This window comes from Tiliqua scincoides, chromosome 1 (assembly GCF_035046505.1).
Source record: "Tiliqua scincoides isolate rTilSci1 chromosome 1, rTilSci1.hap2, whole genome shotgun sequence".
In the NCBI taxonomy this organism is placed as follows: Eukaryota; Metazoa; Chordata; class Lepidosauria; order Squamata; family Scincidae; genus Tiliqua; species Tiliqua scincoides.
In genome coordinates this window covers 7,819,484-7,891,572 of record NC_089821.1, presented here as the reverse complement: position 1 = coordinate 7,891,572, position 72,089 = coordinate 7,819,484, and the positions used below count along the sequence as shown (strand labels likewise).

Genomic DNA, 72,089 nt, shown 5'->3' with positions numbered 1-72,089 from the left:
GGTGCGATGTGTAACTTAGGTGCTGGGCTCCATGTGCTATAGTCCCTCAGGGCTCATCCCAGAGTCACCTGCAGAAATAGTTCCCTGAAGATGGGCAGGGAGAGGGTGAAACTGGATAGGGAGGGGGAAGGAGTGGGGGGGGCAGGGAGACTGCAGGAGGGGTGGATTTGGTGGCAATGGTGTGTGCCAGACCCTATTCCTTCTTTATCCTCTCTGCCCCTTTCTTCTCCTTGGACTTGTGCCCGCCACAGAGCTGGTATGGGCAGTGGCATAGCTAGACATGGTGCAAAGCACTAAGTTTTGCAGGTGCCTGAATGCGCCATGCAGGTGGCCCCTCTCCCTCCCCGGGACAGTCATTCCGGGCGGTGGGAGCAAAACGGAGGCGAATGCCAGAGAAGATCCAGTGAAAAGGCAAATGCCTCTATTTCACTCCCACCTCCTGGAATGCTCCACAGAGGAAGGGGAGGAGTCACTTGGCCGGCACATTCAGGTGCCTGCAAAACTTAGTGCTTTGCACCCCTTCTAGCCACACCGCTGGGTGCAGGCACGAGGAGACCCATTGGATTCGTTGAAGTATATCCCAATGAAACACCCAATGGCAGTGCTTGGGTTGTGAGTGCTTGCACACCTCTGGTGCGGTGGCGCTTTTCAAAGGACTCTGGTGGGGAGGCTCTGCCTCACCTGCCTCCTCACCCTCTGCATGTCCCTGGTTCCTCGCTATGGGTCCAAAAAACTCATGGATAAAACAGATGCCAATTCTGTCTGCATGATGCTGCCTAATCTTCCCAGAGCCTGGCTTCTGTTTTCCTCTGGCGCCATGACTCGAGGGAATGAGGTTGTTTTGACATTCTCCTTGCTCTGTGCCTTTCTGAAAAACCTGGGGGGAATCCAGGAACATGCAGGGGCTCTTACGCAGCCAAGAAGGGAGAAGTTATTGTGTTGCCACCCAAATTTCTTCTTTTGGCTTCAAGGAAGGATGCTGTGGTGTTCAATAACCTTCTGTGCTGGCAATTCCGCTTTCCCAGTACTGAACTTGGATGCGGCTTCCAAAGCTCCATTCAGGTTATTTAACAACATATTGACAATTTTGCCATCCAGCAACACACACAGAGAGAGGTGGGATCCGTGACAGACTTGCTCTATGCAAGTCCGCCTTGAGGACCAGACAGGCAGGAGACAATTAGTCAAATGTCACCACCGCCTGAGGACTCTCCAGCCTTCGCATCATCCAGCACCTTCACAAAAGAGGATTAAACAGGAGACAAAGTGCCAGCATTCTTCAAATGATGCTGAAATCTGCTCACCAGATGATCCTTTGCATCCTCTAAACTCTTTCCTCTCTTGAACATCAATAACTGGTTTGTTTCTGGCTTGCTCTGTTGGAGTCTAGAGAGACAGCAGAGCACAGTCACTGGGTCCCTCTGCCAACGAGACCCATCAGCTCTAATACAGAGTGAATCCTTGATCCAGCGAGCTGGGATGTCCACCAGCAAGAGGATGTGAAGTCAAAAACAGGAGCCTGATTTTAACATACAGTGGAAAGTAAAAACACCAGATCTTATCCATGCTTATGAGATTCAGGGCAGAATCCTAAATTGTGCTGGAGGAGACAGGCTGTGTGGCCTGTGCTGTATCCAGCACAAAATAGGTGCTGGCTGGAGCCAGCTCAGGGTAAGGGAATTTTTTACCCCTTCCTCATGTCATGCAGCAGCCACCCCTATAAGGCTACTTGGATTTGCACCAGCAAAATTACTGATGTAAATCTGAGCAGCCCATGTGAGGTTGATCGGGCCAAAGATGGAGATTAGGAGTGGTCCACCCCCCTCCCAGACCCAATCAGCCTCCCAGTCCCTCCCACCAAAAAACACCCCCTCCCCACCTCCAACCGCCCGCCACCCTCTCCAAATTCCCTGTGCCAGCCTCCCTCAGCCAACCCAAACTCATTCTATCTGGGGCAGGATCCAGCGTCAGCAGGCCAGCACACTTCCTTGCACTGACCTAGACAGCTCTTGAGTAGCTAAGGATGTCTTTTAGGAGGCAGGAGGTCTGGTCTAGAGGGTAGAGCCTCCGTTTGCCTGAAGATAACATCTGCAGGTCGCCAGTTCGAGGCCACCGGCACTGTGCGACCTTGAAGCAGCTGGCAAGCTGAGCCGAGTTATTCCATCCACTCTGAGCGAAGAAGCGTCTTGGCTGCCCTTCATGTGGGAGATGAAGGAGCCGCTTGTCAGCTTGCATGGGAGGATGGAGGCCAGAATGTGACACCAGATCAGAAAGAAACATCTGATATGTTGTGGTTCTTGAAAGACAGAACCTTCTTTCAATTGTAAAAATCCCTACGGGGATTTAAATAGCCTGCCTATGTAAACCGCCTTGAATAAAGTCTGAGGAGAAATCTGACGACCAAGAAAGGCGGTATATAAATACCTGTATTATTATTATTATTTTACAGCATGCCTGTGACACTCAGAAGCTGGCTCAAGGGACAAGTTGGGATTGCTCTGCCTGGCTGTGATCCTCTACACACTTTCCTGGGAGTCATTTAACACAACGGAACACACTTCTGAGTAGACATGAACAGGACTGTGCTCGAACTTAGCATCATGATAAATGTGCTAGCTTTGTATCCTCTTATCAGTACATCCCCCCCCCCCAAATTTTAATTACAGAATGTGGTCTTAATGATAAGATTATCTTTTTCCCCTCCAGGTAACACTACAGATATTTCACAAAGTTCAGGAAAGAGAAGGAGACTTTGCTCATATAATGTCAATCCCTCGGTGAGATTTATTAGAAACCTATTTCATAAATAGGTTAACTAGCCTTTCAAGGTATCTCCTCATAAGCTGAAATATTTGCAAACACAGAGATACCCATGATAGATAGCGACAGCCAGTCATTATTGCTTGCCCAAACAAAAAAGTCAACAGGTCCAACTGGATGTGTACAAGGTGCATGGTGTATAGACAAGCTTACCCTGATGAGGGTTGCCCCTCCATCACACGGCCTGCTTGTTGCTATCACTGCCCTGAATGGCTCTGACAGTGAGTAGGAGGGGCCGCTTACACGGCACATTGCGACACCTGCAGTACTTACTGCTCAGCCCCCCTTCTGGCTACGCTACTGCCCCTGGGTAAGACAAGCCCAAACTATGAGCACTTGTAGACCGCCCGTGGAAGTTTCTGTTAGCTGCATTACATAAGAACATAAGAACAGCCCCACTGGATCAGGCCATAGGCTCATCTAGTCCAGCTTTCTGTATCTCACAGCAGCCCACCAAATGCCCCAGGGAGCGCACCAGACAACAAGAAGACCTGCAAGGCCTCCTGGGAATTGTAGTTTAAGAACATAAGAACAGCCCCACTGGATCAGGCCATAGGCCCATCTAGTCCAGCTTCCTGTATCTCACAGCGGCCCACCAAATGCCCCAGGGAGCACACTAGATAACAAGAGACCTGCAAGGCCTCCTGGGAATTGTAGTTTAAGAACATAAGAACAGCCCCACTGGATCAGGCCATAGGCCCATCTAGTCCAGCTTCCTGTATCTCACAGCGGCCCACCAAATGCCCCAGGGAGCACACCAGATAACACGAGACCTGCAAGGCCTCCTGGGAATTGTAGTTAAGAACATAAGAACAGCCCCACTGGGTCAGGCCATAGGCCCATCTAGCCCAGCTTCCTGTATCTCACAGTGGCCCACCAAATGCCCCAGGGAGCACACCAGATAACACGAGACCTGCAAGGCCTCCTGGGAATTGTAGTTAAGAACATAAGAACAGCCCCACTGGATCAGGCCATAGGCCCATCTAGTCTAGCTTCCTGTATCTCACAGCGGCCCACCAAATGCCCCAGGGAGCACACCAGATAACAAGAGACCTCATCCTGGTGCCCTCCCTTGCATCTGGCCTTCTGACATAGCCCATTTCTAAAATGGGTGCTCCCATTGGGTAGAAAATGCATTGGGTAGAAAATAATTACAAGGTCAACAAAGTAAGTTGAAAAGGAACCAAAACTCAGGATGTTTTTAATTACTTTGCACAACACACACAAGCCAGGCTAAAAGGGTTTCTCCTCAATTACAATGCACACAAATGGGATCCCATGAAGAGATTGCATTTGGTACTTATTGCGTTCCTACCTTTTTGTTACACTCCACCTCTTACTTGACTTTCATTATTAAAAAAACAATTATTATATAACACACTTTTGAATGCAATTATTGCTTGTCAACTTTTATTAATACATATTAATACTTTTAATAATATTATATTTCTCTACCAAAAACAAATCATCTAACTATATGCATCCACGGACAAGATTTTCTCTAAACTTATCCATCATATGTGTACAACTGTGATTTTTTTTGTTTCTTTGCTTTTATTGCTTCCATTTTTCCCCTTTGGTTTTCATTAAGGATTTTATTACTTCTATGTTTTTCATTTTCTTTTTCATTAAACTTTTTCTTTGCATTTTAGTAAAACTTTCTCTAAAACCGACATTAACTAGAAATATTTTCAAACTTAAAAAAAAAAATACCAGCCTTTAAAAATAGCACTTATGTACTGGCCAATAGTACATTCTATGTACAGATAAAACATTAATTCACATTATTTTATTTTATTTTGTTGTTTAGAAAACATAAAGCACCTCTTTCATCATATTATTCATTTGCTCCAGTCCTTCTGCTTGCATGAATTTTAATGAATGCCATGAATGCACCTCCAAATTGGAGATTATTGAAGCCATTTGGCTTCCGTACCAAACATCATCAGCTTAATTTCTCTCCTCTGCCATCTCAAAAAGGCCCCATTTCATAATCCATGTCCTCCATTAGTGCACCTTGCATCTCTCTCATTCAAATTCCCTCTTTCTTGAAAATGGCATACTCACAGTGCAATCCTATGTGGGTTATTAGGTAAAGCCAGTGCTACATTGTTCAAGCAAACTAATATTTTGACTAGGGAGAAAGACCCATTAAACAATGTCCGTAAAGTGTTACGGCCTCAGTCACCTGAAGCACAAAAGACTGGGCTTGAATTCATTGCGATGCATTCTTGCGCGAACATGGGAAGAACTAGGAACCTGCTCGTGACCCGGAAGTGGGTCTTTCAACCCTAAAAATACTCCAGAGCAGTGTTTCTTAACCAGTGGTACTACCACTGGTTGTACTTGAGCTGGTGTCTGGTGGTACTCCTGGATACTCCGCTTGGCAGCAAGACCAGTGACGCAACACCACAACAGCAGTAGGAGGCTTGGCTTGGCAGGCAGAGCTCCAAAGCATGCTTTTTGCATGCTCAAAAAAGCTCTCCCATCCACCCTGAGCCTCTTACTAGTGTTTGTCACTTGCATCTGGCCTCCCAACCCAGAAGTATCTGGCAGTGGGGTCATCACCAGTTACTTCTCGTGGTACTTGGAATAGGTGGACCATGTGAATTGGTTTGGCGGAGGACAAACCTTGAGAAACGCTGTTGTAGAGGCTGGGAAATGGCATGGATTGACTACTCTGAGCTAGGAAGTATGATTCTGGCACTTTTTAAATTTTAAAGTGCTTTAACTGTGGACCCCAGAATCCACTGGCATCCACGGTGAGTTAAATCCATGGATTCTGGTCCCTCCGATACCTCAGGTCCTCTGTATTTAAAAAAAATATACATGTGTTGAGAATGCTTTCATCCTATGTTTGTGGTCTGTCTCACCCAATAGATACCTCCCATTCGCGTTGATTCTATACAGTCCTTTTGTACAAAAGGCTTATACTCACCCATGAAATACCTCACCCTGCATAGAAGCGCATTACAGAACTTTAAAGCCATGTAGTTGCTCAAGCATTATGGTCAAAGCAGATGTTTGTGCGGACAGGCTTTCGAAATAGAAGCTCTCCTTTCCAGAAAACAGACGTGGAGTTTCCTGATCCTGATGGGGAGGGGGGAAGGGAAGCCAGGTTTCCATGTGTTCTGTTTGGCTACTAATGTTTTGGCTACTAAACCTCAAATTTGATCCCCCCCCCCCAATTTGCTGCAAATAGCAACTGTTAAGGGTTAAAAAAAAAAAAAAGGAGGCATTTTCTTTTCAGCCAGAAATCTATGTGTGGGGAAGATGTGACCTCCCACTCCTCACATGTGCTTGCATATGCTCAGTTGTATGCAAGACACATTCTTGATTCTACATCATTGTATGTAAGAATTCAAGTCTATTCAAGCCCTGTTCATACCAATATCATATGAATGCTGTCCACACCATATCAATAAGACCAACTACACCATGTTCCCTTCCCCTGTGTTAGTCTGCACTGACAAATTATGTTGCTGGGGAGCCTTTTCCCATATGTTCAAGTAGTGAAGTAGCTGGAAAGGTGCAAAGCACTAAGTTTTGCAGTGAGCCTTACGAGGGGCCCCTCCCCTTCGGAAACATTCTGGGCAGTGCATTCTGGGTGGGAGCCTCTGTTTTGCTCCCACCACCTGGAATGGCTCTGAAGGGGAGGGAGAGGGGCCACTTGTAAGCTGCGGTGAGGTTCCCTGCAAAACTTAGTGCTTTGCACCCCCTCTAGCTATGCCACTGCGTTCTGGAATGTGTTCTACAAGGCGTCAGAGAGTGGGGAAGTTTATCTGAAAGGTGAAAGTTCTTATATGTGCAAAGTTAAGCATGGAAAGCCCAATTGCTTTTCATTGGAGATGGTTAAGCATGAAACCAACAACTTTAAAAGTGGATTGTGCCCTTTTAAAGACATATATCTACTTTGAAAAACACAAAGTCCAAGTGAAAAAAGAAATTAATGAAACCCTGTGTTGTGAACCCCAGGCTGACCTCTGTTGTTTACATCTTGGCTGTAACATTTAATGATGAAGCATTAATTAAATTGTTGAATAGTTCTTATCTCTTATTCATGAAAGCTGCTTTCTTGCTACTTCAGAGGAGAATTTGCAATCAGTAAAAAAATCTAAAATCTCATTACTGTACAATTGTTCCCTCCTGATTTCTTTGTTTGCATATTGTAATTATGGATAGCATTAATTGCTTGCCAAACTACTTTTCCTAATTATATTTATTTTCCTATATTTCAAATGTCTATTACATATTTTCCATTTAGGGAGTATAATCTTATTTCACTGTAGCATCTCAATGGGTTCATTATTTTTTTTAGTGCTGCAGAATGTATACATAAAATTCATTACAGGGCTACACAATTGTTTGGGGAGAGCTGGAGCTTAATATAGGGCATTAATAATGGTGGAATAAAATAATATTTTAATAGTGTTATGATAAGGTTATACATTGTATCGAGCAGAAGTCTGTGATTTTCATTTTCCTTTAAGAAATCTGGATATACATCCAGTTTTGGCCTAGCTTGAGTTGACTAGCACATTTAAATCTTTTATGAAGTCATTCCACCTATGGCAATAGGCAAGGAACAAAGCCTGGTCTCCCAAGCAATAGGGAGGATGCCTTTAAAAGGGGATTGGACAAGCTTCTGGAGGAAAAATCCATTATGGGTTACAAACCATGATGTGTATGTGCAACCTCCTGATCTTAGAAAGAAACCTCCTGATTTTTTAGATTTTCAGATGCAAGAGAGGGCACCAGGATGCAGGTCTCTTGTTATCTTGTGTGCTCCCTGGGATATTTGGTGGGCCGCTGTGAGATACAGGAAGCTGGACTGGATGGGCCTATGGCCTGATCCAGTGGGGCTGTTCTTATGTAATAGGATGCACAGAGTTATAGGACCTATGCTCCAATTCTGTCCCTATTAATATAGATGCAGCTGTGCTGACCCAATGCTGGGGTGGGGGATCGGGCATCCAGCAGGATGTATATTAAAATATGTTTTACTTAGCCCCCATAGGCTACCCATTTGCCTATGGATCTTCTTGGAGCTATGCTGCTGTATGTTCGAGGAGAGAAAAGTCTGTGATGTGACCTGGAATAGAGAAGCTAGGATCCTGGTGCAAGTCACTGATTATGGAATCCCTCCCCTCCCCACCTCTGTCCTCCCCCTCCCCATACCAGCCCGTAAATAAAGTCAGAAGTCCTGCACTTTTGGATTTAAGGAAACTCATATCATTGTACTTCCCTTCAGTGGCAGATTGGAGGGATGCGACAGACAGTGGTGTAGCCAATAGGGAAGGGGCGGGTCAATTGCCCAGGGTGCCACACTTGAGAGAAGTGTCAGGGGGGTGCCTTCTGAGGCCTGGGGATGCTGCACACTACCTCCCGGAGCTCTGGAAAGCTTTAAAAGGCTTGCCGGAGACCTGAGAAAGGCACTTCTGGCTTCTGCAAAAACTGGAAGTTCTTTTCTAAGGGCTTCAAGGAATTGTTAATTTTTTCTTTTTTGCCCCCGGGGGGCCAGATGGTGTAGCTGTTCTCCTTTTCCAATCCAGTGAATGCACCACGGTGGTATTTGTGCCTGGGTATTTGCTATGGAGGCAAGCAAGAGAACGTATTATGTCCACATGAATGTCATGTTGCCCTTGAAGTCCTGAACATCCTCATAAGACTTGAAAAATAGAACTTGTAGCTCATTGGTTCCTTGATGAGAAAAAATAAACACATCAATTATGATGATGATGTGATTTTTGCACAGTCAGGTAGGTGTTATTGACTTACTTGTTTTATTCAGACATAGAGTTCTTCCCACGGACCGGGAATGCCTGGTTTTTATCCTATTTTGGTGTTCTAAATAATGTTGTAAGATGCTTTTTATAGTTGGTGGATGGCAATTTCTGTGGCCCCAAGGCTGTTCAGGTGCTCTTCAAGGAGTTTTGGAATAGCACTGAAGGTGCCAATCACTACTAGGATCACATTGATCTTCTTCTGCCACAACCTTTCAGTATTGATTTGTAAATCTTTGCATTTTTTTTCCCCCCAGTTCTTTTTCTTCTATTCTACTGTCACCTGGTATGATCTGGGGCCCAATCCTATCCAGTTTTCCAGTACCGGTGCAGCCATGCCAATAGGGCTTGCACTGCATCCTGTGGTGGGGAGTCACTCACAGAGGCCTCCTTAAGGTATGGGAACATTTGTTCCCTTATCTCGGGACTGCATTCTGGCTACAGCAGTGCTGAAAAATTGGATAGGCTTGGGCCCTTTGACTTGTTTTTCAATCTTCTCAACTACTGTTATGTCTCGTGTATTGTGCAATAGGTGTTTGTCTGTCTGTAGTCGGAAATCCCATAAGATTTTGGCGTCTTCATTTTCAAGGACTTTTTCAATTTTGTGGCCCAACAGTTTTTGACTGCAGGTAGCTTGTATTTTTCACAGATGTTCCACTGAGGGCGCAATCCTAACCCACTTTCCAGCACCGACATAAGAGCAATACAGCTCCTAGATAAGGAAACAAACATTTCCTTACATTGAGGAAGATTCCATGAGTGTCCCCCAACTGCAGGATGCAGCACACATCCCATTGGCACAGCTATGCCAGTGCTGGAAAGTGGGTTAGGATTTGGGCCTGAATCATCGTTGCTACCTTGTCATGCCTTTGCTTGTAGTCTGTGCAATCTTTTTACAGCAACTAATTAGGTGGTCCAGTATTTCATGTTTCTTTACAGAGACGGCACTTGCTGCTTGTTGCTATTTTTTTTCCCTACTTTTGCTTTCATTGCATTTGTTCTTAATACCTGTTCTTGTGCAGCCATTATTAGACCCTCGGTTTCTTTCTTCAAATTGCCTTTTTTGAGCCACTGCAGGTCTTAGTGATATTCGCTTTTCCAGTAATGTCTGGAAGAACAATTAAAAAGTATGATTGAAAAACAAAAACAATTATGCAATCTGATTTTTTAAACAAAAAAAGTAATAATTGATGTGCCTATTTTTCCTTCTCATGGAACCAATAAGTTACAAGTTCTTCCTGCTTTACAAGTGTCATGGGGATAAGTTCAGCACTGCAAGGAGAGCATGACATTCATCTAAACGGGCTACTTTCTTTCCTTGGCTCCATACAGAGTAATAATTGATGACAATGCAAGTCAAATTATTTGGTCTGATACTTCCATTGTGATACACTCTTTAAAGTCTTTCTTCTCAACTTCCTATTCTGTCTTTCATTTCACAGGCTTGTTTTTTGGTGTTGTGTTTTACAATTATTGTCCCCTTGCTATGTAGCTAATGGTGTATACGAGCCAACCTGCCTTCCATTCAACGCATATATTTTGCAATAAACTGTCAAAATAATTAAATACTTTGTATAAATTTGGGCACTTAAAATGACAAAAATGTTGCTGATAATAATAATGGGAGAAACAGAAAAGCCGAAAAAATTACAAGGGTAATTCGAACTGATTCATCTGTAAATAATGAGAATTTAATGAGGCTGATATTCAAAGAGTCTCTCATTTCTTAGTGTATAAAACATTCATTTTTCACATTAATTGTCTTCCTGGTGGAGGTCTTACAACAAGCTGGAGAAAGAAAAGGTTACACACTCTTTGTACAAACTATATGCAGACAAGAGACTTTCCCCTAAAGTTCTGTTTCCAAAAGAAGTCAATCGTATTGTAAAGTCTGCAAAGCAAAGAAGAAAGAGTCTTTTTGTTTACTGATCGGATCTCAGGAGAGGAACTTTGATCTCAAAACATGCCAGTGCTTCTCAGCCAAAGCGAGGGTGATTAAAGAAATGTTATCTTGAAGTTGCAGAGAAAGCCTAAAAAAAATCCCGGAGAAAAAAGTTGCAAAGAAGCCCCGCACACTCTCTGGTATCTTCCCCATGAGTAAAACATCACCAACATCCTGGCACACAAACTCTGCCAAAGTTCACAAGATTTACACCCTTCCAATGAAAGCCTTCTCGCTTTCACTGCAGTCCTGAGTATGCCCAGAAGGCTTGTAATGCAGAAAAAGCTGGCAAAATAAAAACAGTGAGTAGCAAAAACCTTTTGCTGCTGTGAAAAATCACTGCAGGTAATAAGACAGAATGCAGAACAAAGAGAGAGAGAGAGAGAGAGAGAGAGAGAGAGAGAGCAAAAAGCTCACAAGCTACCTTTTGTTGTTGTTTTTTCTTTCCTGAGCGACCATTGGTTGATGAATCCTAGGGAAAGACCACTCCATGATAAGGTGGTGTCCTTTGGTGCTGAAGAGCCAAGACCTCCATGGTCTCATCCTGAAGTCCCTAGCTGGCCTTATCCTAGCCACTGCCCTTTGATCCTCAGCCCCCCCCCCTCCATCTGCAATAGAGGACACGTTTGTTGTGACAATTACAGCCAAATCCTATCGGCAGGCGTTTCTCAAACAGTTTAGCCCTGGGACCCACTTTTTAAAATGCCAATCTGTCAGGACACACCGGAAGTGAAGTCATTAACTTGGAAGTGATGTCATGCCCGGAACTGACCTCAATTTAGTCTTCAAACCTAAGCCGCAATCAGCCAAATGTCCCATTATACAGTGCCCTTGTGCTGTTAGTTTGTATAGCTTGCCACAGGAAGTAGTGATGACATCTTGCCTGGATGCCTTTAAGAGGGAATTGGTCAAATTTCTGAAGGAAAAGTTCATCACGGGTTATAAGTCATGGCAGGTATGTGCAAAGTAGAGGCAGGCTGCCTCTGATTGCCAGATGCAGGGGAGGGCACCAGGACGCAGGTTGTGACTTTGTCTTGTGTGCTCCCTAAAGCATTTGGTGGGCCATTATGAGATACAGGAAGCTGGACTAGATGGGCCTTTGGCCTGATCCAGTGGGGCTCTTCTCATGGCTTGGAATTCAAACATTCCAGCTGAAAAGTCAAAGAAGAAAACAGGCTTGGATCCTTCTCCAACCACACAGCCCTCCCCCCTTTCCAGCCTCTCATTCTTCCCACCTATTCAGGGCAAAGCACCAGGCCTCTTGGCAGCTCTGTAACCTGTATTTTAAAAACATAAGAAGAGCCCTGCTGGATCAGGCCAAAGGTCCATTTACTTCAGCTTCCTATATCATCCGGCACAATCCGGTTCATCCTCTTAGGTCATCAGAGAAGGCCTTTTTACAAATGCCACCGCCTAAGGAGGTACGTGGGGCAGTAGCAAGAAATAGGGCCTTCTCAGTAGTGGCACCAACGTTATGGAACGCCCTTCCCCTTGACTTGAGAATGGCTCCCTCTTTGGAGACTTTTCGGCGAGGCCTGAAGACCTTTTTGTTTAAAAAAGCCTTCTGAGTTCATGGCCTTTTTAACATCTTTTTACATCTTTTAGTATTTTTTACAGGCCTGAGTCCTCTATGATCTGCTGCTTTATGCTGTTTTTATCTGACTTTTTATCTGATTAGAGTTTTTATGGTATCTGTTAATGTGTTTTAATATGTTTTTATATTTGTTAAATTATGTTTTAGTCTGTTCTTAACTTGTTGTACGCCGCCCTGGGTCCCTTTGGGGAGAAGGGCGGGGTATAAATAAAGTTTATTATCATCATCATCATCATCATCTCACAGTGGCCCAGGAAGCTCTGTATTCTCAGCTCTGTATTTTCAGTGGCGGCTGAACTAGATGCTATGCAACCCACCTGAAATTGGCTCATGACCCACCTAGTGGGTCCCAACCCACAGTATGAGAAACACTGTTTTTGGGCATTTATGACAGTGAATCTTGTGATGCACCACTATAAGTGCTGCCGGGGTGCTGCAAATGTTGTTCTGCTGCTGTGCGCATCAGACCTGTGGAAGCAAATGGCCGGATGCTCTGTGTACCTGCCAGAGATGGACCCAGCCCGCATGAGAGCAGGTAAAGTGCCAGCGGAGCAGGTCATGTGCAGTTTTAGAGGGGTTCAGGGTGGGAGGGGTGGCAGCAGATCCTTTCCCTGTTTTCCTGACCTGACACACCCCTTGCGTCCCCTCAGACATATGCAAGCAAATTCGCTGGTGTAGGTTCAAGGGACCCATTGATAGGCAGGCAGTCTATGAAGACTTAATTTAAAAAAATTCTTAAATCCCCCAAGTCACTTCCCACCCCCACTATAGCATGTAGCACACATTCCAACAGCCTGGCTGCATAGTGTAAAAAGGTGGGGGATAGGATTGGGCTGGACTTGAGACAATTTATATAGCCCTCAGTCTAAAAATCACTTTATATACGCTAAGTTTTATTATTATACTTCATCACAGCATATGATTGGCTGGTTATAGTTTGCAACAAGGGTGATGATGATGATGATGCCAAGTGAAATAAATCTTAAATGTGATCTTATCAATAGTTAAGGTCAAGGGCAGGGTCTACTACTACAAGTGCATCTCATAAGCCCCACTTCGTACAGATACTTACTACAGGTTGGCCCTCGGTATCCACAACATCCCCAAAGATAAATTCCCTGTCCAGAGCACATCTATCCAACCAACCAGTCTGTCCAGAGTACACCTGACAAGCCAAACTAGGCAAGGGTCAAGTGGGCAAGTGGTTAGTGTCATGTTCCAGAAAATCTTGTCCACATCTTCCTGCAGTATCTCTTCTTCTTCTTGTTGGCAACCTTCAGTCTCGAAAGACTATGGTATCGCGCTCTGAATGGTGGTTCTGGAACAGCGTCTAGTGTGGCTGTAAAGGCCAATTCGAGAGTGACAATCCCTTCCACACCGGGAGCAAGTGCAGTCTGTCCCTGGTGTGTCTCCCTAGCTATGGGCCTTCCTTCTTTGCCTCTTTGCCTCTTTGACTGTTGGCCAAGTGTCTCTTCAAACTGGGAAAGGCCATGCTGCACAGCCTGCCTCCAAGCGGGCCGCTCAGAGGCCAGGGTTTCCCACCTGTTGAAGTCCACTCCTAAGGCCTTCAGATCCCTCTTGCAGATGTCCTTGTATCGCAGCTGTGGTCCACCTGTAGGGCGCTTTCCTTGCACGAGTTCTCCATAGAGGAGATCCATAGAGGAGATCCATAGATCCATAGAGGAGATCCTTTCTTTATGGAGAACTCCTGCAGTATAAGGTGTAAGTAATTCATAACACCAAAAAAAGAGGACCTCAACTGAAACTGCTATTGTGGAGTCCAAGTTGTGACAGGTGTGAGCCATTTTATCCTCAAAGTGCTTAGCAAACAGGTCAGAAAGAGACACCTTGAGGGCTTTCTAGACTCAAAGCTTAGTAACTGTAGATCCTGAAGCTCTTCTGTCAGCACCATTTATGAAAACAACATTTCAGCCTTGAAATATATTTAAGCCCCTTGTTGATGTGTTGATTCCTTAGATGGTACGGGGACTGTTTTTGACACTTTGGGCAGTGACATAGCTAGAGGGGTTGCAAAGCACTAAGTTTTGCAGGGAGCCTCACTGCAGCGAGCAAGTACAGCACCTCCCCTTTGGAGACATTCGAGGTGATGGGATCAAAACGGAGGTGAATGCAGGATGGAGTGCATGGGCAGTTATGCCTCCATTTTGCTCCCACTGCTGGGAATGGGTCAACAGAGGAGGGGGAGGGGCCGCTTGCACGCTGTGGTGAGACGCCATGCTTTGCAGCCCCAACTTAGTGCTTTTCACCCCCTCTAGCTACACCATTGGCTTTGGGCTTGGTTGTTTGGAATGATTTGTATTGTAGCCAGTTTTCTGCAGCAGATTGCTTCAGTGCTTGTTGCATTTTGTCGTCCTGATTGTGTGGGCAGTGAAATTAGTCTATGGATAGTTCTGCAATTGGGAAGTGGGCTGGACTAGATGACCTTCGGTCCATTCTACATCAGTGATTTGACGACTGGATGATCTTCCCCCAAAAGAGTATAGTCCTCTTTAATCTGGCCAGATTAATACCTATCAGATAGGCAGTTTCCACAATGCCTACAATAATAATTCCAATTTCATTGAGATATTAAGACCAATCTAATTTTACAACCTAATTTTCAAACTCACTCGCTGAAGACCTCTTTCCAGCGCCCGTTATTTATATTAGTGATGTAATAGTCATTTCTATTCTACAGACAGTGTGCACCGACGTGTGAACTATGGGGGTATATTTTCAGGTATGGGGACAGTTTCCAGTAGGAAGGCTCATTTCAAGGTTCATTAGGCATCTATTTTGATTGTTACACATTCGTCAACAGCTTCCTCTTCTCCGGCATTAGCAGAACCCTTGAACCAGCAAGTAATATGTGGTTTCTGCAGGTGGAAAGTCAAAGGGAAATTTTATTAGACTCACTGGTGCACAGATCTCCCATATTACTTTTAACCACAGTTTTAACCCTATCTATTCCTTTCTTAATTCCCATATTGCCTCCCCTCCTGCATGATTCCACAAGCCTACAAAAAAAGAAAAAAAAAGAAAAAATCCATTTTTAGGGCACAAACCAAACCTGCACTGGAGCAGGTAAGCCAGGAGGCTTGCACTGTATTGAGCGCAGGTTCCTTGGCTGCAGCGACTCAGCCAGGAGCGAGGGGGAAGTTCTTCCCCTTACCCCTGGGTAAGGGCTGCTCACCCCAATGGGTCTCCTCGGATCTGCGCCACCTCTGGATGGATACCAAAAATTGTGGATACCAAAAATTGTGGATAATAATAATTATATCAATAATAATAATAATACCCAATAATTGTGGATAATCAAATCCTCGATCTTTGGCCCCCTGTGGCCTCTCAGTGGGAATGGAACTGCACTCTGGTCCCCTTTGGAAGGCTTTCTGAAGCCCACAGATGCTGCATACATCAGCCTGCAGCTTCTATGAGCTTCAGAATGGCCCGGAGAGGTGAAAAAGTGCCACTTCTGATTTCTCTCAGGAAACCAGAAGTGCCGTTTTTATTATTTTTAAGGCATTCTGAGACCCGGCGAAGCCCCCAGAGGGAAACCAGAAGTGGCATTTTTTTGCCTCTACGAGCCACTTTGAAGCCTGCAGTGGCCACGGGTGCACATGTGCGACCTCTGTGAGTTTCAGAAAGCCCTCCAGAGGTGACTGGAGCAGACTACGGTCGCCTTCAGAGAGTTCAGGTGGGGCTGAGTCTGGCCCAGCATGGGTCCAGGTGACCCATGTTGAGCCAGATCTGTGGATGTAAAATCCATGAATAAACCGGCTCCACCTGTATATGTCCTTGCATTCAGACAATGGCAAGGAAGTCTGCAATTGTTTGTTTGTACTGTACCCTTCAGAAATAATTTAACTAGCAGGAGCTTGTGCTTATAGTCTCTTTCCCAAAGTGCTGCACACCGTTTTTTTTTTTTCTCCTGTGAAATTGTTTTCTTCTATCCTTGATACATTTTTTTTGGTGGACTGGTTGGTAGCTACTATTTTGTCACTTGTTCATTTGTGCAGTATATAGAAATGGAAGCTGCAAAGGACTCTTAGAAGTTTGGATAAGAATGCTCAAAACTATCTGAAAGAAAAATCAATATCACGACAAGGCTACTTTGTCTGTTATTTCTAGTCTGGATCATTTTCCCTCGGTTATGTCTGTAGGGTATGTTGCAATCTTGGCTATAATGTGTGCAATTTTTCTTGTATCCGTTATTCCCTCTTCTCTATAAATCACTCCTCATATACTCCGCAAATAGTACAGGTGTCTAAACTGCTCTAAATCAAACAAGAATCCTCTAACTTTTCTAAATTGTTCTTCCTGCACATATTCCATATTCTGCACTTTTTGTACCGCACCCTCCACAGAGTGCGCTGACACCAATAACAGTTCACTGTGTTCTTTTGGTTACGGTGAGAGTAAATCATATTGGTTACCTCTGAAGAATGCTTGAAATAAGAAGGTATGGAATTACGCTATTACATCCCATGGTCTTATTATAGGCATTCTAAGACAATCTGTGATGGGAACAGTTTTGATTTACCCAACTGAAATTTTTTTTAAGGTCCGATCCATCTTGATTATTCTCAAATGCATTCCGAGGTGGAAAGGAGATGTTATTTTGACTAAACTATGGTGTTAAAACAACAACAGCCCTCCACCCTTTCTGAGTATAACTGGAATATATTGACTTGGGTTTGATTCAGGGTACTGGTCAAACTGTTTCAGCCTCTCCAATTCCCACAATATACCTGGAAAGAGAGAGCTCCAGCTACACTGGGTCCTCTTCCAGTTTACCTGGCAGTCCACACCTCGGTAAGACCAGTATGAGCTACGTCCATGCCTAATCCAAAGCACATCCTTAAAATATACTAATGTCTCTGCAGCATGAGCTGAATTGAACTTCCATAGTTGCCATTTTAGGAGGGGCAGCTGCATTTATCCGTAGTTGAAGAAACAACAAAGACTTGTGACACTTTCAAGATCAACACATTTATTTTATTGTGAGCTTTTGTGGACTACAATTCAATTCATCAGAATCATGAAGTGTTATCCTCTGTTGACAGGTATATATCTATACATCCATGGGTACAGAGGGGGGGGGAAGTTTTTAAAAAGAGTATCGAATGGTCATAAAATAAAAGAGAGATAGTAGGTGACAATTATATGTCAAGTGTCAATGTATAGAAGATAAGCAAGCTGTTGCTGACAACCAAATCCTTCAGGTGTGAGTCGCTGTCATTCTGGACAAATGCAGTCATATCATAAGGTTGGGCTACAGACCATAGATCATGTAGTGTGTCCTAGACCTAGGTGAAAGCTGGAATCATACTGATATGAGTAGTGGCGGTCAGCAGAGTTTAGGTATAAGGTGATGCTTATATATCCATTGCGTAGTTGCATGGACATATCTAATAAGCAAACTTGCTATGTGGAGTAATAGAAGTGCATTGAAAGCGGGTTAAAGCTGTAGTGGAAACAGCCCTGGATAGGCTGAGATTGAGTTACTCAAATTTATTTTGTCATAAATTGGTTTAATACTGGATAGGTTGATCCAGCCTATCCTAGTTTACAGTTAGCACTCCCCTCTGGTCTTAAACAGCTATTCAACAGGAAGAACAAATGACGTAACTGACACAGGGATTGCAGGGATTCAGCCTTATGACAAACACAAAGGACAATTTGGTTCCTGTATCTGCCCAGGCAGCCCTGCATCTTGTGAGCTGATACACTAGTGGTACCAGAGTGCTGTGGGCTGGTTGGGGCCCTTGTGTGCACGTGCACTACTTGCTCTTGCCCTCACCCTTCTCGCCCTTTTCATTCACCGCCCCCCTCCACACATACCTGGGTGGGGGAGAGAGGGGGCAGTCTGCGATCTGGCAGTGGCAGTTTCCATGGCAGTCCCCTTTTACAGTTTCTGCCATGCCAGCCAGCAGTTAGCCTGACTGCATTGGTCTCTGGGGGGGGGGGGCATAGGAGGCAGACCTAGAGATCTCTCTGACCCAGAGATCAATTGGATGATTCCAAGCAATGGAAATTTCACAACTTGGGAGTGCCCCTGGCTGCTTTGGCCTCCTAAGTGGGTGAGATGGGAGAACAGGTAAGAGAATCTCCCATCAAAATGCAACTCTAGATTGTGGGGGTTTTCAATAATTGTCTGTGAGCCTTTAGGAGCATGTGGTTTCCTAGACCCAATCAATCTGATCCGTGACACTGCCTACATCCTAATAACATAGTATAGCCATGCTACTGGGGACTCATTCACCTGATCAACCTTCAGTGTGGGATATGCTACTGTCTGCTACCAGTGCTCTTTTGCCATCTACGCAGGACAAGCAAGTCAGCCTCTACAAAAAAAGAATAAATGGACAAAATCTGGTTAACCTGTGGGAAAATGTCTTCGTCTTCCAGGACACTCTGCTGCTGACCTGAAAGTCATGTTCGTCAGAGAAAGAACATCAAAGGTTGCATGAAGCTACTGAATTAGAATTTATCAGATTTCATCCTATGTGTTTAGGCCTGAACTGAGGCACTGAGTTCCATTACAAACTGTGAACTGTAACTCCCAGGGGAGCCATGGAAACCAGTGAGGGGTTTCATGAAATTCTTGCAAAAACCCCACTGCCCTATATAATGTATAGGATTTTAGTAGCCCTCATGGGGATTATAGCCAATGGCCCAGTAGGCCAAGGGCCATTGGCCAGTCAAAACCAGTCAAAAAAGATTGGGAACCACTGCTAATGGGTCCTACTAAATTAATTATTTATTATTTAATAGTTTTAAATAAACTAAATTAAAAATTAACAGGACTAATGAATGAAGCTAAAAGGACCCATAAAGTTGTTATCACCAATTGTTGATGTCATGAATTGTCACTGTTTTGATGTTCTTTACATTTAAATTTAAACAGTAATTGTTCCAGACCATGGATGCGATCCTACGCATGCTTACCTGGGAGAAAGTCTCACTGGAACAGTGGATTTCAAATTGTGGGTTGCGAAACTGACAAGCTGAGAGCTGACAAGGAAAATGTACTGAGCCCTATGGAAACTGAAAGGGCAGTAGCACATGTGTGTTTACTCATGAGTAGGTGACTGTGTCTCAGTCCACTTTGAGGGGCAGACTGAAGGGAATGCAATGCCACCAGAATGGTCCTGGTCCAATGAACACAGGCCCCAACAAACGCTTGAGAAGGAAGTCCCTCCTCAGCTGATAAGGAAAATGTATTGAGCCTTATGGAAAGTGAAACTGAGCCACATGTGGGCATTTACTCTTGAGTAGGTGACTATGCCTTGGCTTTTATCAAAGGCCAGGCAAAAGGGAATGCAAGACCACCAGAATGGTCAAACTCAATGAATGTGGAGTTCAGCAAATGCTCTAGGAGCTGTTCCCCCTACCATTGTTTAAGGATGAAAAGAGAGACTTGGGCAGCTGTGAAACTTTGGGAAGAGGGAAGTCTTGTAAAGCCAGGTGGAACCCCATAGAGTGTCATTCTAGAAATTGGGTCCAGTTGCTAAAAAATTTGGGAAACACTGCAATAGAGCATACTTCTGAGGAGACATGCATAGGATGGGGCCGTAAACCTCTTATATTTCATGGCCATTTGGCCCCAACTTTTTTTCTCTGTACCCATCTATACAGTTACCTATCAGCTGAGGATATCTGCAACTTCAGGTATCTGCGTAAGTGGGCTTTCATTCACAAAGGCTTATGTTAGCACCATTTTTTTAGTCTTTTAAGCATCCCAGGATTCTTTGTTGTCTTTACATAATAACAGCCTCACCGGATCAGGCCATAGGCCCATCTAGTCCAGCTTCCTGTATCTCACAGCGGCCCACCAAATGCCCCAGGGAGCACACCAGATAACAAGAGACCTCATTCTGGTGCCCTCCCTTGCATCTGCGTCTTTGCCAAACTGTGACTTTAAGAAGCATTAAAAAAAAAAAAATCCATACTGTTCACCAACTGTTTCATAATTACTATTGTATCATGTAGATGCTGATGAACACCCTTATAGCTGCATTTTAAATTAATCTCATTATAAACATTATTAAAAATATTTAAAAAATCAGGCAGTTTTACTGGATGCTCTGTAGGCATGTCTCTCTTATTTTAGTTTTCCATTTCTCAGCCTTTTAATGATGCAATGCAGCACATTAATAAAAAACTAGCATTTTTATTTTTTTTTTTAAATGTCATTTTAGATACTTTTGACAAAACAGGCATGGGTATTCTTTCACTTGGAAGCTGTTTAGAAAAACCATGCTACCATGGCATGCTAGACAAGGCATGTAACAACAGGTAGGCAGATTTTACAAAAAAAAAAAAAAAAAAAATGGGCTTCTGCCAGAGTTAGAACATAAGAACACAAGAGTTCCACTGGATCAGGCCAAAGGCCCATCTAGTACAGCTTCCTGTATCTCACAGCGGCCCACCAAATGCCCCAGGGAGCACACCAGATAACAAGAGACTTGCATCCTAGTGCCACTCCCTTGCACCTGGCATTCAGAGGTACTATTTCTAAAACCAGGAAGTTGCATATAACCATCATGGTTTGTAACCTGTGGTAGGCTTTTCTTCTAGAAATCTGTCCAATCCCCTTTTAAAGGCATCTAAGCCAGAATTGTGTGTGTGGGCAGTGCAATTCTAGGCATGTCTACTCAGAAGTAGTACTGACTTCAATGCAGCTCCCCACATGGAGGGGGGAGCACATGGTATATCCTGCAAGGGAGTTTTGGACCCTGGAGGTCAAGTTTAATTCTTGTTTTCCATGTTAGCATCCAACTCAAAGACCGATTTTTAATCTAATTACCAGTGGCAATTTTATTATCATACTTTTCTTCTTTTGTGTTTAGACTTTTCTTAATAGAATCTTGTTATTGTTACAAGTTATTTGCCCAGTCTGTCCAGTACAGAAAATTATTATCTCTTGCCCTTGACTGCTGCTCAGAGCTTCCACTTCCACTAAGTGAGGAATTTGGGAGGACCAGGTAGGTCCTAGAGCAACTAACTTCTGCACTGAAGGACCCCTGGACTTTTGAGCTTGCCCTAGGTGGCAGGTGGGGTGAGGAAGTGCACCCCTTTCGCCCTGGATTTGTGGGGGTCAAACTCCCTTTCTTGTGGCGGTGAATTTACTGAGGTTGCTTTAAACCAGGGGTGTCCAAAGTTTTTGGCAGGAGGGCCACATCATCTCTCTGACACTGTGTTGGGGGCCGAGGAAAAAAAGAATTAATTTAAATTGAAAAGTTGAATAAATTTACATATGTGTACATAAATGAATATATTAAAGATGAACTTATATGAATGAATGAAGGTCTTGAAATAGCTCATGGCCTATAAAGGCCTTGCACAACGCAAGGCTAGCCTTTCCTTTGCTGCCGCTACTGCATCACAGACCTGAAACAGCAAGCAGTGGAGGAAGCCCTCGTCCCATAGCTCATGCGAGAGGTGAAACAGTCGCCCTCATGCTGAGAGCAGTTGCATCGGGCCAGTGTGGGCTCCATCAAATCTCCAGAGGGCCAGAGGCTCATTGGAGACTGGGGGCTCTTTGAGGGCCGCATTGAGAGGCCTTAAGGGCCGCATGTGGCCCCAGGGCCGGGGTTTGGGCACACCTGCTTCAAACATTACTCCACCCATCAGAAGATATAAAATACATTTATTTTATTTTTCCCTTTCTGATTCTACCTTTCCTCCTAGGAGCTCAGAGCAGTGTACATAGTTTCTCACCTTCTTTTGTCCTCACAATCTGTGGGATAGGTGAGGCTGAGAGAGCCTGACTGGCCCAAAATCACCCAGGAAGTTTCATGGTTAAGTGGGAATTTGAATGCAAGGATCTGTCTTGAGAGAGCCTGACTGGCCCAAGATCATCGAGGGGCTGGATAGAGCGGATAGAAAGATGCTCTTTTTCCTCACCAGAACCAGAGGACATCCACTAAAATTGATTGTTGGGAGAGTTAAGACAGATAACAGAAAATATTTCTTTACCCAGCATGTGAAACTCCTTGCCACAGGAAGTACTGATGGCATCTTGCCTAGATGCTTTTAAGAGGGGATTGGACAAATTTCTGGAGGAAAAGTTCATTACGGGTTACAAGTCATGGTGGGTATGTACAAGGTAGAGGTAAGGTTGCCTCTGGTTGCCAGATGCAGGGGAGGGAACCAGGATGGCAGTTGTGTCTGTCGTCTAGTGTGTTCCCTGAAGCATTTGGTGGGCCACTATGAGATACAAGAAGCTGAACTAGATGGGCCTTTGGCCTGACCCAGAGGGCTCTTCTTATGTTCTTAACCTGGATCTTCAGGTCTAAGTTCAACTCCCAAACTACAACATCACCCTGGCTCTGTGACATTCTGGTTCTTCTGCCTTGAAAATATCCTTGGCTGGGTTAACTAAAGGCACCATAGTGGCTTTGGGGGGAGGGGTGTTGCATCTGTCTTGATGGCTACTTGGCCATCCCTAGCTGGCATAATAAAAGACAGTTAATCAGGACTGTACCTAATGCTATTGTTGTTGCATAAGTTATAAAGTCATTGAATAACACCAAGGAACAACTACCGTTTAATTAATCCGGCCACCTGCGCAAGCAATTTGGGAAATGGGGAAAGAGGGAATATGGGGGAAGAGAACGGTATCAATGTTGCATTTCATTTCTGACTTGGAAGTTCTGAGCTATGCCCCTGCAGCTGTTTCTTTCACATCAGAAGTACAATATATATTGCTTACTCAAGTAATCAAATGGCCCGCAATCCGTTAGTCATCCGTATTGCACCACGGTGTCCTTTTACAGTGGTGTCACCAGCCGGTGGCTAGGAGAAGAAGTTTATTTAGTTGCTTGCAAAAAAAGCTTTGGCTGCTGATTAAATTGACAGCTCAAAGCATAAATTTTGGCTATTCGGCTACGGCACGTAAAAGGGCAAACCTATATTTCATTTCACGATTTCACGCTACAGCCTTTGGATTTGCCGGCCCTCTTGGATTGTCCTTGGGGAACCACTCTGAACGCAGGCAACAACTGTTCTAATGGTTAGAAAGAATTAATCAGCAGTTACAAGAGAAGGGATCAAACGGTAAATCAGATCACCATTGAGGGCTATTTTAACAGTGTGCCTGTGTGCGTATTTGGAAGGGTTGCATCTGAACATGAAGGCTATAAGAGGGAGCTGGGATTTTAAAAGGCATCGTTTTAAAGTGAGAAGAGAAAACTAATCAATGGGCTGTGAAAACCTTTATCCTGAGGGTGACAATGAAGATCAAAATGGAATTGCTTTTATTTAGGGTAAAACAAAAGAATGAAATTATCCCCCTCAAAACTGTTCTGTAAGTGCACTGAGACAAATGAATGCCCGATGGTTCACTAGCAGTGACAACTGTGCCTTATCTCCTGTAAGTGAAAGCTGGGGGTCCCGAAAAAGGTGGGGGAGTCATTGGAAAGTGACTTTAACTTTCATGTATGGGGAACAGGACCTCTTACATGAGCCTGCTTGATTATCAAGATCACCATCTGAGGACCTTCTCTGGGTGGTAGAGAATACCACCTTCTATTGGGGTGGTAACTCACAGCTTCACCTCATTTAGCGTGCAGGCACAGAAGTAATTGGTGGTGACATGATAATCTGTGTCCCTGCCCACTACTTCCAACTTGAGAGCCACAGCTTGGAGCGACTGCTTCTTCACTCTGCAGTGAAGAAGTGGTCGGGCCACCAGAACCTTGGAGTAGAGCAAAGAAGTGTCTGTTCCAAGCTTGGCCAAGTTGCTTCTTTGTGTGAGCCTGCGAGAACAGGAAGCAGTATGGCCAAAAATGGCCAAGGACAAGCAAGGGTGAGGGGGGTGGTCGCTTTTCCTCTTCCTCAGTCATCTCCGGCCCCTCTGAGCCTGTCTCAGTCCAAGATCTTTTCTTTGAAATTGTTCTGCAGCACATAAGGTAACCCCTTTTCTGGCTTGGCATCTCGGGCAGAATGCCCCCCCCCCGCTTACTATGCTAGTGGAGCCTTGACACAACTTAAATTATTATTATTATTTTATTAATTTATACCCCGCCTTTTTGCCGAACGGGCACACAAGGCGGCTTACAGTTTAAAAGTGCAACATGAAAAACAATTAAAAACAATTTACAATAATTAAAAAAATCTAAAAACAAACAAACAAACCCCGTGGATTTTCATATAAAAAGCAAGAACGCCAGCCAGCCTGTCAACAATTAAAAGCTTTTTGAAATAAAAAGGTCTTCAGTCCACGCCAAAACGTTAACAACGAGGGAGCAGTTCTCAGTTCTAAGGGGAGGGTATTCCATAGTTCGGGGGCCACCACCAAGAAGGCCCTCTTCCTGGCCACCGCCCCTCTCACATCACTTAGTGGCGGCACAGTCAAAAGGGTACCCCCCAGATGATCTAAGAGCACGGGCAGGATTGTAGAGAAGGAGGTGGTCCCTCAAATACCCCGGACCCGAGCCATAAAGGGCTTTAAAAGTCAAAACTAGCACCTTGAATTGGGCCCGGAACAGAACCGGCAGCCAGTGTAGCCGCCAGAGCAACGGCTCGACAGAGTCAAACCGACGTGCCCCAGCGACCACACGAGCAGCCGCGTTCTGTACTAGTTGTAATTTCCAGACCATCTTCAAAGGCAGCCCCACGTAGAGTGCATTGCAATAATCTAATCTAGATGTCACTAGGGCATGGGTTACTGTGGCCAGGTCCACGCAGCTCAGGTACGGTCGCAGCTGGTGAATCAGCCAAAGATTCGCACATTCGCACATAAAGATTAACACATTTATTTCAGCATACGCTTTAATGGGCTAGAGCAGTGGTTCTCACACATTTAGCATCGGGACCCACTTTTTAGAATGAGACCCACTGTCAGGGCCCACCAGTAGTGATGTCATGACCAGAAGTGACATCATCAAGCAGGAAAATTTTTAACAACCCAAGGCAGCAATCCTTCCCACGCTTACTCCGGATATTCTCATTGTTAAAAGAATATACATAGTAGCTTGTTAAAAGTACAGATCTGTAACCGTTCCCCAAAGCAGTAGCATCAAGTCTCATGTATCAAAAATAAATTATTGAAATGAATGGGAACCCACCTGAAATTGGCTCGCGACCCACCTAGTTGAGAAACACTGGGCTAGAGGCCACTACATTAGATGCAAAGTATTAACCTCAGTTAGCTGGGTTAAAAGATAAAAGGATACACGTTCTAAAGGACCTTGGGATGAAAAAGGTACTATCCATTAGTGACCATTATTATTTTTCTTATCTCGCTACATTGTTCAGTCACTTTTTCAGCCAGGAAGAGTGTTTTATCACCCACTATTGCTGATGTAAATTATGCATTTAGCCGCACTTAAGAATAGATCTGCATTGTACCTCTCCCATTCTCTGGCCCTCTGGCCTGGATCCATCCCTTGGCTCTAATGAGAAACCTTTGTTCCGATCTCAATCCTTGAGTTAATTAACCTGGCATAGCCAGCAGGCGTGCTTTATCTGCTGTCACTGATGTTGTGAATTGTCTCTGAACATTACAATGAGGGCTGACTGTATCTCTTCAATAGCCCTTGAAAGCCACTGGCCATTGTTTTCCCTCCTACTCTATTCTTATATGTATATATACACACCTGTCACTTGGCAATAACAATTCCCCACCTCTTCTTCCCTCCTGAAGCTACCTGATACCCCCTCCCCCAAATCACTGTTTTGAACCTGGAGAGATTTGCCACCCAGGTGGGATGGGCTGAGGGTGAAGAGGGGATGCCCAGAGATCACAAGCAGCCACACTCTTTTGCTTGTGGTTTTTCCAGCGTTTCCCCTTCCCTAAACAGCCTCTTGCCCCACATCCTCAAGAATGACTTTTGGAAGAAGGCTTAGGGGGCTGTGGCAGGGAGAGGAGTTAGGGGATGATGCCATGTGTGAGCACCCCTATGGATGCCACTCAGTGTCTTTTAGGCTGCAATCCTATACACACCCTTACCTGAAAAATAAGTCTCACTGAACTCAATGGGGCTGATTTCTGAACTCAATGGGGTTGATTTCCCCACCCGTCCTGGGAGGGGAGTGGGAGGTGGGGCTGGGATCTAGCACTTATGCTGGATCCCAACCTCCATTCCTGGGGAGTTCATAGCAGCTTTAAGCCACCTCAAGAGGTGGTGCAAGTCTGAGGAGACCCATAGGGGCCAGCGTGCTTTACCCGGAAGTAAGGGGGAAAGTTTCTCCTTGCCTCTGGCTGAGCCACCTTGGGCCCCTTTTCTGCACTGCATACAGCGCAAACCAGAGTTTTCCTTCTCTCAGATGAGCTGCCTTCCCAGGCTAACGAGTCCCATCTACCCAGTGGCTGTTTAGTCGCCTCTTACGACAAGTACAGCCAAACTGAGGGCTTATTCTTATCCCCAGCCCCCAGGGGTTAACTCTGATCCCAAACCCACTGCCTTGTGGCTACATCCAGTTATGGAAAAGGCTTCAGGAGTCAACCTCGAGGCAAAATCCGGAGCCGTTCGCGGCTGAGGCACCCCTGAGGCAGTTCGCGGCTGAACACAGTCACGTTCTGGCAACTCCTGCGACGCCGCTGGAACCAAACGTACTGGCTTCTGCCTTTCCATTGGACCATTTCAGTGACGTGGAAAGGGGGGATTTGCTGCATGGGTAACAGTCTGTCCTCCATATCTACTTTACCCAGGTTTCGCGCACTGGAGAGGACACTCTGTTCCAGAACCACCAGTCAGAGCGCGATACCAGAGTCTTCCGAGACTGAAGGATGCCAACTCTGTACAGCGCAAACCTCTTGGCTTGCCTGTTTCAGTGCAGGATAGGATTGTTCCAAGAGCCAATGACATGTCATCATGATCCAGCATGGAACCAATAAGGTGTTAATATGAGTCAGCTCTCACCTCCATGTATCATAATGCACTCAACCCTGCTAACTGTGTAAAAGGGCACTTTTTCAAATAGTGCTCCTCTTATATTTAGCAGGGGGAGAATAACCGTCCCTCTTCACCCCAGCACAGTGTCTCCAACCAATCAGGGGCACACTTTTTATTTACTCAATTAAACATGATTTTGTCTTGCGGCGGGTTATAAGTCTTCTTTGAACCCAGGTAGCAGATATATGCCTTAGCTATGCCACTGACTGGGGGGAGGTGGCAGAGCAAGTAAGTGGCAAGCTGCTGGGGGGAGGAGGTGGGTTCCCCCCAATTTTCATTTTTAAAAGGCCTGGGTGTGACGTCATTTTCGGTTGTGACATAACCGAAATGTCATATTGATGTCCAGGGCATCATATTGAGCTTGGCACCAGGCTACATGATCATTAGCTACACCACTGCCTCAGAGAGGCCATGCACCACCTCATGTGCCCTCTCTGAGGCTTAGAATGGCCGTTGGAGTGGTTTGTGGAGGATTTTAGATTTTACCGGAAATCATCCAAAACCGTTCCGGATGGCTTTCTGAGCTTGGAAGAGACTGCGCACCACCTGAGAGTGGTTTTTGGCCCCTGGAGTGGTTTCCGGATGACAGTTTTACTGGAAGTCACCCCAAAACCACTCCAGGCACCAAACCGCTTTGGGGGCCGAAATCTGCTCTCACGTGGTCCGCGGCCTCTCTGAAAAACCAGAAGTCATCCAAAATCTGCTCCAGGCACCATTCTAAGCCTTGGAGAGCTTCTTGTAGCCTCTTTAAAACCTCCCAGACATGACTGGAACAAGGTTCCAGTTGCATCTGGGAGGTCTGCGGGGAAGGGAGGGCGATCTAAGGGTTTGCCATTCACAGTGGGACAAATTCGCAGGTGCCGAATCTGCAAATAAAGAGTTCCCACCTGTACTGGCAGAAATAAAGAAAACACACTTTTTAGAGACTTATGTTGTTTGACAGTGACAGTCCTAGCTACCAATTTTCAACCAGTGTGCCATGACACATTGGTGTGCCGTGAATGAGTATGCCACAGGAATCTGGGGAGGGTTATTTATTAATAGGGCCAATGGGGGATGTGAGCTGCTGCGGGCAGTATGGGATGATTTGTCAGTTGTCAAAAATACTGAATGAGTGCCTTGACAAATTAGAGCCTTCACAGTGTGCTGTGAGATGGAAAAGGTTGAAAATCGCTGGTCCAAGCCTATACATACCTACTCAGAAGTAAGCCCCATTACTAAGTTCCTCCCAGGAAAGTGTGTTTAGGATTGTATCCTTTATCACTTTGGGGGCTTTGCAGTTCCTCCTGCTTCTTATGTCAGAGAATGCACTCTTTCTCCCTCATGCCCTTTATTATTTCACGTTACTATAGGTACGAAAGGTACTAAAGATCTATTTTCACACGCACTAGCTGTCACCGGGCAATTTGGAACAATATAGTTTTAAGAGTAGGGGAAACAGCTGCGTTAATTTTCGCCCATACTTTGTTCCTCATTGACAGCTCATCTGCAGACAGCGACGTTCAATTTTTGTTCCTTTGTCTTGGAGTCTCCTACACACACACACACACACACACACACACAGAGAGAGAGATTGAGAGAGAGAGAGAGAGAGAGAGAGAGAGAGAGAGAGAGAGAGAGAGAGAGCACAACACTAAATGTAGCTATTTTATCAGGGTCAGAAATTGGAACAGAGACCCGTTTTGATAGATGATTGAGTCTATTTTCTCTCTGCCTCCCTATTGTTTTATTGATTTAGAGAACAGAAAGACTGATCCAAATTTACATGGCTTCTGTTTCTTCTGATCTCCCAGGAAGCCCCCTCCTCACATCAAAGATGAAACAAACCAATTTTGTCTTTGAATCCAGAAGCTGCTGTGACAGTCAAGTAAGCATCAACTAATCAATTTTCCTGCAAAAAAAAAAAAAAGAACAAACCTGATTTTTTTTTTTTAAAATTTGCTTTAAACAAACATCACTGCACTTTGTTGACGCAATTAAATGACTTCTGTTATGCCATGTATCTAACTCACACACCCTAGGGAGCAGGTAAAAGCTGCCATAAAAAAACTCACAGCACATGTGCTTCTGCATCAAATTAAATATTTTTCTCCTTAATCCTACCACCAGCAGCTGTTAGGTACTGTGGCTTATTGCACATGGCCTAAATAATTAGGCAGCTCAAATGCCTCCGCTGAATGCTAAACAGGGCCCCTCTCTAAGGACACTGACTTATGAGCTGCTGAAAAGAGGCAAATGAATGAAGACGGAGGAGAAGAATGGTAAAAAAAATGTGATTGTAAATTCCAAATAACATGCAATCCTTTCTGACTTCCCCCCCCCCCAAAAGTGGCATAACTTTAACAAAAAAATAAAACATGGTAGTGGTATTGATCATTTACGGTAAGCATGATGGTCCAGCAGTGTGTAGCTGGAGGGGTTGCAAAGCACTGTTTGCGGGGAGCGTGCAAACAGCCCTTTCCCCTCCCCCTTCAGAGCCCCTTCCCCTCCTCAAAGCCATTCTGTATGCTTCTGTTTTGCTTCCCCCACCCGGAATGGTTCTGAAGGAAACGGGCCGCTTGCGTGCTGGGGTGAGGCTCCCTGCAAAACTTAGAGCTTTGCACCCCCTCTAGCTATGCCACTGAGTTCCAACCCCATTTTGTTTTTGCCCTGCATTTAATCCTTCCACAAGCAAGGAAGACAAAGGCATTCAGTCATGTTTGGCAGTGATGCTGCTGTTCTGAAGACATCCCTGCCTCCCTGGAATGATCAAAACAGATTAAAAAGGACTTCTAAAACACCAATTAGCATAATTTAGTAAAAATCATCTAACTACATGTTTTATAAACCTGCCCATTAAGAAAACAAAACAGATTCTCTCCACAAGGCAGGGTGATTCATCTCTCCTCATTGTCATGGAGGCTGACTGACGGCATTATGAACGTTGGAATGGCGGTTCGTGATTACGCACACGATTTGCATAGACAAAAAGGCTCCTCGAAATGGGGGAGCTGGGCAAATTGCAGTTGTGTGTGGCAACCAAGGGCATTATACAAATTCTTTGGACACGTGGCTCATAGACTGTTTGCTCAACTTCAATAGCATAGCTACGGGGGTCGGTGGTGCGGTGAGTACTGCGGGTGCCACCATGCGCCACGTACATGGCCGCATCAGAGCCATTCTGGGCAACGGCCAATCAACATCACAACCATGCTGCATGTTGCCATCACTGCCCAGAATGGCTCCATGGGTGAGTGGGAGGGGCCACTTACACAGCATGTTGTGGAATCTGCAATACTGACTGTGCCACCCCCCCCGTAACTACGCTACTGCTCAACTCCCTTCTTTGGACACCCAAGTTTGTCGTAAAATAATGCCACCCTACTGAAACTACTCCATTTCAAGGGCAACCCTCCAGGAGAGGCTACTCTTGTCCTTCATCTTGCATGACTACATTCCTAATCTCGTCTGATCTCGGAAGCTAAGCAGGGTCAGGCCTGGTTAGTACTTGGATGGGAGACCGCTGGGGAATACCAGGTGCTGTAGGCTTATACCATAGTCTTTTGAGACTGAAGGTTGCCAACCTAGCTGTGGTTTTGACTTTACAGGTTGAGTCTCCTTATTCGTGAGGGTTCCATTCCCAATACTACTCGTGTGGATGGCAAATTGCATTAAAACAAATCCATTTAAAAAACAATGTCTCTTTGCTGGGCAATTTACAAACAGCCTTGCAGACCTTTGTGATGTAAGACAGAGTCTTTAGGCAGACAATCCATCAATCGGTCTCTCTCCAGGCACTCTGAAGGGCTTCACTCTGAGCCAGTGACCCCTCCCTTCAATGCAAAGTGATTATCATTCTTTCGCATGCTCAGGGGGAAGGGAGGGGTTGCTTGCCTTCCAGTGAAGCTGTTTTAATTGCCTGGAGAGAGAATGATGGATGGATGGTCAGTCGGCTGCCCTCTCTCGCATTAACGAGGCTCTTGTTAAATGACCTTTATCCTCTAATTTATAGGGCCTGTCTCATTGCATTGAGATAAAACCATGGGTGAAAAGTTTGTGGATAATTAGGTCATACCTGTATCTGCCTCAAATTTCTTACATCTTAGTTTTCTTGTATTAAGGGCCACTTTAATTGCCTTTCCTGGTGGAAAGGCAGGGTAGAAATTCTTCAAAGAAATAAATATCTCAAGCTCATACAGACAATGCCACATGGGCCCCAGCCCTCCCTATAACTCTGGCACAACCCTTTCGAATTCTACCCCCCAATGCCCATGAAGATCCTTAACACAGCCTGTCATCCATGGATGAGGTTATCTAAGATAGTAACACCCAAAAGAGATTGGCAAGTTCCTAAAAGGGTTTTGCAGAAGTTCAGGATAACTAGATAGGAAAACGGACAGTGATTGCTCCGTGTTATGATCGCTGAGGTAGAAACCCAAATTGCCAAGACCTGAACTCTTGTCTTCAGAAAAGAGCTTTGGGGAAACATTATATTCTAGCAGTCAAACAGGCAAGCAGAATACGTTGATCTATTTAGGAAAGGGATAAATAAAACAGCATTGAAAACTTTGTCTTGTGGTTATGGAATCTCTAGTGCCGCCACACTTTAAATCATGGCTGCACAACAGCTAAATAGAGATCATTAACCACATATGTCTCTTTAGCAACTCTATAAACCTCTTGCTTTTGCTGCCTGTCTGGTCTGCAAAAACTGGGGTGTTGTCAGCCACAGATAACTGAATGTGGGTTACAGGGCTGCTTTAATTACATTGGATTTGGAAGAAAGAGGCCGAGAAGGGTAGCATAAGTCAGGTGGGTGGAATGGGTTTATGTACAAGCACAAACCCCACAGATCAAACTTGGTGGGAGGGGACAGGATCGGTAGCAGCCATGTATACCATATCCTATATCACTCCCCCGGCCAGATCTGCCGACAGTGGACTTGCACCAGTGATTTAGTAGGCACAGTTCTGAGTAGACTTATTGCCACAGCTGGGGCTTTCCTTGGAGCAAGGAGACAAATGTCCCTTTACCTCAAGGAGATCTCTGGACTGCAAAATCCCTCTGTGGAGATTGAAAATCCCTTGATGTATGTAGCCTAGTGGTTCTGAAACAGGTGGGTCATGACCCACCAGCCAGAGAAGCACTTGTCCTTGCTTCTTTAAGTGGGGGAAGCATCAACGCAACCCCCCCAGATCAAAAAAACAGGAAGTGGCTTTCAAGTGCATTTTTGTTGCACATCCTGCCAAAACTGCAGCATGGCTGATCAGAACAAATTTAAAACGAGATCCCCGAGGTCTCTACAGGTGCATTTTTGTACTACTGCAGAGACTTGGGGAGCCCTGCAGAGGTGTCTGCAGGGATCCCCACACAACCTGGAGGCTGGCATGCCCTCAGGTAAGTGAAGACCCCTCCTCTCCCCCCGGCAACTACGTGATCCTGGGGACTGTGTTGCTGCCATGGCCCTTCCTCTTGCACACACTTACAGTGTTCCCAACTCCCTTGCTAGAGTTTGCGAAGCACTGGTTGGCAACCTTCAGTCTCGAAAGACTATGGTGTAAGCCTACAGCACCTGATATTCCAAGGCGGTCTCCCATCCAAGTACTAACCAGGCCTGACCCTGCTTAGCTTCAGAGATCAGACAAGATCGGGCATGTGCAGGGTCACATAGCCTAAGCTGCCTTGTTAGTGTTGTGACCTGTCAAATATTGGGTCACAACCTACAGACTCCCCCGGACCCACAGTTTTGGGAACCGCTGGTTGAAGTGATTGGAATGGCAAGACAGTCCATGGCTCTGGTTTCAGAGTTGCAGCGCTCTGCAACAATTTGCTAAAACCGTTTGGCACAGAGCATAACGACGGTTTTGCTTCCTGGAATTTAGCCATTAGTTCACCGAGAATTATTACTTTTATTTCTTAGATCTGCAGAAACCAATATGACTTTATTACAGGGTGCCCTAGAAGAATGAACATGCTGTCTTAAAAATCCCAGCGTTGCACAAAGTTGAATTTCCTTTTGTCCTTTTTTTTTTGCATGGATATTCACATTTCTACATATCCAACTGTGGTTTTCCAAAAATATGATGCTGTAAACAATTTTTCCCTGATTTGATATCTCGGATCAATGAGTACACACCTGTTAACCAGTCAACCACCTTGCTAGCTAATTTCCAGGATATTTTTGTTTCCAAAAATGCAAGGCAGTAAGCCAAAGCCCGAGCAGACAAGTAAATATCCCTTCCCTCTGGCACATACAGCATAATGGGAATCATAGTTAATGATCTGAATCCGAACCCAAACCTTGTTTTATGGAATGCTCACTCATTGTTAAGCAAAGCCGTTTGAGCATAAGCGCAAACTATTGATTTCGAAATTGATTTTTTTTAATAACTGAAGCACGGTTCACAAATCACAGTGCTGGCATTCGTACGGAAATCTCATCTGTGCTTTTGTTATCGCTTGGCTCAAATTGTAGAGTCCAGATTTCGAAACAATGTATTTTGTCGTGGCTCCGGTGGGTTCTGAACTCTGTCCTTTGTATTCATGGACCAAGCAGAATTAATTGATTGATATGGAGAAAAGAATGTGAACATGGGAAATGATCTTTAAAAAAAAAGAAAAGAAGTGTATTCCACTGCTACTTTTGAATGTATGACAATTTATATTTCAAGCCTTTCCTTGTAATTATTGTAATTATCATTAATCATCAACTTCCACATGAAATGGAAATACAGAACACTGAAAAGGTCACAGGGATGGAGGACGCAAGCGTCTTTCAACGATGATATGCGGCATTAACATTCAGCTGCTTCTCTTGGATGTGACAAAGATGGGTAATGAAAACAGCAAATGGTGCAACATTATTCTGCCGTTGTGAAAAGGAATTGTGCGAGGCAAAAAAAAAAATCAAAGCGCCAGCAAGGATATAACTCCAGAAGAGGCTACTGTCTTCTTCGAGCCCCAGTCTGTGAAAGTGTCATGTACTCGTCTCTGAACAGTCACTGATGTGAATAAATTCCAACTCTGGGTGAGGGCACCAGGATGCAGGTCTCTTGTTATCTGGTGTGCTCCCTGGGGCATTTGGTGGGCCACTGTGAGATACAGGAAGCTGGACTAGATGGGCCTATGGCCTGATCCAGTGGGGCTGTTCTTATGTTCTTAACTACAATTCCCAGGAGGCCTTGCAGGTCTCTTGTTATCTGGTGTGCTCCCTGGGGCATTTGGTGGGCCGTTGTGAGATACAGGAAGCTGGACTAGATGGGCCTATGGCCTGATCCAGTGGGGCTGTTCTTATGTTCTTATGTACCTGGAAACAAGGTACTTGGAATCTGAAAATCCTGAGGATGCCATGCTTGGAAACAAACTTGTGTTCAGTACCAATGACAAAGGACAGAAGAGGAGACCAATTAGAGAGTCTGAGTGGAATTTGAACAAGGCAGTGGATGCTGGCAGTCTTGCAGGCCACCAAAACATGAGCTGAACTTGTGCCTGCTGCCCAAGTCAGCTTGAGAAATTTGCAGCCCAAGCTGTGGCTCAGAGATTGCTCAGAGAAGTTTGGAGTCAAGCCTGCCACTTCACGCTCAAGAGAAGACAGCTGTTCCACAAGCCCAAACAGGGGAGCTGTGCACTCGCTGTGATGAATCACACCTTCCCGGAGCCTGCCCAGCATGGCATCTGAAGCAAAGTGTCACAGATGTGGAAACATGAATCACGACTCTTCTGTGTGCAGGGCAGGTGCCATGAAGAGAGGCCAAGCTTGATTGTAATCAGCTGGTCTTTCTGGATGCAAGTCCATCCAAGGAGGCCAGTTCATGCTGCCAGGACATGGTACTCCGCTCTAATAAATACGGCGCATGCATGTAAGAGTCAAACTGTATAGTGGAGCTGAAGCAAATATTCCCCCCATGAAGCAAATTCTCCACATTTTGAATAAGGTACCAGGCCCTACATAGATAGTACAGTCCAATGCAATCAGATCCCAGTATCTGTGGATCTGGCATTTGCACATTTGACTTACTGTGGATGCCATTATGGGGTGAAGTTGGGAGGTGTAAGGAACCTCCACAAGACCTGTAAATGGGTCCTTCAGAACTAAATATAGCCATGAAGGCTCGGAATTGGTGCAGTTTTTAACCAAGAAATGATAGAGTTTCAATTTTTGCACTTTTTTTTTGTTTTAAAGTCATTTAAATTGGGATCCAGGTATCCATGGATTCTGGTGTCTGTGGGGGGTTCTGGAATGGAACCCCCGTTCATACCAGGTTCTGACCTGTATTCAATTGTTTGCATGTGGTGGTTTCAGAATATAGATTACATAGGGGAACTCACCCTTTGTTTGACAACAACCAAACAGAAGACCAATTTCTGCTTTTTCATTAAATGGAGCATTCAACTGCTGGGGGGAGGGGAGAGCCTCTGAGTACTTATTTTTATATTTAGATTTGAGCTCTCAGACACCAAAAGATTGTCAGGTTAAGCTGTATGAAGAATCGTCTGAACTATGAACTTGAATACACCTGAAGAGAGTGACAGAGAAGGCTCAAACCCAGAATATAGAATTGAACCCAGATAAGATCCAGATCTTGGTCAGCAAGGCTAGATACATGAGCCACATACTCTCACCAGAAGAAGTGAACATTGCCTGAGAGCTAAGTAAAACCAAGGGAAAACCGAGTTCAGCCCCCTGAACTTCTCCTTGGTCATAGCTGTGGATGGGTTTAACCAATGGAAAGCATGACATCACACACCCATAGGGATGTTCTATTATGGTGAGCAGTTCCCATTGGCTAAGATTATACATGCATTCTATTACAGTGGTGCTCAAAGTGGTGGGTCGCAACCCACCATAGGAGCAAAAAACAGGTCATTTCCCCTTAAGGGGAGCAACGCAGTAATGGGTGCCCTGACGGCACTGCAGCAGTCATGGTGCCGTGGGCACCCAAAGGCTTGTCAGCGTGCCTGAGGGGGTCTGCAAGCCTTGGAGAGGTTCCAGGGGGCCCACAGCCCCCTCTGCAGGTCTCCCCCAAGCTTTGTTTTGCTCCAGTCTGAAGGTTGGAGCAACTAGCGGTAAACCGGAAGTAGGCTTCTCTAAGGCTTGTAGACTCCTTCAGGTAGGTTGGCAAGCATCTGCCTACCCAAGGTACCATGATTGCTGCGGCACCGCTGGGGCACATCCCCGCCCCCACAACCATTTACAAGCGGTTCTCGGACTCCCAGCGAGTTTAAAAAGTGCTGCTCTATTAAAAATGCCTAGTCCAGGGATGTCACTCATTTCATACGGTGAGCCAAATACCATCAATGATGCCTGCTAAGGACCAGAAGTGATGTCATAAAGCAGGAAGTGATGTCATTAAGCAGGTAATGACCAGAAGAAAGCATTTTTCTCACTTAGGAACTCATTAGTTGCAAATGATTGTAGACGAAATATGCAAATCTTGACCATATTTTCAAGGTATGGGAGAGCCAAATATCACGTAGGCCATGCTTTCAGCAGTGACACCACAGGTGTGCTCAGTGTCACCTCAGTGTCACCTGAGGGACGCCTCAGCACAGCTCAGCAGCTGAAAGCAGCTGGTTCTGCGTGTCCTGAGAGCCTGATAAAGAGATCCTGTGGGTTGCATCTGGCCCACAGGCCTTATACTGGCCTAGTCCATAGCAGTGCCCTGTATGCTGGTGCTCACCTCAATACCTGACTATCATTGTCATTTGGCAACCCAGGTTGGTGACCTCAGGGGCATACACTTGCTGTCGCCCCTGTCAAGCAGTGCACAGTGAGCGAGGTTCGCGTGGCTTACGTACTGCCACGTTATGTCCCTATGAAGGTCCCAGTGGCCTACCCATGACTCAGATAAAAACAGTATTAAAAGCGAAAGAAGAAGATGAAAAGCCTCTAAATAGAAAATAAAGCCCTGGCAATTGATATTTTACAGATGGAGGCAGACAAGAAGTATTGGAAAGAGAAAGAGAAATTAAAACAGGAGGAAGGAGCGGGACAACAAAGATATGCAGGGGAGAGGAAGGAATGTCTAAAATGCCTGGATGAGATGAGGTCAAGATGCCAAGGTGTGGGTCCAAGCGGAGAGAGAATATGGAAGGCAGCAGAACAAGGAGAAGGTGAGAGACGACTATTTGTTATATGACACTTTTGACACCTGCTGGCACACTTGTGTCATTCACAAAGAAACAGGAGCCCCGTCTTTGATCCTACACCTTTGTGAACTTGAACCGCATTGTTCAAAGACCTGCGTGGGAACTAAACTGCGCAACTGGAATGGATAATTGACTTTAAGGCATGTTGATACCATTCGGTATGTGAAAGTGAAACGCCGTAACATTTGCCGGGTGGAACTCAGGAGAGCGGCACAAAAGGCAAATGCATCATGACGAAAGCGACACCTCTCAAAATCTCAGCAGCCAGCCAGTGGCGTAGCTAGACCTTTGGAGCCATTCTGGGTGGGGGGAGCAAAATGAAGGCTTCGAAGGGGAGGGGGAGGGGCTACTTGCATGCTGCGGTGAGGCTCCCTGAAAAACGTCGTGCTTTGCACCCCCTCCAGCTATGCCACTGCAGCCGCTAGTCTTCCTTCCTGTCCAAAGAAGCTGACTTTCCCCATGAATTTACTGCAGAACGTGTGCCCTGACAACAGACAGCAAAGTCACTTTCCATGAGATAAAACATCCATATGACCTATCAGTCATCTCTTTTTTAATTGTATATGCAAGAGAGGAACAGAAATATGTTCAGTTTGGTTTGTTTACACAAACCATCTCTAAAAATAATTGTAGTGAGTTACTAATTAGTCATTACATTTAATGGGTAACTACTACTCATTTAAGCACCTAAGGCAGCTGCTGTATTTGTGACTGCCTTTACAAAGAAAACTCGGTATTTTACCAACACTTGAAGGGTCCCACAACATAATCTTGCATTTCCTCATTTCTGATTTTTTCACCAGCTGGCAAAGATTCAAGTAATCTATTTCCTCTCCATTCTGCTGTTGAGTTGTTGTTTTTTACCATTACTACCTCAACATTCAGCGGTGATTGAGCATGCTCAGAGCCCAACCCTGAGCTTACAGTGCCAGCCCAAAGCTGGCGCTGAGTGCCACAAACATGCTGTAGGGCATGCCCTTGACACTCTGCGCTGGGACGGCACTGGTGTCGGCTCAGTGCCAGTCTGTGCTGAGCCCAGCACCAGCCTGAAGCCTGTTGCACGCCGCCCAGAGCAATGGAGTAAGTTGCTTTCATTCGTTTCACTACATTTAAGAACATAAGAACAGTCGCACTGGATCAGGCCATAGGCCCATCTAGTCCAGCTTCCTATATCTCACAGCGGCCCATCAAATGCCCCAGGGAGCACACCAGATAACAAGAGACCTGCATTCTGGTGCCCGCCCTTGCATCGACATTCTGCCATAGCCCATTTCTAAAATCAGGAGGTTGCACATACACATCATGGCTTGTAACGCATAATGGATTTTTCCTCCAGAAACTTGTCCAATCCCCTTTTAAAGTTGTCCAGGCCAGATGCCATCACCACATCCCGTGGCAAGGAATTCCACAGATCAACCACACACTGAGTAAATAAATATTTTCTTTTGTCTGTTCTAACTCTCCCAACACTCAATTTGAGTGGATGTCCCCTGGTTCTGGTGTTATGTGAGAGTGTAAAGAGCATCTCTCTATCCACTTTATCCTTCCATCAGCATAGATGTGGAGAATTTAAACACAGAGGAATAGATTATTTTGGTAAAGACTACCATTCAGAATGGCTGGAACACAAAGATCTGCTATGGTGTGGCAAAGAATTGACTTCTTCCTAATACTACTACTACTACTACTACTACCACCACCACCACCACCACCATATTTCTAACCCACCTTTCTCCCCCAGAGGGAATCCAATATGCAGTTGGTCCTCCTTCAAAAGAATTCAGGATTATGATTGCCCATGGTGATATGGCAAGTCTGAGTAACAGAAGAGCACGTGAGCAAAACAAACAAACAAAAAGTTTCTGCCTTATAAGAATCAGACAGTGGGGGGAATCCCAACTACCTGTTTTTGATTGGCAGAATGACCCAAATTCCTTCCTGGGTTACTAACATGTCCTTGTGTTAGAGGCCAAAGGCTCTGAAGTCTGTAGCCTTGCTATGAATCAGACAACAGCCATGCTAATGCTTCAAGATGAACTAAGATAAAGTTCTGCTTGCCTTGTTTTGATGGGCGGGCTGAGAACTGCATGGAAGTGTCAGTGTGAATGGAGGCATGACTGGAGAAGCTCCAGCTAACAGTGGCTCACCACAGCACACTGGTGTCGCTGGGGGGGGGGGAAATGCTAAATTTTTTTAGGTTCCTGAACACCTGTGTAAACAGGCCCCTCCCTCTTACCTTCAGAACCACTTCTGGCTGCAAAGTGGAAGCGTGAATGGCTTTGCGGGCGAGGGGGAGGGGCTACTTTACGCAGGAGTTCAAACACCTGAAAAACTTAGTGCCCCTCCAGCAACGCCAGGGCCACAGCCCCTCCTCCAGGGCCAAAACTAGCCAGAATGAGACACAGAGATGAAAGAAACATAAGACCATCAAGAGATCTTGCATCCTGTCTGCAGGTCTCGTCTCAAACTGAGGTAGGATGGAGAAGTTGTGGTCAAGCAGTTGTGGTCAGTCATCAAGTTGTGATGATTAGCAGTCCACCAACTCAAAGCCACCTGGAAAATGCCAGTAAATGAGTTGACCCCGACCATCAGAGGCAGAGGCCGGGAAAGGGCCAAGAGACTGTAGATAACCAATGAGCATATGACTAATCCGTCTGTAGACCAAAACCTTCTCACGGGAAGGAAGAGGGACTTTAAAAAATCTAGCCTGAGAGGAAGAGACTTGGGAGACTCAACAACTGTCCTCTCTCTCAGGGTTACTGTCACAGCTACCAACACAATCACTGAGCCAGTTGGAAGGTGCGCTTGAAATGAGTGCGTGGAACATGGGTGGGAGAGTTAAGATTAGCCATGGTCTCTTGGCCTTCATTGCAAATCTCTGTATTCATTGCAACTTCATTCTGTTGAAATTGCTGCCAGTGGTGGTCCCAATCCAGAATCAAAAAGCCACTGGCGCCTCGGCAAGCCATCTGGTCCCTTTTTCACAAGGGCGGTCAGAATTGAATCAGAGTTTATCTAGCCCTTGAACACTTGCTTCTTCTTCTTGTGTTGTCAAATCATCTTCACATGGTTGGTCTGTGGAACTTCTTGCCACAGGATGTGGTGATGGCGTCTGGCCTGGATGCTTTTAAAAGGGGATTGGACAAGTTTCTGGAGGAAAAATCCATTACGGGTTACAAGCCATGATGTGTATGTGCAACCTCCTGATTTTAGAACTGGGCTATGTAAGATGCAAGAGAGGGCACCGGGATGCAGGTCTCCTGTTATCTGGTGTGCTCCCTGGGGCATTTGGTGGGCCGCCGTGAGATACAGGAAGCTGGACTAGATGGGCCTATGGCCTGATCCAGTGGGGCTGTTCTTATGTTCTTAAACTACAATTCCCAGGAGGCCTTGCAGGTCTCTTGTTATCTGGTGTGCTCCTTGGGGCATTTGGTGGGCCGCTGTGAGATGATGTGAAATGCTGCAAAGAGATCATCGTCACTGAGCTGCATGAAATCCTCTGTCTCTGCTGGAGAGAAGGTGAAGTACCTCAAGACATGAGGGATGCAAACATCATCACGCTGTACAAGAACAAAGGTGACAGGGGTGACTGCAACAACTACCGCGGCATCTCTCTCCTTAGTGTTGTAGGAAAGCTGTTTGCCCGAGTTGTACTAAAGAGGCTCCAGGTACTTGCAGAGAGCGTCTATCCAGAATCGCAGTGTGGATTCCGAGCCAACAGGTCCACCACTGATATGGTATTCTCCCTTAGACAACTGCAGGAGAAATGCAGGGAACAACGACAGCCACTCTTTATAGCCTTCATAGATCTCACAAAGGCTTTCGACCTGGTCAGCAGAGACGGCCTCTTCAAGATTCTCCCCAAGATTGGATGTCCACCCAGGCTCCTCAGCATCATCAGATCTTTCCACAAGGACATGAAGGGCACTGTTGTCTTTGATGGCTCCACATCAGACCCTTTTGACATCCGAAGCGGAGTGAAGCAGGGCTGTGTTCTTGCACCAACCTTGTTTGGGATTTTCTTCGCTGTCCTGCTGAAGCAGGCCTTTGGAACTGCAACAGAAGGCATCTATCTCCGGACCAGATCAGACGGAAAGCTCTTCAACCTCTCCAGACTGAGAGCAAAATCCAAAGTCCAGCTGAAATGTCTGCGTGACTTCCTCTTTGCCGACGATGCAGCTGTCACTACCCACTCTGCCAAAGATCTCCAGCAGCTCATGGATCGTTTTAGCAAGGCCTGCCAAGATTTTGGACTGACAATCAGCCTGAAGAAAACACAGGTCATGGTTCAGGATGTGGACTCACCTCCCTGCATTACAATCTCTGAGCATGAACTGGAGGTTGTCCATGACTTTGTGTACCTTGGCTCAACGATCTCCGACACTCATTCTCTCGATACTGAGCTAAACAAGCGCATCGGTAAAGCAGCTACCACGTTTTCCAGACTCACAAAGAGAGTCTGGTCCAACAAGAAGCTGACGGAACATACCAAGATCCAGGTCTACAGAGCTTGCGTCCTGAGTACACTTCTGTACTGCAGCGAGTCATGGACTCTTCGCTCACAACAGGAGAGGAAACTGAGCGCTTTCCACATGCGCTGCCTCCGACGCATCCTCGGCATCACCTGGCAGGACAAAGTTCCAAACAACACAGTCCTGGAACGTGCTGGAATCCCTAGCATGTATTCACTGCTGAAACAGAGACGCCTGCGTTGGCTTGGTCATGTCGTGAGAATGGATGATGGCCGGATCCCAAAGGATCTCCTCTATGGAGAACTCGTGCAAGGAAAGCGCCCTACAGGTAGACCACAGCTGCGATACAAGGACATCTGCAAGAGGGATCTGAAGGCCTTAGGGATGGACCTCAACAAGTGGGAAACCCTGGCCTCTGAGCGGCCCGCTTGGAGGCAGGCTGTGCAGCATGGCCTTTCCCAGTTTGAAGAGACACTTTGCCAACAGTCTGAGGCTAAGAGGCAAAGAAGGAAGGCCCATAGCCAGGGAGACAGACCAGGGACAGACTGCACTTGCTCCCGGTGTGGAAGGGATTGTCACTCCCGGATTGGCCTTTTTAGCCACACTAGACGCTGTGCCAGAACCACCTTTCAGAGCGCGATACCATAGTCTTTCGAGACTGAAGGTTGCCAATACCTAATGTGAGATACAGGAAGCTGTACTAGATGGGCCTTTGGCCTGATCCAGTGGGGCTGTTCTTATGTTCTTAACTACAATTCCCAGGAAGCCTTGCAGGTCTCTTGTTATCTGGTGTGCTCCCTGGGGCATTTGGTGGGCCGCTGTGAGATACAGGAAGCTGGACTAGATGGGCCTATGGCCTGATCCAGTGGGGCTGTTCTTATGTTCTTAACTACAATTCCCAGGAAGCCTTGCAGGTCTCTTGTTATCTGGTGTGCTCCCTGGGGCATTTAGTGGGCCGCCGTGAGATACTGGAAGCTGGACTAGATGGGCCTATGGCCTGATCCAGTGGGGCTGTTCTTATGTTCTTAACTACAATTCCCAGGAAGCCTTGCAGGTCTCTTGTTGTCTTGTGTGCTCCCTGGGGCATTTGGTGGGCCGCTGTGAGATACAGGAAGCTGGACTAGATGGGCCTATGGCCTGATCCAGTGGGGCTGTTCTTATGTTCTTAACTACAATTCCCAGGAAGCCTTGCAGGTCTCTTGTTATCTGGTGTGCTCCCTGGGGCATTTAGTGAGCCGCCGTGAGATACTGGAAGCTGGACTAGATGGGCCTATGGCCTGATCCAGTGGGGCTGTTCTTATGTTCTTAACTACAATTCCCAGGAAGCCTTGCAGGTCTCTTGTTGTCTTGTGTGCTCCCTGGGGCATTTGGTGGGCCGCTGTGAGATACAGGAAGCTGGACTAGATGGGCCTATGGCCTGATCCAGTGGCGCTGTTCTTATGTTCTTATGTTCACAAGCCTCTTGTGGATTTATATGGGGACCGATAGCCGTGGACATAGAATTTGGAAATGTGTCTAGACAAGAAAGAGAGAAAATGCGAAAAAGTAATTAACTATTTGAATTGAGAAGTAATTCCAAACATTAGGAGTTTATCTACAGAACAAGAATGGAATCTATAAAGTAAGTATCAGGCACTAAATTTTAGGAGGGGTCTGATTTTGTTTCGTGAGAAAAGGACGATGACTCGATTTGCCCGTCTCTTGGTTGTAGAGGCAGAAACTGTGACACCTGGATTCCTTAGGCTGTATGAAGATCCAATGAGAGGGTCCAAATTAATATGTGGTACCTCCCTGCAAAGGTCCTGAGGAACACTCACTAGTGCAGTGGTTCCCAAACCTTTCCAGCACCAGGACCCAGTTTTTAAAATGACACTGTCTCAGGACCCACCTAGCTTTATGAGGCTAAAAAAAAGTTTCACTTAACCACCCACTCAAGCCTCTGTTTTTATCCTTTTTACTATGGTGGGGAGAACACCATTTGTTGAGCTCCACATTGATCAGATCATGACCATTCTGGTGACTCAGTTTCACTTTCCATAGGGCTCAATGCATTTTCCTTGCCAGCTTGGGGGTGGGGTGGGGTGGGGACTTCCTTCTCAAGTGTCTTTGGGGCCTGTGCTCATCAGATTGGGACCATTCTGGTGGCCTTGGATTCTCCCAGCCAGCCCTTCAGAATGGACTGAGGCACATTTGTCTATTCATGGGTAAAACATCCATGTGCAGCTCAGTTCACTTTCCATAGGGATCAATGCATTTTCCTCATTAGCTATCACCATGAAACAGCTTCAGTTTCATGACCCACCAACGATCAGGTCCCGACCCATAGTTTGGGAAGCTCTGCACTAGTGGATAAAGCCGATGAGGGTTCTGGACCCACTTCCTTCTCTTCTTTTGTCCCTTTTTGGCCAGTCATGCTAAAGTTGAGTCTCTTGCTGGTTAGGGCCAGTAAACCAGTCTGGCCTCAAACCAGGCTTGCATGGCTTCTGGACTGCTCAGTGAGTGAGCCACCAGCACTCGGCTTTGCCTTAACATCTGATCTTACCCACAATGCAGTTAGTCAACAGATCAAACGACCCTCTTTAGTTTGATTCTATTATAGGCATAGGCCGCTTAACAACCGTTTGCTTAACGATTGACTGCATATATGATGGTGGTCAAACCACAATAAAGATGTTATTAATAAGGCAATCGTGTCTCCCATAGCCTGCAGCAGAGTGTCTGTTTACACAACAGAGAGGCTCTTAATGCAAAGAAGAGGCAATCTACCTCCAGTACTGTGCAGCCAGCTAGTGTCTGGCAGGGAGTGTCTGTTTACACAACAAAGGTAATAGATTGGACTGAATGTTCACTTAATGACATAATCACATAACAATGGTGATTGGGGAATGTATCCCCATCCTCAAGTGGCACACACCTGTATTCTAATGTTCCTACTTAGACTACAACAAACCACACTTTGCTCTGTGTGGGGGACTCACAGCCTTAAATTCATACTCATTTTTCTGTTGACTGGTTATTTTGCTTCTTGCACCACTGATCATGAAATGGACCTTCTAAGATAGATCGTGGTTCTGGTTTCAACCTTCCTTCTGAAAAAGTCCATATCTGCTGCCCACGGTTTTGGAGAAGATGAGCAAGGCCCATGCAGTGATATTTCTGAAGCCACTGAGTTTAAGTTTCCATCTTATACTGGAGTTTTAGGTGAAATTACTTGCTGTGAACTTAGGTCTTTGTGCCTCCATATTTCGTGTGTCCTTCTCATTTAAATTCTCAAGTAGTTTGAAACAACTGCTGTTACTTTGACCTATAATGACATTTCAAAGGCTGAACAATAATTAGTGAAATAAAAGCCTCATAATTACTTTCTAACACCCACCCACAGATAATCTTTTTTTTTTTTTTTTTCCTGTCCAGACAGAGCACTTCATGGTTTTTAATGGCTGAGCAGGAAAATAAAATGCACCAACAGACGTTTCTTAACTGCATAACATGATCAGAATGGTACCAGACAGAAGGAGCACCTCGCTGGATGGATTAGTGCTAATGTATTTCATACACCTTGAAATTTGAGTCCTAAGAATTGTAAAACAAAGAAACAAGCAAAAAATAAATAAATCCAACAATGACTTTTTGCAGATCCTTACAGAGTGTGATCACGTGTATAACATTTTGGATGAATGTCAAGTAAAGTAAAACTAACATAGAAACTTCCATTTTCAGTGAGATCAGTGCTTTTAGCAGGAAGAAAAGAAACTGAGTTGCTGAAAAGAGAGTACGTGCAGTCGAGAAACTGCTATTGTCTTATTGCCAACTTTTCTTTCAAAGGTGGCATCAGAGGCCAGCCAGGCTGGGTAAGGACTGAGAGCACACCCCCATTAGAAGGCCGACCTGGCCAGGCCACCCCTTGAAGCATCAGTACTAGTGGCAGTGACAGCACCAAATGTGCCACCAGGGGATGGATGAGGTGTGCCTGTGTGTGTGAGAATGAGCATGTGTGTGCTATGGGAGTCCAGTGCAGGTCTCTGCCCCATGTCCTCCCGCCCCAGCAATCTTGGACAAATGTTGACCCATCATCCCATCTTGTCTATTGGGCCAGCTTCCTCCTGTGTCCTTGGGGTGATAAAGCAGCATCTCTGTTGCTTGGAAATCATTTGTATGTTAAAGGAATCCAACAGCCCAATCCCATGCAAGCACTGTTCTTCAACACATGCTGTTGCAAGAGCGCAATCAAGCACTTTGCAACAGCACAGAGAGCTGGTGCGCCAGCAGGAAGGCAGGAGCCTTCCCACACATGCCATCAGCCATCAGGATGCCCACTGGACCAGGTCAGTCTAGCCCAGGGGTGAGCGGAGGGTGAAGGAGGTAAAGTTGATCGAGGTATATGTCAATCTTATTTGCAAGTGGCAAAGTTTGCAAGTGGCAAAGTCAAGGGGGTAGATACCCTGCAAATGCCTGATCTTGTCTGATCTCAGAAGCTAAGCAGCATCAGGCCTGGTTAATATTGGGATGGGAGACCGCCTGGGAATACCAGGTGCTGTAGGCTGATACCATAGTCTTTCGAGACTGAAGGTTGCCAACCATCTTGGAGATCCTTTAAATGATGGACTTTCCCCTATAACCCTGCCAGTTCCTGGGAAGCAACAATGGGAGAAGGCTTTCTGCCTACAGACCTGCTGGTGGACTTCCCCAAACCATCAGCTTGGCCACTGAAGCTGCTGGACTAGACACAACTTGAGCTGACTCAGCATGGTGCAGGATTCTTAAGATCTGGGCTCACCTGTTCCTAGAAGGGCAACTGTAGATCATTCAAGTGAGTTATGGATTGGGCCTGTTCCAGAGATGACCCAGCTGGAGCTGCCACCTGATTTCGCCACTGCTGGTGCTGTAACCCCTGCAGGAAAAGAATAGCCAATTGCCTCATTCTTTCCCATAAACTCTTTTCAACAAGACAGAAAGTGCAGGGCATGCTGGGGACTCCCAGAGTGTCCCACATACTCTGTTTTACTTACAGGGACCGTAAGGAAGGAGCGGGGTATGTGGTTGCTTCCCCCTAATCTCACTCCTTCCTTGAAGGATTCTTGTAAGTTTACCGTATTTTTCGCTCCATAAGACGCACTTTCCCCCCCCCAAAAGTGGGGGGGAAAGTGTGTGCATCTTATGGAGCAAATATTGCAACGCTGCAGGCGTTTTCAGGGGCAAGAGAGCCGGGGCGGGACCTCAATCTCGGCGATCTCCCACAGGGTGATGCCCTGCTCCCGGCTCTGCTGCTTCGCCATCGGGGGGGGGGGGGGGAGGCACCTGGCGGAGAACAAAGGGGGCAAGGTCCGCACCGGGGGCAAGGTGTTCATTTGCACAGGCGCCACAGGGGGAGGGCAGGCTTACTTTAAAAGTAAGTTTTCCTCCTCTAAAAACTAGGTGCGTCTTATGGTCAGGTGCGTCTTATGGAGTGAAAAATACGGTAAATGGACCCTACAGGGAAGAAGGAAAGCAAGTGAAATGGAACCCCATTGTGCACACATCCCTACCCTCCACTCCTTCCTCATGCTGTCCCTTCAAGTTTAAAGGAATGGCATGAGGAAGGAGTGAGGTGAGTGGGAAGGAATCCAGTTTCCCCTCGTTTCGAGTGGAAAGAAAACCAACGTGGCTTTGTCTGCAGCACGTTGGAGGGAGGTGGTGGCAAATTCACAGTGAAGGGCACCCCAACTCTGTGGTTCCCCTTGCCATCCACCAGTAGATCTAAGCCACATCATTTGAATGGTGGATGGGCTGTCCTTGGCCAACCCCTTTGGCAGGTAAGAAAAATACATATCCTCTTTGGTGCTTAGACCTGTAAGACCTACAGCTCCATGGAGCAAATAGTGGGATGCTGGGGTTGTGAGTTCAAATCAGAACTTGAGAAAGTTAGAACGGGCACATGAAAACTGTACAGGGGAGTACACCTTTGTTGCAATATGCAAAGCAGCCCTCAGGGTGTCTCCAAAGTCAACACTTTCCCTGCGTCTAGTTAGAGGGTGAATGGAAGGAACAAACCAGTATTAGTGAGAAAAAGGTACGGTCTGTATAAAGTTCCTCACATCTACTAGGTAGAGAAGGCCAGTGGTGTAGCTAGAGGGGGTGCAAAGCACTAGGTTTTGCAGGCGCCTGAACAGACCATGCAAATGGCCCCACCACCTCCCCATCAGAGCCATTCCAGGCAGGGGGAGCAAAATGGAAGCATACGCCCCCACTTACCCTCTGCCCGCCCATGTGCCCACTGCCCTCCCCCACCCCAAAACGCCTCCCTCCCACCCTCCCCATGCCCCTGCAAGACCCCACCACTCCGGCTGTAGGCCCCCAGCCAAGTAGGTCCCACATCGGCCTTCGGAGGACAGTGCGTGTCTGTGCGCCAGCCTCCCTCCTCGAGCAGTGGTGCAAAAGTGCTTTACAGCACTTTACAGCACTTTTGTAACACTGGTGGGCTGGCGCAAAGGACTTGCTCTGGCCCATTATCTTGTTTGGATTGCGCCGTGAGCATGTTTCAAGAAGAGTTGTCACATCTGCGATCTCAAACTTTGAAATTCACTTTGTCTGTAGTTCCTTATGCCCAGTGGCGTAGCTAAGGGGGTGCAGGGGGTAGCAGTTGCACCGGGCATCAAGCTTTAGGGGGGCAACAAACTGAGCTTGACAGTAGTGACCAAAATTGTGAAAATCTTGGTATGTATGAATAACACCATCATGTTATATATCATTGGAAAGCTAATTTAATGCTGAATGCAATGAAGCAAACTGCATTGGAATATCTGTATTCTATCAAAAGTTATGGCCAATTAACCAGAAAATGAAAACACCACTGCCTTATGGAACAAGAAGTGGATTTTCTTAACTCAAAACCGACCTATGAGACTGATTGTTCTGAGAGCCAGTGACATGTTATAATGTTATGGACATGTTGCAATAACATGTTATCATGATACAGCATGAAACCAATAAGGTATTAATATGAGTCAACTCACATTTCCATGTATCTTAATACAGTTACCCCTACTCACTGGGTAAAAAGGCACCTTTTCAAGTGGTGTCCCTCATGCTAAATATAGCCATCCCTTTTCACCCCTCTTCACCGCAGCACAGTGTTTCAAACCAATAAGGTGCACACTTTGTATTTATTTACTTAATTAAATTTGATTTTGTCTGGGGAGGCTACAAATCTTCTTTGACCCCAGGTAGCACATAGATGCCTTAGTTATGCCACTGCTTGCGCCACTCCCAACGCAACCACCTAAAGATATCGCGTGCAAGAAGATCTTTTTATCGTTATCAGGTGCTCCAGAGAAGTGATGGGAAAAGACAAATAAACTCACTTTTTGACATAATGCTTCGGATTTGATGAGCGCAAAAGATACTGAAACCAGACTGTATCCTCCCCACGAAACAGTTGCCTTAGTCTACTCTCCCCCTTTAGGTTTGTGCCAAGATAACTATCCCCAAATTAAAATATCATATAATGCATGCCATATTAATCTTGCCTTTTGAAATATATGCTTAATAGCAGCCGCCCCTGAAGGCATTATTATGATCCATTGATATGGTATCAATGGATATGATTTTTATGATCCATTGATATGATAACCCTACAGATTATTTTTGGATCCTGTTGAATTTTCTGATATTTCCAGAGCCCCATTGTCTTCCCTGACTTACCAATATCTCATAGCCCTTCCATTTCTCTCAGCTTGACAAGTGACCCGAACATCCATTTGGGAAGCATCACCCTCCGTCTTTTTTTTTTTTTTAATTAAAAGGCAAAACTCCAGATACAGGGTTTGCTTTCATCATGGTTGGCAACCTTCAGTCTCGAAAGACTATGGTATAAGCCTACAGCACCCGGTATTCCCAGGCGGTATCCCATCCAAGTACTAACCAGGCTTGACCCTGCTTAGCTTCCAAGATCAGACAAGATCGGGAGATAGTGTTCAGTATAGGGAGATGGTTGGCAACCTTCAGTCTCGAAAGACTATGGTAGAAGCCTACAGCACCCGGTATTCCCAGGCGGTCTCCCATCCAAGTACTAACCAGGCCTGACCCTGCTTAGCTTCTGAGATCAGACAAGATCGGGAGATAGTGTTCAGTATAGGGAGATGGTTGGCAACCTTCAGTCTCGAAAGACTATGGTAGAAGCCTACAGCACCCGGTATTCCCAGGCGGTCTCCCATCCAAGTACTAACCAGGCCTGACCCTGCTTAGCTTCTGAGATCAGACGAGATCGGGCATGTGCAGGGTAACAGTTGCTGTCATAAAGCAGGGAAGTTGAGACCCAGTGGCATAGCTAGAGAGGGTGCAAAACCCTAAGTTTTGCAGGTGCCTGAATGCGCTGTGCAAGGGGCCCCTCCCCCTCCCCTTCAGAGCCATTCTGCGAGGTGGCATTCGCCTCCGTTTTGCTCCCATTGCTCAGAATGGCTCCAAAGGGGAGGGGGAGGGGCCCCTTGCACAGCGCATTCAGGCACCTGCAAAACTTAGTGCTTTGCACCCCCTCTAACTATGCCACTGCAGAGACCAGCTATTCCATCAATAGATCATGCTTTGCTTGCCCAGTCATTCACCTGCCATGCACATAGGGTGATAGCCCTCCATTTGGGACAATAACAAAACCGATGCATAGGAGAAGGCAGAAAATTGGAGCGTGTGCTCCTAAGCTTCCTTTCATTTGCACGAAAGCAATCTGTGCAACATAACCCCTGGGTGAGAGTAACAGCTTCTCCATATGTATACTGTGCATACGTTTCTGCAGTTGATGTTTTGTGTTTATTTCGTGACAGTTTCTCTTCATGTAGTGCTAGCCCTACGCAACACCTTTTTGCCGGTGAGCAGCTCCGAACTGCAGCTAAATCCTGCAAACCCAGACCGACTTGCAATACTGGAACCAGCATACGGGGCCCAAGCCCTGTACCTGAAACCCCCACCCACCCGCAATGGCTCGTTTAGTGCTACCTCTGCTCCAGAATGGAGGATTCAGGGGTTGATCTGGCCATGCAACCCCTCTGATGTAAGCAGATCCTCAGCCGATTCTCAACCTGGCTGACTCCTGCTGCCATATCACTCTCGCAGAGCTACATGTGTTGGAGAGCCCAATCCTATGTGGAATTGGGCTGTCGTGGGCAGCCATTTACAAGGGGGCAAGGGTGGATCAGGTGGCGATGGCCATATCCTATCCCCTCTTTTTGAAACATCTCTGCCCCCTTTCTCTCCTCGGACGCGTGCCAGCTAAAGAGCTGGTGCAGGTCCAAGGAGACCCATTGCAGAGCTTGGTGAATGGAGGGTTAAAGGGATTTAAATCCAATTTCCCTTCTGATGCTCCCAATCTTCCATGCACGCCTCCCACTGGATATGGGATACTTGTTTTCAGCACAGCTGCATCAGCGGGGGGAGGGGGGAAGAATAGAATTAGTCTGTAAGTTCCATATAAGTGTATTGGAATTATGAAGATTGAAAGGGATTTTTGAGTCACCTTATTCAATGCTACTTGAAGTTACAATGATAGAGCCAGAAGCAGACTCACATATCACTTGTTGTGTATATTTATTATTGGCTCTTGCTTTTGTCTGGTAGTCATGTAATCAACTAATGTTTTGTAGCAGGCTCTGGGTAAAGCTTTTACCTAATCAACAACACAAACCTAATTATAATACCCCCTCCCCACAGAGTGCCAGATGCAAGGAATGGCACCAGGATGCAAGTCTGTTGTTGTTTTGTGTGCTCCCTGAGATATTTGGTGGGCCACTGTGAGATACAGGAAGCTGGACTAGATGGGCCTATGGCCTAATCCAGTGGGGCTGTTCTTATTTTCTTAGTGTGCACTGCCTCCCATGGGGGAGACAGTCACGGAAGTATCTTCAAGCCTCCACTGCCCAAATGAGTCTTCTCAGATCTGCACCAACCGTTTTGCTGGTGCAGAACTGAGGAGAGTGAGGGAGAGGGAATGGTGGAAGGAATGGGGGGATATGATCCTGGTACACATTCATGCCACCAGAATCTGCACCCTTCCTCCCCTATTCTTCCTCCTCCCTGCCCTCTTCCCTGCCCAGACATTCCCTCATTGCTCCCCCTCCCTACCCCATTCCTCCCACCATCTGCCCCTGTTGTCATCTTACCAGCACTGGTGGTGAGTGGCTTCTCCATTGGCACATGGCCACAAGCCATATGTACTTGCAGCCTTGTTGCACATGCTGTAGCAATAGCACAGCAATAGGTTTGCCCGCTGAGCGCATGTTCTGTTATAGGATCTGTTGGTTAGTATTGGGAACTTAGATGCCTAAAACTTTGTTAATTCAGTATATTACCCTTGCTAATTGGGTAAGAGGCACTTTTTCAAGTGGGTGCTCCTTTTTTTAGCAGGGGGAGAGTAACTGGCCCACCTCACCCCAGCACTGTCTGTTCTAGTGGCTGTCTACTGGTATTCATTTGCATTTTTTTAGATTGTGAGCCCTTGGGACAGGGAGCCATTTAGTTATTTGATTTTTCTCTGTAAACCGCTTTGTGAACTTTTAGTTGAAAAGCGGTATATAAATACTGTTAATAATAATAATAATTAACCTTTTCCCCCCCCCTACAGATCAGTAAGCAACCTCTTCCTGCAATCTCTAGCCTACACTACAAAACTTAATTCTTTTGATGCTCATTCAATATTGTAATGCAACTGTCAAAGAGCATCTTGAACACTCATTTATGCTCAAGGGGCTTTGGAGGGGGCAGACTTAGGAATGTCTTGTGCAGTGGAAATGGCAATAACCGGCCTGTGGGTGAATTTTTGCAGTTCATGCAAGGTGCATATCATTGTCTCGTCTCTGAAGCTGATTTATAGACACATCCATTTGCAATGAGCTCACAAGAATGGTTGTTGTTGTTGAAAAAGAAATTTTCATTTGGAAATTATGCCTGAAGTTCTAGGTATAGCAGGCAATCATATATACAATCTCACTGTTGTTTGCACAGACAAAATCACTCTCCGTATTTCACTACAACAGCGCGTTGACCTTATGTAGCCCTGGTTATAGTTCACTTTGTTGTATTTTAATCATGTCACTTGGCATCCAGGTGGCAAATTTTTGAGTCTTAGTTGTACTAAATGTAGTCCTTTCGCCCATTGCTGGGAGAAGAAGTCATCCGCAGGGCAGTGAAAAAATAGACTCATCATGCATTTCACAATCTAATTCAGCTAATCTGGTGCCTGACCTTTACAGAGAACTGGAAAGCAAGCACAGAGCTGGTAGCCCTCTGAATGCAGCTCCAAAGTAATTTTCTGCATACCTTGAGACTGTAAAAATAGGTGCCGTGGGTATTTAACATCTGAAGGAAGGAGGGCAGTAAAAGGTGAACTTTCATGCAAACCGACTGTGATTTCACTCCCAAAGGGAAGATTTTAATCTGGAGGAAAGAGACCTGCTCAGTACCATACACAGCAAAACAAAAATGCTTTCTGTTAATGGCTTCTGCTGAAGCCTTGGCAGCTTACGAGAACTGTTCTTTAATATGTACGAACCGTTGATTGACACATGCCATTGCGATCGCAGCATTCATAGGGACATGATTTATTGGTACGTATATCACATGAAAATGATTCTGCAAAGGAGCTCACAATTGTGTTTATTTTCAGGTGAGAAAAGTATATTCTGTATATACCTCCCTGGTTTTTCTGGGTGCTACAGATATTCCGATCCACATACGAAACCAATTCCCACTTTACGGCCACACAACGTGGTTAGCCAAATGCATTGCTAGGAGGCATGGTTAGAAATGGATGTGCCTCTTAATTAGCAAAATTATTGCAGTGGGGGGAGAGCAGCCTGATTGGGACTGTGGCACATGGGGAGTGCCTTGACTATTTTCCTGTGGAAAATTGCCCCCACCAAAGTAGCAATTTGCACCTTTTCAGGGAAAAGGGCCCAGGAAAAAGGGAGGCTGACCAAAGGGAGTAGTGCCTAATGGATGGAGTGCACACACCCCTTCACGCTCCTTGCTCCCCCCTTTCTGGATTAGCAGCTGGATAGGGAAGAACCATGGTAGGTAGTATTCACTGGGCAATTCATTGAAAAATTCCCAGGCTATAGAGGACAGATGGGGCATGGGACTGAAAAGAGTACTGAACCTGAGGAATTATTTTGAAAATCAAACGCATAGTCATATCTGCAGGACAAAGAGATGTGGCAACCCACAGAATTTCCCATGAACATGGACCAGGCAGGCAAAGAGTCAAAATGCAGCTAGTTTATTAAAAGTCCAAAGGGAACTAAACAAAAGGGGGGAAGGGTGGATACAAGTATGCGGACAGGAAAAGCCAGAGCTCTGCTGGATGAGCACAAAGAAAAGGTTTGATCAAATGGATGCAGTGACCATTAATGCCCAGCAGATGGAGCTGGGATGCTGTTCAAGAATGCTGCCCCCAGGTTGCCTTAAACCCAGAGAAGTTGATAGGGCTGCTTGGCATAGAGTTAGCAAACAGGGCAAAATAAATTCCCTGGTGGCTTGCTAGATGGTCCCTATCCTAATGATTTACATTTGTCCAAGGAATCTGGGTGCCTTACACTTACTCATGAGTAAGTACACTTCCATATACCGGCGTTAGGTCTCCATGGCAAACCCAGACAAATGTGTTTCTAGTGTGCTTGAGGCTAAAAAGTCTTAGCTTGATAATGTCATCAGATTACCTGACCAGGAGGAGTAGAACCCACCCTTCTTATGTGGACAGACAGGTGTGACTGCCCATTGGCAAGGCAGCTCATCTCTAGGCAGAATAGCTCCTGCGGGCGGGATGAATCCACAACTACACACGGCTGGGGGATAATGGAAGTTTGAACAGGAGACAAAGCAGAGAACCAGGGAGGGAGGGAGGTAAACTGTCCCTTGAGGAGGGGTCTTAGTGAGAAAACCTGCACACCAAACAAGAAGCGGAGCTGGGGGTGGCGGCGCGGTAAGTACGGCACACTCCGCAATGTCCCTCCCATTCGGCATCAGAGTCATTCAGGGCAGTGATGACACATTGTTGTCGCTGCCTTGAACGGCTCCGATGCTGAAGGGGAGGGGTCGCTTATACGGCGTGTTGTGAAGCATGCTGTACTTACCACGCCGCCCCACTAGCTCCGCTTCTTTACCAAACAGGTAGGTTGGCCCTCAGAGGTGCACACAGTAAAAATTGCCTCTAGACAGTCCAAGTATTCATCAGGTCACTAATGTAAAATTAGTAGGACATCAAGGAGCTTATCGCAACCACCGTATAATGAAATGTATCACTGCTCAAAACAATAAAGGGAACACTCAAACAACACAATGTCACTCCAAGTCAATCACACTTCTGTGAAATCAAACTGTCCACCTAGGAAGCCACACCGATTGGCAATCAAGTTCACATGCTGTTGCACAAATGGAGTAGACAACAGGTGGAAATCATGGGCAAGTAACAAGACACCCCCAATAAAGCAGTGGTTCTGCAAGTGGTGACCACAGACCACTTCGCAGTCCCTATGCTTTCTGGCTGATGTTTGGGTGACCTTTGAATGCTGGTGGTGCTGTCACTCGGCAGCATGAGGCAGAGTCTGCAACCCACACAAGTGGCTCAGGTAGTGCAGCTCATCCAGGATGGCACATCAATGCGAGCTGTGGCAAGAAGGTTTGCTGTGTCTGTCAGTGTGGTGTCCAGAGCATGGAGGCGCTATCAGGAGACAGGCCAGTACACCAGGAGACGTGGAGGAGACCGTAGGAGGGCAACAACCCAGCATCAGGACTGCTACCTCCGCCTTCGTGCCAGGAGGAACAGGAGGAGCACTGCCAGAGCCCTGCAAAATGACCTCCAGCAGGCCACAGATGTGCATGTGTCTGCTCAAACGGACAGAAACAGACTCCATGAGGGTGGTATGAGGGCCCAACGTCCACAGGTGGGGGTTGTGCTGACCACCCAACACCGTGCAGGACGTTTGGCATTTGCCAGAGAACACCAAGATTGGCAAACTCGCCACTGGCGCCCTGTGCTCTTCACAGATGAAAGCAGGTTCACACTGAGTACATGTGACAGACGTGACAGAGTCTGGAGATGGCAGGGAGAACGTTCTGCTGCCTGCAACATCCTCCAGCATGACCGGTTTGGCAGTGGGTCAGTAATGGTGTGGGGTGGCATTTCTTTGGGGGGCCGCACAGCCCTCCATGTGCTCACCAGAGGTAGCCTGACTGCCATTAGGTACCGAGATGAGATCCTCAGACCCCTTGTGAGACCATATGCTGGCGCAGTTGGCCCTGGGTTCCTCCTAATGCAAGACAATGCTAGACCTCATGTGGCTGGAGTGTGTCAGCAGTTCCTGCAAGATGAAGGCATTGATGCTATGGACTGGTCCACCCGTTCCCCAGACCTGAATCCAATTGAGCACATCTGGGACATCATGTCTCGCTCCATCCACCAGCGCCACGTTGCACCACAGACTGTCCAGGAGTTGGCGGATGCTTAAGTCCAGGTCTGGGAGGCGATCCCTCAGCAGACTATCCACCACCTCATCAGGAGCATGCCCAGGCGTTGTAGGGAGGTCATACAGGCACGTGGAGGCCACACACACACTACTGAGCCTCATTTTGACTTGCTGTATGGACATTACATCGAAGTTGGATCAGCCTGTAGTGTGTTTTTCCACTTCAATTTTGTGTCTGACACCAAACCCAGACCTCCATGGGTTAATAAATGTGATTTCCACTGATGATTATTGTGTGATTTTGTTGTCAGCACATTCAACTATGTCAGGAACAAAGCATTTAATAGGAATATTTCGTTCATTCAGATCTCGGATGTGTTGTTTAAGTGTTCCCTTTATTGTTTTGAGGAGCTTATATATATCTTGATGCATTAGCTGCCTCCAGAGGTTCTTTTTTCCTGCGTACAATTCTGCAGGATCTTTACAAAAAATGGACACATTCCATCCATAATAGCTTTTGTGATTATTATGGACAGAGCTCCCAAACTATGAACAATCCAGAAATATTAATAGCAGGTGAGAGTCTTTGCCTCCGAGAAAGGGTGTGTGACTGACTATCACCACCACTTTCCATGTGTCCAGATGACGTCCAAAGGGGACCTATGTGTATAAGAGATTGGAGGTCAGAATGCACAAGGCTCAGCTGGGGGCAAATCAATTGGAAGGGACAACTGCTGTTAGAAAAGCTCGGGCAGTCCAATCCTGAGCTGCCTGGCACGCGGGGCTGCTGCGGCACCAAATATGGCTGCCGCTGCGTCAAGCATGCCCAGGCAGCCGCCACTGCCTCCTCGGGAGAAAGGGACTTTCATCCCAGATAAAGCAAATAGCCCCACAATGGGGCTACTCAATTCTACAATGACCTGAGTATTGGGATAGAATTCAGAGCCGTGTTGGGCGGATAGCCTGACATGGAGGCTCAGGATTTGGTGGAGCAAAGCTCCACCAGTCCTGCCTCCCTCCCGCCCCGCTCCCTCCCTTGGCACGTCTCCTCCCCACCTCTCCTCACCCTCCCTCTGCCTCCCCCGCCCCAGAATGCCTCCTCCCCGCCTCCCCCTACGCCCCCACCTACCTCTCCGCTGCCTGGCAATCCATGTGACCTCTGGTGCTCTGTGGTGCTAGCCCAGTTCCGGCCAGCGCTGGGCTTGCACCAGACCCCCCACCCAGGGCTAGGGCCCGCAAACCTGCATTACGGCATGTTTGTGATGGTGCACACTGGCAGTGAGCCAGTGCGTACTGGTTAGGATTGGGCCCTAAGCCTGCTATCATTAAAGACATTTAATTAACATTCTCTTTCTCTCTCCTTCAGTTCACACACACACACACACACACGGGAATTAATCGTCAATCATACTACAGCTGAATTTGTACTGCTGTTGTAGTGCTACTGGTTCAGAAAAAATTCTACAATTAAGGGTGTGATCCTACCCTACCACAGCACTACTCTTGTGCAAGCTGCCATGGTGATAGCTGATGGCTGTTGCAGAAGTGCTGTAAAACACTAAGGGCACAATCCTAACCCCTTCTGTCAGTGCTTTCCAGCACTGGCATAGCGGTGCCAGTGGGACGTGTGCTGCATCCTGCAGTTGGGTGTCACTCACGGAGGCCTCCTCAAAGGAAGGGAATGTTTGTTCCCTTACCGCAGAGCTGCACTGCCCTTATGTCAGTGCTGGAAAGCACTGACAGAAGGGGTTACAATTGTACCCTTAGTGATGGCCCAGTTGTAGTTGCTGCTGGTCCTGGTCTCTCGTGCCTGTGGGATTGGCTGTCAGACAGTATCAGTGCAGCACCTGGTGTTGGGGAGGTGTTCTGCGGCAAGTCCCCCTTTCCTACAAGGTATCATTTAAGCCAACTTTATCTCAAAAGTGGGAAGCAAGACTCAGAATTTGGCCTCATGACAGACTTGGGCACGCAGCCAGGTCTTCCAGCATAATGGAACTTATGCCCTGCTAATATAGCGATGCCAGGTAGGGCAGTCTCACCTCCTTGACGAATCTTGCTTCGAAATAACTTGCCAGGAAGGCCATTAGCACCATTTATTATGCTGATTGCAAACACAAAACAAAAAACCCAGACAGAGAAATCTCCAACCAAGAAGCCTGTCGATGTCTTTTCTGAACTCATTTTTTCTCCTGCGTCTTATGATCTTCTGTGAAAAGCTGAAAAAAATAACCCAAGTATACATTATCTTCCCCATTTATTACTTCTACACCACTATTGTCCTCACCCCAATTTTCTCCATTTTCACACAGAGCGAAAAAAGAATGTTCCTGACCTGACAAAACCCATTTCCTTTAATCTAATTTTTGTTGTTGTTTTATGCTTCATGGCTTCATTTCTCTATTTCGTAGCAGATCATAGTCTTGGAAATGAGATAAGGACACGATTTTGCTGCTGTTCAAGGACCGTCCTCCTATTCATACTCTTTGTTAAATCCCCTAATGTCGCTCCCTTTCTTTTGCTCTTATAATGGTTTTTTTGATTGTATTTCACATTGTATTCATCATTATTTCCCAAACTTTACTGTTTTTACAATAATCTCCATTCTTTGGAAGAGGGAGATGCGTTTTTTATTCATTATACTGTCTTAACCATTCAACAACAATCACCTGGGTCGCCATACAGCCCAAAGTTCTTAACTATTTACCTCAGGGTGCCAGATGCAAGGAACTGGCAACAGGATGTAGTGATCTTGTCTTGTGTGTCCCTCAAGGCTACTGGTGGGCCACTGTGAGATACAGGAAGCTGGACTAGATGGGCCTTTGGTCTGACCCAGCAGGGCTCTTCTTACGTTCTTACGTAACTAAATGCTCATGTGGTGATGCAGTGGCATCGACACAGTTTCTGAGGCCTCCCACTGGGAATTTTTTAGCTGCTGGAGGTCTCCTCAGGATAAGGGGATAATTTGTCTGCTTGCCCCAGGATAAGCGGCAACAGCCACAACAGGGCTACTTAGACCAGATACTGCTGGTGCAAGTCCACATTGATCAGTATAGGTGGATCAGGACCGGGAAAGGGGTTGCGGCATATCCCCTACAGCAGGGGTGCCCACACCCCGGCCCTGGGGCCACTTGCGGCCCTCGAGGCCACTCAATGCGGCCCTCAGAGAGCCCCCAGTCTCCAATGAGCCTCTGGCCCTCTGAAGATTTGTTGGAGCCCACACTGGCCCGACGCAACTGCTCTCAGCGCGAGGGCGACTGTTTGAGCTCTCGCGTGAGCTGTGGGATGAGGGCTCCCTCCACTGCTTGTTGTTTCACGTCTTTGATGCAGTAGCAGCAGCAAAGGAAAGGCCAGCCTTGCTTTGTGCAAGGCCTTTCATAGGCCTTGAGCTATTGCAAGACCTTCATTCATTCATATAAGTTCATCTTTAATATGTTCATTTATGTAAACTTATGTAAATTTATTCAAATTTAAAATGTAAATTAATTCTTTTTTTCCCCTGGCCCCCGACACAGTGTCAGAGAGATGATGTGGCCCTCTTGCTAAAAACTTTGGACACCCCTGCCCTACAGCAATGATCTTCAACCTTTTCCATGCCACAACACCTCTAAACAAACAAACAAACAAACATGAGACTGAGGACCCACCATCAATCCCACCCCCATCTGTCCAATCACCCCTATCATCATCACCCACTCCCTGCTCCATTCTGCCCTCCAAAGCACTGTTCACTGCCACCAAATATTCTTATGAGAGAGCACAAACGGTTACCACAAAGCCTGGCACTAGTGAAAGCTATTTTAGCATGATTGCTAAGATCCTGAGCAGAACTAAGACACAAAGAGCTAGGATGGTGTAGTGGTTTGGGAGGTGGACTTAAACCTGGAAGATCCAGGTTTGAATCCCTCCTTAGCCATGAAGCATCTTGGGTGACCTTGGGCTAGTCACTTTTTCTCTCAGCCTCACCTACCTCACAGGGTTGCCGTGAGCACAAAAAGAGGACAGCAGCTGAGTACAGTACCCTGAGCTCCTAGGAAGGGCAGTATAAAAATGTGAAAAATAAATAAAAATCTCTTGGCATCTGAAGGGGTACACCTTCCTCCCTTTACTCAGTGGTGCTCTAATCCAGTGGTTTTCAACCTTTTTCATTCCTATAACTTGCCACGACTCCACAGTTGGGGTTTGCGACCCACGCGGGTCACAGCCACAAAGTTGAAAAGCATTGCTCTATCGTGATTTGGGTATCGATAAACTAATTCAAGAGCACCTCATGAAGAATATTGTATTTCCCCCCTCCAAAAAAAAAAGAAAATAAAATCTTCCAATTTTTTTTTTTCTTTTCTATGGGAAATAATGTGGGGAATAATTCGATTCCCCCCTACCCCCAAAGATTTATTACATCATTGCATCCCTCTGGGAAGAAGAAAATTGCAAGCTTTGTTTACCATTATTCCCTGAGTAGCTCATGTTGGGTTTAGAGAGCCTCTAAGTTTCCACAGCACATGGAACAAATGAGCCTACGGCCTAAGGCAGGGGTTAGCAACCTATGGCCCGCAAGCTGGAACCAGCCCTGCAGTAAAAGTTATACTTTGATTAAAAAATAAAAAGAAATGTTTGAATGGTTGAAAATAGAACATCTGGGGGTCTGTGTCAGGGTTCAGCCAGATAGTGCATTGGTTAATGGCTCATCAGGCTGGGCTAACTCCCTGACCTGGGGTTCCCAACCCACCTCGAGCTGCTGAGATTTGTTCCCAGGGCAAGATGCCTGGTAAGCTCCCCTTTCCTAAATGCATTAGGGTAATAGAAGTGCATTGAAAGTGTAAAGCTGGAGAGGAAATGCAGACCTGGATAGGCTGAGATTGAGGTACCCAAATTTATTTTGTAATTCAATTGTTTTGTACTGTATAGTTTGCATTCTCATGGCCTATGCCCCAGGGATTTTGCCTCCTCCCAAGCCTGAACCCTCCACAGATGGCTGGGAATCAGATTGATCTTCAAATAGCTACTGAATACAATCCTGGAGATTCTAACAGGACCTCCTTGGCTGGATGATATAACAAAAAGCTGGGGGGAAACAAAATTGCCAGGAATAGCACCAGTCAGAGTTGGCTACCCTATCCTGAACCTTTAGTCCTGGCAACAGTGTGCTATCAGGGAGTTGGCAGGACACCATGAGGTCCCCAGTACAGTTGGAACCTGATATCCAACTCAATCCATTCCCAAACTCCCCACGGATACTGAAACCCTTGGATAATGGAATCCACAGGTGGAGTCCAATAGGACCTCTGGATGCGACTGGAAGCCCTGGAGGTGTTGGAAAAGCGTTTTTGGTTTTTGGAAAAAGCAGAAGTGCTCTTCTAACACATCTGGGAGGTGCTCTGAGGCCTGAAGGGGCCGTACATAGCCTCTCTAGGTCTCAGAATACCTCCCAAACATGACCGGAAGGTGCTTCTGGCCACGTTTGGGAAGTCAGGTAGGGCCCTCCAGGTTGACTTTGGAACCAGGATGTGGTGATGGCGTCTAGCCTAGACGCCTTTAAAAGGAGAATGGACAAGTTTCTGGAGGAAAAATCCATTATGGGGTACAAGCCATGATGTGTATGCGCAACCTCCTGATTTTAGAAATGGGTTATGTCAGAATGCCAGATGCAAGGGAGGGCACCAGGATGAGGTCTCTTGTTATCTGGTGTGCTCCCTGGGGCATTTGGTGGGCCGCTGTGAGATACAGGAAGCTGGACTAGATGGGCCTATGGCCTGATCCAGTGGGGCTGTTCTTATGTTCTTAACTACAATTCCCAGGAGGCCTTGCAGGTCTCTTGTTACCTGGTGTGCTCCCTGGGGCATTTGGTGGGCCGCTGTGAGATACAGGAAGCTGGACTAGATGGGCCTATGGCCTGATCCAGTGGGGCCGTTCTTATGTTCTTATGTTCTTAACCCACATTGAGTCAAATCCGCGAGTTTTCAGCCTGCAGTTAAAAAGGGCCTACCTGTACAGGGCTTTTCTCCAGGACCCCCAATAAAGTGGTGCCAGCACAATGAGTGTGTGTAGTAGTCAGACACAGTAAGTAGGCATAGTCCCACCTCCCAAGACCCCCCTCCCTCTTTGCACTTGGACTGAGAGAAGACCTGCAGCAGACCTGCTTTCAGAGCCCTGCCGGGGAACCGTATATAACCCTGCTTAATAAAATGGTTATGTTGCCAACATCTGTGTGAAACTTGAATGGAATTCAACACAGAGGGAGGCTATTTGAGAGAGAGAGAGAGAGAGAGAGAGAGAGAGAGAGAGAGAGCCTGACCTGATAGTTGTATTAGAAGGAATGCTGCATTTAGCATAGAGACTCGCGAACTGCATCCATATTGGATTTACAGCTTCTGTTGTGCTTTTTCATGGGGCCTGGACTAAAGTCTCATGCTGAGCACTAATAGAAAGCCAAACGTTATAATTTTCAATATGAACCCAGTCATAGCATTTTCGACACGCTCATTCTCGGTAACCTTTCGAGGCACGGCGGTATTAACAAAGCACATTGTCGAATGGCGAGAGGTGGCCCAAAGTCAGCATTTAAAGTGTCGTTAACTATAGGTTTATGTGTTGCTGTTGTTTTTCTCCTACGGCTCGGATTATTTCAAGGCAGCTTTTCAAATGAAATGCAATCACATTGCGGGTTACCAGCGAGGCATACACAACTTCAGAATTGTGTTTCAACTCTGGGCTGCCTCCGTATACATTCTAATTAGGCTCGCAACAGGATTCAGTTCGCCAGCCCTCTAAGCATTTGCTTCCAAAGACTACTGGCTGAATTTTTTTTTTTTTTACTTTTTTTTAATCCTGAGATGAATCAGGCATCATATCGCCTGACGCCAGGCTCTTGATTAGATACATATTTGTTTTAATTATCCACCTGCTTTCAATTAAGTACCAGGAAATCTACCCTATTAGCAACACAAGCTAATTACCCTGGTACATAGAATAAAGTCATCCTTTTTCTCCGGGCGCTTCTGTGGGACACTGGCTAAATACGTTCCAAATTTAGCTTCAGTTATAACTTCACCACCTCATAGGTTAACAGCAGTTCCAAACATCTGTTGTGCAGGCTTTGGAAAAAAAGGCCTATTAGGAGGCAAAAATCATAGCGATCCATATTATGAAGGGGGTCAGTTGATAGAAAGACTTCAAGGGTGTTGCTAGTTCCAAATCTAAAGGGCCATGGAGAGAGAATGTGCACATACCTTTGAAAAGTAGGATTTATGGATTTTCGTCTCGTACAGTGCTTTGAAAACGTACCCCTTCCTAATAACAGACTCAGCTGTGCAAAACAGCTGCATGAATGGCAACTGATAGACTCCAGATGGGTGGTAAGAAAGTCAACATCTGAAATCTGCATTTTTAAAATTTAGAGTGAGAGAACGGGAACCGAAGACATTTCACAGAGTGCTTGAGCAAATGGAGGATCTATGGAAAAGCAAGATGGCGTTGGAACCAAAGCTGATCTGTGTAAAGAAGACCAACAAAGCCAGTCTGTGTAAAGCAAACCAATGGGTAGAGATTGTTGTACCATTTAGGGCAAGGGGAGGAAAAGTGAAAGGAAGCCAAAAGGAGCTGGTTTCCTCCATTTTGCTCCCCCTCCCTGCCTGGAATGGCTCTGAAGAGGAGGGGGAGGGGCTGCTTGCAAGCTGCAGTGAGTCTCCCTGCAAAACTTTATGCTTTGCACCCCCTCTAGCTACGCCACTGTGGCCACTTGTGGTGCATTTGTAATACCGGTTTATTTGCAAATATACGCGTTGTACTGGAGAAAGCAGGCAGGCAGCATCAGATGCCCAAAAGCAGCAGAATGCACTTTCAACCCTCCCACCCCCAGATTGCAAACCATCTGAAAAGCTCAGACTTCTTCGGCTTTCTCTGGCTGTACTCACATTGTTTGTATACTCCTTGCCACACACCCAAGCAGACACATTGATCTCAGCTCATAGAGAGCCTTGACCTATGGTTGTGAGAATGCAAGCTAGTGGTGTAGCCCAGTGGTTTTTCGACTGGTGATTCCCTTGACCTGCTGGGCCACAGGCCGTGGCTCCCTATTAGGGCTACAATCTTATACATTATATAGGGCGGCAGATTTTTTGCAAGGATTCTGCAGCTCCCTTGGCTGGTTTTTCCAGCTCCCTGGGGTGCTATGGCTCACAGTTTGGGAACCACTGGTATAGTCTGTTCCTTTAAAATGATTGGTTAAGAGAGGAAAGGAGAGGAATGTAGCAGGGGTGGCTTCTTCCAAACGTTCTTCCTCCAGTCCTTTCATCAGGGATCCTGCAAGGGCATCTAGTCCAGCCCCCTTCTTGAAGCAGGAACGTCCTCTCTAGGGCATTTCTAAAAGGTGCCTATCAAAACTCTGCTTGAAGCCCTCCAGCAAGTGATAACCCACCACTTCCTTTGGTATATTTGATTCTATTGTCAAATTGCTCTTACCATTAAGAGATTTTCCTTGATGTTCGTCTGAAACCTACCCTCCTACAGTGTAAGCCTATGAGATCTAGCCGTACTTTCTGGGACGGCAGAGAACCATTCTTTGTGCTCTTCCATGTGACAATCATTCAGGTATTTGAAGACTGTGTGCCCCCCTCCCCCAATTCTCTTCTTCTGGTTAAACATACCAAGTTCCCTCAGCTTTTCCTCCCAGGACTGATTTTCCAGACTCCTGACCATCTTTTTTTGCCTCCTCTGAACCTGCTCCAGTTTGGCTGCATCCTTCTCAAAATGTGGTTCCTAGAATTGGACATGGTACACTGGATGAGATCCAAACAGCATGTAGTAAAATGGAACCACTCCTTCTCACAGCTGGGAAGCTATAGCAGCCCAGGAAACTAGATTCTCATTAGCTTTCTTTGCAGGTACATCACACTCCTAACCCAGTTTGTAACTCACCCCTTTAGTCTTCACAAGACTCTTGGGGGTAGGTTAGATTCCTCTTCCTTGTCAACATCTTCCACCATAACCAGTACACCACACTAGTTCTCATTATGCTTGGAAAAGTTTGACTTAGATTGACTTATCACCAGTGACGTACCAATGCCACAAGGAACATGGGGTTGAGTCACCTGAGGAGAACCAGAAGCAATGTCACGACATCACATGCTGGCATGACATCACGATGTCACTTCCGGTTCTCCCCGGAAGAGATGGGGTGTGTGTGCGCGAACAATGTGTCCATTGCCACCTTCCTCCTCCTCTTGGAGGCTCTTTCTGGCACTCCTTACAGGGGTGAGAAGGGGGTGGATGAAGAAGTGGCTGCTCAGAGCTGTGCCAAGTGGTTTCCTCACAAAGCAAAAGAGGTGGCGGCAGCCATCTTAGGGCCCAATCCTATCTGACTTTCCAGCACCAGTGCAGCCACAATGCAGCCCTGAGGTAAGGGAATAAAAGTTCCCATACCTTGAGGAGGCCTCTGTGACTGCCTTCCCAACAGAGGAAGCACAGCAGCAGCAGCACTTGAAAATTGGATAGGATTGGGCCCTTAGTCAGCCTGCCCCGGACATCCCCTTCCCGTGTGATGTTCAAGGCTGGAAACCAGGGCGGACTGCTCTTGGCTAGCTGCTTGGCTAGCTGCTACTGCTTATCACTATTTCCTCGACTTAGGAAGCCTCATTGTGAGGAACTTTGATAACCTTCTATTGTAGAGAAATATCTAACCCTTGTGGGTTCCTAGTACAATGGGGTAAGTATGATCTACAAAAGCACTCAATCCATGAAAGGAAGAAAAGGGAAGCTCACAATTTAGCAGGCAAGGTATGCCCAGAGTAAAGATATATATATAGGGGTTGTTTTTTTTTTTTTAAAAAAAAAGAATTTAAAAACTCAGAAGAACCAACATCTTGAATGATTAGATTTTGCTGCATTTCAGTCTTCTCCAACTGTCTTTCTGCAGCTATTTGCAAGTAGGACAAATCCTTATCAGTGTTGGAAATGACTTTGTAATCAGCAATATAAAATAACACTGAGCAGTGGCAAGGTTGTTTGATTTTAAATATATACTGATAAAATAATTTTTTTAAATGGTGTGTACCTAAACAGAGGTTTTGGATTGGATCATCCTGAGAAATGTTGTCTGGAATTTTTTCTTATTCTGCAAAATTATTTCAAGATTATCCTGTCCCTACATTCTGAGGATAATAGAAAGGATGACGACATGCAGAGAGAGAGAGAGAGAGAGAGAGAGAGAGAGAGAGAGAGAGAGAGAGAGAGAGAGAGAGAGGTATTTTACCTGATTGATCACGGTTACGTACTGGATGCAGGCAAGCAGCAGGTCCGTGTCATAAGATCTAATTATCAAGAATTGCTTTTTCTGCCCCAAAGCAACCATTTGGATGACAGGGTTCTGTGCACTGTAAAACAAAATGGGAAGCCAGCACTGTATAAACTGGCTCACCGCTCCCTGCCATGTTTTCGGATATCTGCCTCCTCATCTCATTTATTTTCCACACATTAATGGTGGCAGTCACCTTGAGCTGGTGATGCAGAGTAATTTTCACCGAAACCTTGATCAGAAACCATAAATCAGACTGATGTGCTTTTATGGTCTAATAACATTCTGTCTGCTCCCTACCAGCCCTTATGTAAAACTGCATTGCAGTGAAGCCCTTGTATTAGATTTTATTGCAGATATTCGAGCACACTGTATATTGCAATCTGCAAATGTGCCCAGTGAACATCCAGACCAGAGTCAAAAATTATTATCATATTAAGAGATGGGCTTAAATACATAAACAGGAGGAAATGTAGACAGTGCCAAGGTAAATCTTTCCATCAGTGTTTCATGGCGTCTGAGCTGGTCAGAGAGCTGCCAAATTGAAGATGACAAATAGAGAAGATTACTTCCCAAGACCCACTTCTGCAGAAGACCCAGTTATGGGGCTAGAGCCTTTCTTCCATTTGCTAAGCAGAGAGTTAAAAAGAGGTAGGGACTGGCTGTTTTGGGTCTGGTGGTCAGGTTACATGATCTTCAGTCGTGCAGGGGGCAATTTCACCCTGTTGCTGAAGAATTCAAGATCTGTTGATGGAGGACATCAGAGAAGGCATTGGGTAGTCCAGTCCACCTCAACTCTCTGCCTGGCAATGCAGCACCACCAACCTGGGGTCCATTGTATCTTGTGGGGGAATTTTGACATGTTGAGGCCTCCTTGGGACAGTGGCATAGCTAGAGGGGATGAAAAGCACTAAGTTTTGCAGGGTGCCTCACCACAATGTGCAAAGGGCCCCTCCTTGTCCCCCTGGAGCCATTCCAGGCAGTGCAAGCAAAATAGAGGCATACACCTGGCTACAAAGTGGAGGGCAATGGGCCCTTTGCACACTGCAGCTCTCCCTTAAAATCTTAGTGCTTTGCACCCCTACTAGCTATGCCACTTCCTCAGGGCCAGGGAGTATTTCTTCCCTTCCCCCATGGGAAGCCCCCACGGCTGCCATGGGTCAACTCGGGCTTGCCCCAGTGATATGGCTGGTGCAAGTCCATATTGACCAGTGCAGGGAGATTGGGCCAGGGACAGAGTTAGGATTCAGTGGGCACTGCTGTTGCCAGACCCACCCACCTCCTCCCTACCCAATCTTCTCCGTTTCTCCTGCCCAGTTCCATCCTTTTGACCAGATGCACAGTCTTCCCTGCACCAGTGGGAGCCCTCAATCCATCATTGCACAAAGCGTGCTGCTTGCCACTTGTGATGGCAGCCAGTCTGCATACTCCAGAGCTGTCATATTTTCAACAGCCACAAACCATAACTCTCAAATCTGTTTTTTTCTTTCTCCCTCTATATTTTCCAAATATGAGAGAGAGAGAGAGAGAGAGAGAGAGAGAGAGAGAGAGAGAGAGAGAGAGTCTCTGTGTCTGTATACAGTTTCTTTTGAATTAATGTTACCTGAGCTTTTAGTGTGGGGAATATTAGATATTTAAATAAACCAATTAATAAAAAAAAATCAGCTGAAGGCTATTTTTCCGAGACAGCTGTGCAAAACTAATTATGGGAGATGTGCATTAATGTTGCCAAATGCATCCACAACTAAATGTGCCATTTCCCACCACTAGTCCCTAATGCTTTATTCTTTAGTTGAGTTTATGGTATTTGACAAGAGTGAAAAAAAATTTAGATTTCCGATTTCTGGAACTCCTCTTTTTTTGGTAGCATTTTATGAGTCTCCCTTTCAACTGGCATGAATTGCTGGGAGCCACAGCCTGTGTGGCACCCAGGGCAGGCAGCACAGAACGTCTCTTTAAAGTTTGGGTTTATTCAAGAGCTTCCAGCATGTCTCCCGGGGAAATTCACAGTTCAGAACCGGATTCTGCATCTGAAGCCCTGAAACTGCCGAGTACTAGAGAAGCCCTTCTCCTCGTTCTGTTATATCCCCTGCTGTCTAATCCGCCAGCTGACATTTGTTGTCTGCTTGAGGAAGTTGTTTTCCAAACCTCCTGCCTGGGAACAGCGGAAGCAGGACGGTGAGGGAGAAGCACTGGAGGGCAATGGAGTGAGGAACACATGCCTTTCAGATTCGCCGATTCACAGCAGTGGAAGACAATCACCCCTGCGTCAGTTTTCTGCAAAGTTTTTAGTCAAAGAGAGTGATTTGGAGTTTAATGCATGGTGGGCTTTTTTAAAAAAAGCTAAAAAAAAAAGGTGTGAGATAACAAAAACTCTCATATGGGAAGAAGTTAGTACTCCAAAGAAGACTGGATCACAGAGTGGTGGGAGAGTTAGAACAGACAAAAGAAAATATTTCTTCGCCGATCATGTAATTAATCTGTGGAACGCCTTGCCACAGGATGTGGTGATGGCACCTGGCTTAGATGGGCCTTTGGCCTGATCCAGCAAGGCTTATGTTCTTATACAGTCTGCCCATTTTTGGCACAGCTGCATCAGTGGGGGAGGAAAGATAAGACTAAGAAGAGCCACACTGGATCAGGCCAAAGGCCCATCTAGGCCAGCTTCCCACATCTCACAGTGGCCTACCAAATGCTTCAGGGAACACACTAGACAGCAGACAACCTGCATCCTGGTGCCCTCCCCTGCATCTGGCAATCAGAGGCAGCCTACCTCTACCTTGCATATACCTACCATGACTTGTAACCCATGATGAACTTCTGTCCAATCCCCTCTTAAAGGCATCTAGGCAAGATGCCATTACTACGTCCTATGGCAAGGAGTTCCACAGACTAATTACACACTGGGTAAAGTAATATTTTCTTTTGTCTGTCCTAACTCTCCCAACACTCAATTTTAGCAGATATCTCCTGGTTCTGGTGTTATGTGAGAGGGAAAAGAGCATATCTCTTTCTGCTCTATCCAGCCCCTGCATAATTTTGTATGTCTCAATCATGTCCCATCCTCAGGTGCCTTTTTTCTAGGCTGAAGAGGCCCAAACACTGTAGCCTTTCCTCATAGGGAAGGTACCCCAGCCCAGTAATCATTTTGGTTGCTCTCTTCTGCACCTTTTCCATTTCCACTATATCCTTGGTGAGATGTGGCAACCAGAACACATTCAACTAAAAGTTAAAATATTGATTGAGGCTAAAGGACACCTGTTTGAGGTGCAGGTTGTATGGATTAAGTCACTCTACATTCGTAGAGCAGTGGATTCAGTTTGGAAGCCGAATTTCATACAAATGTACTTTTCCCCCGTCGTGTGCTCCTTTCATTCCCAAGCCCCACAATGGGGCTTCTCAAGCCTGCACCGGTTATTTTGCCAGTGCAGACAAGAGAACCTCCATGTCAGGCTGCAAAGCCCAGTTCTTCCACCTGTCCTACCCTCCCCCGACACCAGATTGTCTCCTCCCCCCCCCCAAAAGTCTTCACCACCACCCAAAGCTCTTCTCTTCCTCTGGGCAGCTTCTGTCTGGTGTTGCACCCAGCACTAACTGTTGCTGGTGCTCACTACTCGAAGAATGCTGTAAACATGATTTATCGCACATTTACGGCACCCAGCGCTGACTCTGGAGCTCAGCGCTGGCACTCTGTTCCTTTAGAATTGGGTTCCAAGGCCAATTGAATTTAACAGGGCTGACTTCTGAGTAGAACTGTGCTGTAAGACAGCTTTCCCACCCAGATCCCAGAACAACTGTTTTGTTACTGTACTAAAAAGAGTTAAAAAAAAATACTAAGGCGAAGGCTGAATGTGCAAACGGATAAACACATACGCAAAGCTTTAAACATCTCAAGAGGAGGGTGAGACTGCAGCGTGACCCAGGGTCTGAATCAATGGAATGTCATCCTGCAAATGTAGAAGCCAAGCTTAACTAGCAGGTAAAGAATCCATTCTGACTTCTCTTCAAATATTCCATCTGTCTCCATCCTTTATCTACAGATCTGAAATGGTGGGAAATAAAATGCCAATAGGGCATCCTCGTAAACTGTCAGATATAGAGAACTCTATCTCAAATAATCTCTTTTTTTCCTCTTCTGTCATCATATATTGGCAAAAGTTCTTTACTCTCATTGAGCAGGTCAAAGTCTAATTAGTTCAGCTACAAAAATGCATACATTTCCAAAAGGTCAAGAGGACCTCATTTGGCAGTCATGTGGAAGGGGAGAAATAGTCAAGGTAAAAGAATATTGTTTTTCATGATAAGAAAAATGCTGCCTTTTTCAACTGACACACTTTTTTCTCTCTTTTTCTTACTTTCCGCTAATTATAAGAAAGAAAGAAAGAAAGAAAGAAAGAAAGAAAGAAAGAAAGAAAGAAAGAAAGAAAGAAAGAAAGAAAGAAAGAAAGAAAGAAAGAAAGAAAGAAAGAAAAACTCTGGCCAAGTGTTTTTTGTTTTTCATAAGAAGGGCCCTGCTGGATCAGGTCACAGGCCCACCTCGTCCAGCTTCCTGTATCTCACAGTGGCCCACCAAATGCTTCATGGAACACACTAGACAACAGACACAACCTGCGTCCTGGTGCCCTCCCCTGCATCTGGCAATCAGAGGCAGCCTCCCTCTACCTTGTACATACCTACCATGACTTGTAACCCGTGATGAACCTTTTCCTCCAGAAATTTGTCCAATCCCCTCTTAAAGGCATCCAGGCAAGATGCCATTACTACTTCCTGTGGCAAGGAGTTCCGCAGACTAATTGCATGCTGGGTAAAGAAATATTTTCTTCTACCTATCCTAACTCTCCCAAAACTCAACTTTAGTGGATGTGCCTTGGTTTGGGTGTTAGGCGAGAAGGAAAAAGAGCATCTCTCTATCCACTCTTTCCACCCCCTGCATAATTTTGTATGTCTCAATCATGCGTCTCTTTTCTAGGCTGAATTGGCCCAGGAGCCTCTTCATATGCGCAGGAGCAGATAGTAGCAGCTTCATGAAAAAGTGATCATTGCATTTTATTTTCTGGGGGAAGAAAAAGCTAAATTAATTTTCTTTCCCCTGTTTTCTGACCTCTGTCACTTTTACTCTTTTATACAGCGGTAATTGCAGGACTTGGAAAGGCTTTGAAATGTTTTTGCTTTGGACTTCATAGGATTCGCAACAAATGATCCAGAGGCGTCTTCTGCTTTGTTTGAAGAAGCAAACTGGCCAGATTTCACGTCTATGGCTAACAGATGATTTCTAATTTTTCTTGGAAAATAAGCCAGCCTTCCTAGCATTTTCTTTTTTTACCTTCTGCAGCTGTGTTCAGACCATCTTCCAGGCACCCTGCGGCTCCTTAATGAGAAGATCAGTAATGGCAGACAAGCTTGTCCAGCTCTACTGATCTTCCTTGGCAATGGGCAGCTGCAGGCAAGTTCGGGGTGTGTCCTAACTTCCAAGTAAAGAATTAGAGCGGCCACAGAAAACAAAAGGGAGACCTGGGAGTTTAGCGTGGGTGCAATTGGCAGCAACAGAAGCTCTGTTTGGAGATGTCCAGCCTTATAGCACATCCTGGAGCATGCTGGCAAGACCTGATGATGATGATGATAATGATGATGATATTTGTAGTCCTGCCTCCCAGGGATGAGAGATCTGGGGATGCAGGGGTGGCAGAACCTTCCCTGTCCTTTCCTGCTCCAATGAAAACAGCCTCACAT

The 72,089-nt window shown here is 46.0% G+C and overlaps 2 pseudogenes; both read right to left on the bottom strand.

Moving 5' to 3' along the window:
• Positions 1-32,584: 32,584 nt before the first annotated feature.
• LOC136637899 (5S ribosomal RNA) lies at positions 32,585-32,702 on the bottom strand (annotated as a pseudogene).
• Positions 32,703-49,800: 17,098 nt separating this feature from the next.
• On the bottom strand, positions 49,801-49,917 carry LOC136638208 (5S ribosomal RNA; annotated as a pseudogene).
• Positions 49,918-72,089: the final 22,172 nt, after the last annotated feature.